Genomic DNA, 72089 nt, shown 5'->3' on the forward strand with positions numbered 1-72089 from the left:
TCGATAAGACGATATCGATAAATATTGCGAATAATAAAACCCATTTGTAGCTATATACGCAAGCTGTGTGTAAAATTATAAAATCAACTGAAAAATTAAACAAAAAATAGGCATTTATAAGTACAAAAGGTAAAAAAAGGCAAAAAGGCATTTATAAGTAAAAAGGCAAAAAAAGGCAAAAAAAAAAAGGTTCCATCGTCTAAGAAATTAAATGAAACACATTTTTGTATAAAAATTATTTTTCTATTATGATTAATAAAAGAAAGGCATTTGCCTTCAAATCCGAACCCTAGTGATAACCAATGGAAGAATATATAGTTGATCCGTACATGTTACAACTATAGCAGAAAGAACTAGGTACCTACTATGATGAGTGAAAATCATAGAATAACATTAACAAAATGATATATTAAATGACTTACATTGATTGTTGGCCCATGTGGCAAGACATTATAAACAGACATTATATTTGTAATTTGTGTCAACCATTTGTATTTTTATTTGTTACGTTGCATCTTTATGTAGAATTATGTATCTTTATTTATTATTTTTATGTTTCAACATTCTATATCAAAAACTACTAAAAGTCAGGATACAACGATGTTTAAAATGGTTATAAAGAGTTAACTATTTGATTCTATCAACTTGTATTTGAAATAGTTCAGTTTAAAAACCACAAATCTAGAACTTAAGCTATATAATTTTTAAAAATAACTCTCCTATTACAACTAATAAGCTTAAAAGTTTTATACATTAAATCAATTATCTTACTTTCACATTCTAAAGGTAATATACAATTGTAAATTAAACAAATATTTTTATAAACGTATTACATTTAATCATATTTTTTGGTTAGGAAATTCACATTTCCTGAAATTGGACCTTTTTCTCTGCTGATATTTGCTGTCTTGTTCCTTGTAAATTAATTTTTATAAGCATACTGACGCCCTTATTGCCTCCTAGTCACGTCTCCTCATAATATAACCGAAAAACTCAACCTGTCTTCTCTAATTTTGTCAAAAATGAATGCCATGCAAGCCATGTTTCCTCTAATGAATTATTTTTTATTCTCTCCACCCTACTTACTCGTCCTTTGCATTCTCTTTACTGTTACAACAAACCTGTCTTCAATTATATTGTGTCACTGGCGTACATTCCGATCAATACAAAATGACCAGCCTCACGAACCCATTATAAAATCTTTTAATCTTAACGGAATTATCTTGGCCTTTGTAACAAAATATCCGATACTTATCTCCCCTTCATCCATTGAAAAATAAAAGTATTTATGTCGTCATATTAAAAACCACATTTCTTTTCAAACAAAACGTGGTGGCACCTTTTTCGCGCTGTTTGTGGTTTTCTTATTTTTATCCACCTGAATATCAAATTTTAGGCTCTTTATAATATATTAGATTATAATTTATAGTATACCTAATATATTTTATATGTTTATAATATATGTTAAATACGTGTTGTCATATACTGCAGAGATTAAAAGCGTATTATAATTGGATATTTAAAAAATTTGTTTTTATTTTGGCATTTGGTTGTTTATGGGTATAATTGTATCATTATTGATAAATTTAATATAGTATATTTACTTATAAGTGTTGGAAATATTATATGTATACTGTATTACTGTTGCGTTAAAAGTTTTATTATTTAAATAGTTAGAGCATCCATTTATAACGTTTACTCAGTATTTAGTATGATATACACATTAATCACATTAAATCTATGTAGAGTTATCAGTTAGGTTTGTTAGCACAGTATTAATATTTTAATAATTCATATTTAAAATGAATATGATTAGAAACAACTAAAGGCAATAATACAGTTTTATACGATGGTTAACAATACAAACAAATTACTAACTGAATCGATTGACGAATTTAGTATTATTAAATGAATTAGGTATTTATTAAAATGGTATTTTGTAAGAATAATAATGATAACAATAATCTTTTAAACTATCATCATTAAAAAATACTGGTAGTCCAATGCCTGGAAAAGTGTGAATGCAAGTTACAATATATCTTAATATTTATTATAGCATATATTTTGTATATAATATTATGTACAGCGCATTTGATTTGTACTCTGGTAGATAAAAACTGGCACGAATAAGGGACTGGCCGCAAATGGCCTGACGGCATATGTCCCGGTTCTGAGTTAACGTAAATTGGTCGTATAAAATTTGTCGTTCGGTAAATTGTCATCATACATTTTCGTCACGAGACGTAAATACTGGTTTAAGAACGTTATCTAGGTACAAATAGACAATACAAATTATTATAATATATTCTATGTACCTACATTGTCCCTACACATTTTGTGATAGGAAGTTGAATAACAGCTTGTACAATGAATGTTTAATTATCATAATTACAGAATATATGGACGGTTTTTAAGAGAAACTTTGTACATAATATTTAATGTTTTTAAATTTTGTATTTATAATCATGTTTAACAAATGTTTTGTTATTTTACTATTAAATATATTTTAGTATTTATTTATTTTCTTCAAATTATAATGACTTATGACCTATTGCATATTATACCTGTTTGATTTCAGCCTTTTCGCATCATGACATAAGATCTATTGCATGTAATTTTATAATATTTATGCCCTTTGTCATCAAAATAAGTTATAATTATAAATGAGCGACTTTGACCGTTTCTCATAAATAAAAAATTCTGTATAACGACTTATTACCATACGCATTCTATTTTATCTCGTAAATCAAATCCCACATGGCATCTACAGTGGTACCATTCAGCGTGGCTTGAACTTACACATAGAATTAATGTATAAACTGAAAATGTCCAAAATTGACTTATGCCTTTTCACTTAAAAACCGTCCATATTATAATATTATTAGTTGAATATCCCGGCTTCGCCCGTGTGGAGTTTTTGTGTCAAATCCTTTACGATATACGCTATATAGCATTGGTTCTTAACCTTTTTAAAACCACGGAACACTTATAGTTGTATAAGATTTTTGCGGAGCACTGGGTCGTAAAACAAAACAATACTTACATTTTTTTTTTAAATAAAATTACATATATAATGATACTCGTATTTAGTCAGTGAAATAATTTAATAAAATTGATAAATGATATAAAATAAATACAATTTTTAAAGAAATTTTTAGATTATTTAATGTGATATTTGGGCCTGATGACTGTTTCATATATTTTCAATATTTGGTCTTATATGTGAAAGTGCTACTCTCATTTCCTCTTCTAAATTAGTTAGCCTTTCACGTTTTTTTGTTTTAATATTTGTTAATGTTGAAAATCCATCCTCACATAAGTACGATGTTGAAAATTGTAATAAAATTGTAATCGCTTTTTCAGAAATATTTTTAAACTCTGTTTGAATATAAATCCAAAATTCTTCAACTGTTATTTCGGAAAATTTAATTTTGAGTGTACGATCAGTTGACAACGTAATAAATTCCTCCTCTTATTGTAACGTGAACTCATAAATTAATGTATTGATTGTAGAAAATGGATTTCGTAGCCAATCATATTTTTCAATGTTAAATGCGGGAAAATATTTCGTAATTTTTTCTTCTAATAATTCTAAATGTTGCGTTATAATTGGAATAATTTCATATTTTCATGTATATTATTTTGGACCGAAGGAAACATGTCTACCGTCTTTATTTGAACTATACGCGTTCTCCAAAAGGATATTTTTTTTTGAAATGCTGATAGTTTATCCGTGGACGTTAAAATATTTTCATTTTTACCTTGCATACTAGTATTCACAGTATTTAAATAATTGAAAATATCGGCTAAATACGCCAATTTTGTACACCAAATATTTTACCATAATTTTGGCGGACCACTTTAGCCCAGTTCACGGAGCACCAGTGTTCCGCAGAACACCGGTTAAGAACCATTGCTATATAGGTATATCTCGGTTTGAGTATATCTCAGTTTTAGTGTACTTCAGTTACTGTGTGGGGAGTTACCCGTTTCCGCCAAAATAATATTGGCCGTTTCCGCTATACCCCTTATCCGCCAAAAACAAAAATGGTACAAAACCCGTTTCCGTCTAATAAAGTTTGGAAACCATAGGTTTTAATTTTTAAGCAATATATGTTGTGGTATGTATAAAATATAGTCATGTAACATGTAGGTAAAACCAATGACATTTGAAAATAATTGCGAAGATAGGTACAACAATATATACGTCGATAATATTCGATAGTTGTTGATAATCGACGATAATAGAAGTTTATTTATAATTCGCACACAATAATTATCTGACAAATGTTAAATTATTATATTTTGATTCAGTATCTGTCTGTTCGTCACCAGTTTAACAACAGTTAAAATGGAATTTGTTATGAGCAAAACAGGTAAAAATAGATGATATTTACAGTGCTGTAAGTTCAGTTAATACTTTGACTACTAATGATGAAGAATTTTTACTAGTGAATGATGACATTTCTAATATAATAATATTTTCCTGCAATACTAATTTAAAAATGTTATGTAAATCCAAAATAATTTTTGTTGAGGGCACATTTTCATATTGTCCTTCTTTATTTACCCAATTATTTACAATACATGGGTTAGTTAATACGTATTATATACCTTTAGTTTTTTGTTTACTAAAAGATAAAATGATTGAATCATATAAAGAAGTAGTGCAAAAATGTTTAAATTTAAATTTAATATTCAAACCACAGTCAAGTACAATTAATTTTGAAATTGCCATTCACCAAGCTGTATTGTGAATATGGCCATTAGTAATAATAGTGGGTTGCCGATTTCATTTAATTCAGAGTTTGTATCGAAAAGTACAAGAATTAGACTTAAACTTAGAGTATAAAAAAAATGATTGGTTAAAACACACTTTTGGTTTAACATATTTGGACACTTCGGAAGTATCAGATTGTTTTTCATTTGATTTTATGTCAGACATCCCTGAAGAGCAAATATGGTAAGTACACCGATTATATCTTGGAAAATTAAATTGATGAAAACTCGAATTTTCCGCCAAGTATGTGGGCTTCACATACAGCGACATTAAAAAGAACAACCAACAATTGTGAATCTTTCCATTCTCATTTCAACGAACAAATTTATAAAGCACTCCCATCATTTTTTACATTTTTACATATAATTAAAGACGCAATACAGAAGGATACTTATATCAAAATTAACAGTGCTAATAATAATATTAAAAAAATTTCAAAGAACAAAAAAATATTAAACTGTTTAAAAATTACAGAAGTGCGTCTGAAAAAAAAATTCCAATGACATTAGTAGGTACACTTTTGTCAAAACTGTTTCTTTTGATTATATGATTTTTTAAAACCTGACCTATACTTGTATTATAATAATAATTATTTTTTGTGACATTTTTAATTATTTAAAAATAAAGATTTGTGTTTTTTTGAGTCTATTGTGACTATATTTGACCTATACTTGTATTATAATTTGAAATAGTTAAATATAAATCAGGGAACCTGTTTTTTGGTGGAAACGGGCCATGCCCCACTATGTGCATGCAATTTCAGTAACCTGTATAGTTAATACAAAAATACTGAAAATAATAATTAATTTGCATTGTCATGAAGTTAGCCCTCTACCTTCATAAATATGTTCCAAACTAGTGCAAATATTTAGCAAATTAATTTTCAGTATTTGCTAATCAAGTACAAATTTATCTTTCTTACTGAACTTAACGATCAACTTAATAATCATAATGATATAAGGTGGACCCTCCTCCTCACTTAATTCAATCTGTTTCAAACCAACGTCAATAATAAAACAAATCAATTGCAAACAATTGCAATTTAATTTTTAGAATTCGCAAATTAATATTGTAATTTTCACGATTTTTTTCAGAGGTATTTAGGTACCTATACAATTTACCTACCTACAATTTGTGTAAACAATAATTTAATTTTTCTAGTATAATATTATAACCTAATATAATTCTAAATATTTTGTATATTATGTATATATATAATATAATAATCGATTAATTTTTAGATTCTGAGCGATGCGATGAATGTATTGATTTTACAATTATGATTTATATACATAATTTTGAAATCATAAGTTCACTGACCGTCTTTGCTCAGAATCGTTTTCGTTTATATCATTGAATTAAGATGTAACCTGTTATACACTACCTACAATACTGCATATCGCTGCTCACTTGCCCGTTTTTTTTTAATGATTGAAAAAAAAAAATGTAATTATTACAATGTTATGTCAAAAGTAGTTGATAAAAATAATAAATTTATTATATGCTATAATTTATTTAAAATTATTATCTCTTATACAAATTTGAATAACTAGTATGATTAGACAGATTCAAGACAAATTACTATTTTTACAAAATTATATTATATGCACATATTGTTTTGGAAACTACTAATTTTCCAAACGACCAATTTACCAAATGTCCAATTTCAGACAGCCGATTTTAATACGACCAATTGACTGTACCTTCCAGACCCCCCTTCCCAAACCAAAGAATCCATAGATTTTAAGTAGAAACTTGAACCTATTCACACACACTGACAAACTAAATCTCCCCACATCTTCATCTCATGCCTAATCCTGATAATTTGTCGACTACAATCTCCAAATTCATACATATTCAATATTCATATATGTTTAACTACTACTTAATTCCTTCCCGGTTCCCTTGTACCTATCACTGTTCACCATCACCACCCTATAAACAACTTCTTCCATGCTTTTTCCAAAAAAACAGTATTTTCTGCCAACATAAATAGCACCATGATAGCACCTCACCCTTATATAATTCTTGATCTCGTTTATTAATCATAAACCCGGATTAAGATAATGTTGGGCCCGGGGCCAAATAATTTTAGGGGCCAATTAACACAATCAAAAAATTGGTAATCCACCCACCCACCCATATTTCAGAGATGACATTTTTTTTTACTATACAGGTATATTATATTTAATTATTTAAATACTTTTTTTATAAAATGATAGTGCTTAAACAATAAACATAACAAATAATAAATATTATTGTATGAATGTGTTCATTATTCTAGGTAATATTCAAAAGTTGACATAAAAAACAGTTTTATATAATCTAACCTACCTAGTCATAATGTTTCACTTTTAATCGTCGTAAATTCGTAATCGACGGTATTCACTGTACTTGGGTATGCCTATAAATCCCATTTCCTTGTAATTATCATCCTGCTAAAAATAGACAATATTATCAGCATTATAATAATAATAATAATAATAGCATATCAATCATTGATATATTATAGCAATATAGCCTATGGGAAACTTAAATGTATTTTATTCTAATATTTCTGATTTAATAAAAAAAAATCGTATCCCTAAGGGGCCCACTAATGTTTGATATCTGTTGTGGGCCCGGGGTCATGACCCACTCTGGCTCCCCTTAATCCGGGCTTGATTAATCATTACAAAGTATAACAGATATAGAGCTCAAAGCTGATCTATTTATTATAAAATATTAGGTAAAATAGTATATACAATGAATCATATGCTTACTTTCAGGGGATCTCATCACTATATTAAGGTAATTAATTGATTACTGTTATGCATTATACACTATTAGAATATTTCAATAATTTTGTTTAGGATAGTTATTTTCATGACAAATAAAATACACCAATTTAATTTATAGAACTGTCGACAAAAATGTATTTATATTGAAACAAAAATGTGCCAAAAATAGTCGTATATTTACATTATACGTTATAAATGCTAGTTTTTATTAATTTTAGTAGGTTTGGTAACGTACTAGGTATAAAAATTATTGAAATACATAAATTATACATTTATTTACAATGTTCGAGCAAACAAAAAATCGTCTTTATTACTCATCATCAAATATTTCGTATAGACCATTTTCCCCACACATTACATACCTATAATAATATGGTTAAAGGACCATACAACACAAAAATCATAATTTTTTTTTTCTATTATTATTATTACGAATTCGCATAAACAAAAAATTTAAATAAAAGTTGTCAACGGTGATTCGTTCTATAGTTACAGCGTTTTAAAAATTACGCGTGACGTCATAAGATCCACCGCTGTGTATTCGGGAAAAATAGAATCATTATCGGTTATCAACCTGTTCGACCGTTAATATTATTTTATTAGTGAAAACAATTTTATTTATACCTAGCACCACGGTCTTATAATATAGCACGGACTTAATCGTATAATTATCTTATTCCGTACTCCATGGTATCTATCTAGTATCTACTTATGTCTTATAAATCTAAATTAATTAGTGATTCTGTCGATTTATTATCGCTTTTGATGAACATACGTATTACGTAGCTCTTGGATATTTTTTCAATATCATTATTTTGTTTCATTTTCACATATACTCGTATACTCGTGGTAAGTACCAACCAATTTCAAAACAATATAATTATGTACAAATATATTTTACTTTATTTTAGTCCTACTTTAACTGTTAGTAAATTTGATATCAGTTGACAGTTCTATTATTTATTTGTTTATTCCTCCTTATATACTTAGCAGTTAATGGGGTTTTATTTTATTTAGCATAGTATACCATTAATTATAATGAAGTTCTTATTATTTAATATATTTTGTCATTACTGTAATGCTAAAGTGGAAAATATTCATAATTATACCAAGGGAGCAATGTTGGTCGTACAAACTATATGTGAAAATAGACATATTTTCAAATGGACGTCTCAGCCATTATCTGATAAACGACTTGTACGAAACATTTTGAAATTAACGTAGATAATCGAAGTGGTAAATTAAATTGGTGCAAATATGGACAGTGCGTAGTTATGACGACGGATCAAGAAAGCGTCTGTTGTGAAGAAAGTGAAAAAGTAAAACAAGTTAGTGGAATAGCTGGTTGTGTGACAAACAATGTTTTATTCAACAAACTAGTTTTAGACAAAGATGTTTTAAATATTTCTCATCATAAAATGATTTAAAAGTAAAAAAAACAGAAAAAAAAAGTTTTGTGTAAAAGTGAACCCCGAAATAAAGTCTGGCGATACTTGGCTTACAAACAGTTTATTTCGTGGATAAATGCATGGACAACGATTGGAACGGGACATACGATAGTAATTCCATCATGTGTGATTTATAAAATAAGACAGACTTATTCAGAAGAATATGGTGTTTATATAGGATTTTGGCCCAACGATACTTCCTACCTAATTTCTGTATTTCTAATTACTCACCGTATGTACAAATATTTTGTTTTATTTTTTTAATACAATACTTCTATATAATATTATGATTCTAAATCAATTTAAATTTTTAACAACGTTTGTATACGTATTAGTTATAATAACAATAATAATAATAATCTATATATATAAAAATGGATTCCTATTTTTTGGTCATCGCATCACGCGTGAACGGCCGGACCGATTTTGCTAATTATTTTTTTGTTGTGTTCGTAATTTTCAGGAGAAGGTTCTTATGTAATAAGATTTTAGGAAAATATACCGGAAAAGTATAAAATTTGGATGTCAAAAAATACAACAGCGGCGCCATCTGTCCGATAAATAATAAACTAAATAATAATATATTTTTGTTTATTGTAAGGTCGCTATTGGTTATCTATACATATAAAATCAAAATAGTTACTCAGTTACTGATCGCTGTAACTCAATAACTACTGTAGTAAACCCAAAAGCCATTATATTATTTTAAATAAAATAAGTAAAATAATAAATTATACATAGTATAATTTATGAGTAGAAACGTAGGTATTAATATAATCCTAAATAACAGGCAACATAGAGCAAAGGTGAAAACAACAAGTTGTTTCACCGAGTCACAAAATAGTGCAATTCAACAATATTATATATATGTATTAATACCCACAGCTATAATACGATATTAAACAATATCACGTAGAATAAATTATACATTTAGTATAATTTATATTGGGTAATATAGGTAGTAATATGCAATGTAAAATAGGCCTAAATAACAGGAAGTTGTTTTACCTACTCCCATCATAATGCAATTTGACATTACTAGGGAAGTAATATTAGAATATAGATATCACGCTACCAATACGTCATTGTTAGAACCCGCATAAATACGGCTAGAGCACCTACTATTACTTAGAAGATAGTCAGCCTTCGTCGTAGGTCTATCAAGCTTACGACAGTGCTTATAGTTATTTTGTAATTAAAACTTGTAATAATAAAGTGTTATGTAATTGTCATATTTAAAAAGTCTAAAAAGTGTTATTAATTATTTACCTATCTTTCTCAACCACGACTCAAGACGACAACGAACGTGCTACGTCGTTTAAATAATTATTGGATTAGTGTTCAACGTGTCCTTCACGGCGATCACTACACAAATTTGGTGTCAGGTGTGGGGTTTTTCGATATCGAATGAAAAAAGTTGATTTTTCCATATAAGTAATTCGAAACCCACCGACGAACCACGTTCAACGTCATCAAGAGTTTCACGCCGAATTGAACGAACAATTTGGTTTCCACATCAATCCAGCCGAAAAGGTCAGTTCAAGGGACAACGTCCACGGAACATACCAAGCCAGCAGAGCTTGTTCACGGAGTGCAGTCCAAGGAGGATTTCCAAACGAAACTAGAGCAGTTTCAAGGGACGCATTCTTCCACCTCCCGCCAGATGGACCAAGTGTAAGTTATTAATATTAAAATATACTTAGTCAAATCTGTTGTGAGTTAAGGTTGTATACTGTAGATGTATACAAGGAATAAAGGGTTAAGTACAGACGACCCAGAGTTAAAAGAACCTGAATCAGATTCAGTTTTAACGGATACAATAAATTCCGAGGGTTCTGATAGTACAGAAAACATTACAATCAATACGGGTGTGTTGATAAATTTGTATCAAACTATTACTAGGAGTTTGTTAGATACATCCGACACTATGGTTAATCAGTTAGATTTCATTACTGCCTTGATGTTCCTACCCGAATTCTCAGGAGGGAATGAAACGGACCTAGCATCTTTTATTTCGCAAAGTAAATTTGTATTTTCCAAAATACCCGATACAATGACACCTGATATTTTAGGTGCCGTACTCACCAAGTTAAAGGGGAAAGCTTTTGACGCAGTTAGGTATCGGGAGATTAGTAGTTGGGAAGAATTAAAATCGCATTTGGGAACAATATTTAGTACAACCCATTTATTACAATACTTTCGTGGGCAGCTAAATTCTATGAAGTTAGGTCAGTACGAATCAATAAAAGATTTTGCTCAACGTATCGAAAAATCGTGTCACGAATTGATACGGGCATTAACCATAGGAAAAAGCGCGGCAGAAGCAAAAATACACGCACAATCAGTACAAGAGCACGCGCTCAGCGTGTTTATAGGTGCAGTACAGGAACCCATTAAAATAATATTACTATCGCATAATGTTAGTAGTTTTGAAGAAGCCGTTTTACTTGCGATAGAACAGGAGGCCGTTTTTGCAAAAACAACAACGCCGACGAAACCTGAGTATAAAAGTAATTTTCGAAATAATACGCGGAACAATTTTAAAACCAATTTCAGAAAAACGGGGGATCGACTGAATGTCGATAAAAGTACAATCTAATGTTTTCGGTGCGACCGAATAGGTCATTACGCTAATGAGTGTAGGACTTTAGAGCAAAATATTTCAAACAAACCGGATATTAAAAAAGAGTATACGGGTCAGGTTAATTTCTGCAAATATTGCAAATTGAAAAATCACGACATCAGTGAATGTCGAAAATTAAGAGAAAGAAAAAATCCCGAGGGGGAGCCTTCAGGAAGTTCAGGTAATTCTACGATGCGTAAAATAGGCGAAATTAAAAATAACGTACGAATTATCACACCAATTAACGCCGAACACATTATATGTAGGTCTAAGGACTTTATACCTAGCGAAGGTAAATTTTTGATAGATAGCGGCGCGGATATGAATATTATTGAATTATCGATATTAAAAGAACATATAGTTGTTAATGAAGTTGAAAAACGACTCATAAAAGGAATAAGCGCGACTACAATATTAACTATAGGAACAGTAGTGATCGACGTGTTTATTAAAGACAAAAAGTTTAACGTAAAATTCGATATTGTCTATGACAATTTTCCTATACCTGAAGCAGGCATCTTAGGTATAGCATTTCTAAAAAATAATAAAGCTATAACTGATTGGGATAAAGGAGTACTAATTATACCCGAACCCATAGAGAACAAAGTCGAATCTATTATAATACCTGCGCGCGGTAATTGCGTGTTACAGGTTAAAGCCGATGAGATGATACGGTCTAATTTAGTAGCGATTAAAAAATATGCTATAAATGACGATGTTATAATAGCAAATAGTTTAAGCCCGGTGCACGACAACACCATAATAAGTAATATAATTAACATATCCGAACAATATTTTATTATTGACGAATTAACCACGAGTAATTTGAAATGGGAGCCATATACGGATAAGATTTTTTTTATTAATGAGGATCACGTGCCGGTAGATATGAGTCACCCGGGTCAAATAACATTATTAAACGATTCAATTAAAACTGATCATTTGAATAAGGAAGAAAAACAAAACATTATAAGCATTTGTAATGAGTATTCTGATATTTTCCATCTAGAGGGGGACCTATTGACTGCAACGGACGTTGTAACCCATAAAATAAAGAAACACATTTAACCGAATTAACGGGGGAATAGTTTTTTCTGGCTATAGACGAACTAAAAACATTTAGCAAAAAAAATGGAATAAATCAATTTTCCATTACTCGTTTTGAGGGGTTAACGGCACTTACCAACTTTGAGTGTATTAGAACCATGTTCAGGTACGTGTTCAAGGGAACCTAGGTATGTATAAAAATCTATACCGAGCAAAGCTGGACCGCAAAAGAGCGGGAGCGTATCATCGTAGAACATTTTGTGTGCATTTTCGGAATTCCGACTTCGATACTCACCGACTGTGGTACTAATTTTTTATCGGATATTTTCAAAAATATGTGCAAGCTATTAGATATAGAAAAATCTAGAACGACGCCGTGGCACCACCAGACGAATGGTTTTCTCGAACGGAGTCACGCCACTTTGAAATCATATTTACGTGGTTTTGTGGATAAGGACAACGACTGGGATAGGTTGCTAACATACGCGATATTTTGCTATAACACAACAGTTCATACGTCAACCTCGTATATACCGTACGAATTAGTATTCGGTCGGAAACCGAATATTCCGTCGTCATTTCAAAGGGAACCCGAAGCACAATACAATTATGATAATTACGTACTCGATTTAAAACGAATTATGCAGGAAGCGCATAAACTGGCACGCGCCAATTTAGTTAAAAAGAAAGAAAATAATAAGCATTACTACGATAAAAATTCACATGCGATTAATATACAAGTAGGGGACAAAGTCCTAGTAAAAGAGCATAACAAACGTAACACGTTGAGTAGAAATTGGAAGTACCTACTCGCGGTACACGATAACGAAAACATTACTATTAACAAAGGTCGTAAGGGTTACCGTATACATATCAACAATGTTAAATTGTTTTATGAAACCGAACTATGAGGAAAGCTATTCAATTTTTTGCATAAACTAGTAATATATATATACATATTAGTAGAGACAGGTATATATATATAGACATGTTTATAAACATAAAATACACATAGACAATACAAATACGTGTATCTAGTTTTATTTTTATTATTATTTTTTTTGTTTTATGTCCAATCCAGTCATATTATTATGCAGTTAATAAATGGCTGTACACTGGTGATGTCACAGTTACGATTCTCAGACAATCAATTGCCGCCAAGATCCGGTATCTATTACGAAAATATAGGTCCAATTAAAATTGTTACTAACACATGGGATTTGGTATTTTTTCTTGACACATCATGTTATACTGAACAATGGGACGTAATTGAAGACCATATGCACAAATTACAAACCCTATGTACTTAACTCGACGCGTACGGCACTACGTTAGGAGCATCAATAGGGTGTGAACCTTTATTAAGCCATGCGTTATTATTAAATAAAAAAATACTACAGCGTAAGCAATTACTACTAGACTCCGTCGAACTTAGGTGTCGCCGGGGGGTAATGCAATACGTTGCACAAGCAGCACAGGTACTATATGGGTTTTGAAATTGGGCATGCATAAAGAAATTTGAGTCCTCTATAGGTAAACTACGAGAAACAAAGGGGGGCCCAATAAACCTAGTAGACGAAAATCTTAGAATTTTAAAACTACAAGCGGAAACGTTCGAAGAACAATTAGGGTCACTAAAACTAACAACATCGAATTTAGTTAGTTTAACCAATGTCACTTTCCCGGAAATTAAATCGAATAAGCGATTCATAATGGTTAATCAGGCATTGGTAATACAAATGATGCGGGTAAACACATTCGTCGAGATATTACAAAGTGCTAGGTCAGGACAAATACATTCGAGTTTAATAAGTGCGAAAGATTTACTAGAACAGTTTAAAAACATTAAACTTATTCTACCTAGTGGGACCAATATGCCACTCGAGGTGCAATATAGCAATGTTTACGATTTAGTAAAGCTTGCAGATTTGACGGTATATTTTAATAATAATAACATTGTTTTTATTTTAAAGATTCCACTAGTGTATCAACATGTTTTAAGTTTATATAATTTAATACCACTTCCAGTGTGTATTACAGATAACAAAAAGAAATGTATGTATATTAAACCTAAGCACGATTTTTTAGCTGTAACAAAATCAAAGGAGCTCTACTCGACTTATGACAATTTTAATCCCACCATTTGTAAACCTGTCCACGAATTTTTGGTATGTCCCGAAACGCACCCTTTACATTCTAGGAGTATGAGACCAGTGTGTGAAATACTCCTAATGCAGGAGCCGCGAGAGGTACCAGACAATTGTGAGATACGACATATCGAAATGGCAACAACAGTGTTCCACAAATTAAAACAAAAAAACGAGTGGTTATATGTTACAAATAACGATTCATTATTCGTCACCTGCGATGGAGACCAAGAATCAAAGAACCACATATTAGAAGGAGCCGGGATAATTGCATTAAACGAAACATGCCGTTGTTATGCGAACCGAGACGTTCTCATTCCAGGACGCATAGCAGGAAAATCTCAGTATACTGATTTCATTCCAACATCGGTCATCAGAGACAGAGAGGAAGACAACAGCCAGAGGCAGTATGCCAAAACAATAGAGGCACATCATGTAAAAACAAACCAAATGCACGACATGAACGCAATAACTTATACTAAAGAACAAATCACGAACCAACGACAACATGAAGACCGGTACAATCAAATCGAAACAAAAATATATATATATGTCGTAATTGGGGGAGCTTCTATAATGATTATTATAACAATAAACATTATAATCGTCTGGTTCGTCAGACAGGAAACAACAAAATCACCACCACCCAGGCCATGGGAGTGTCCTATCATGATGGAAAATAAATGGACACAAACTCCAACACCAGAATCAACAGCGGAGGTCACCAACACAACACCAGAAACACCAGAAGTTGTTCCAGAGGAAGTGAGCGTAGTGTCCAACCTAATCTATCCCAAATTAAAATTCAACATGAATTAATGGGGGGAAATTTCTATACTATATTTTATTTTATTTTTTTATTTTTGGAAAGTCAGAGTAGTCACACTACACTACGCAACGTATGAACTTGAAATTTGGAATAGAGGTTCTTTTCATATTTTCACCGTGCAATGGGAATGGATTTGCCAAAATTCTCATTTTAAAGAGGTGCTCAAACGGGGACATTGAAGTTTACATTGGAAATTTTATTTTTATTTATCAATAGTTCCCATTGGTTACAGACAACAGTAGAAATTATTTGTGTTTATTTATTATCGGTTGCCATTGGTTTTTTTGGGCAGATTAAGTAACAAAACGAATTATTGAAAATTGACTACGAAGGTGATCGGTCAAAGAGTTGCCCTTTATCCACGATTCGACGTAGTCGGATTGCCTACGAGGGTGGCTGAGTTACACTTAATGCAGGCTGCAGCATGTTACACCCAAAAGTAGTTGAACAATCATATTTTTTTAAGATTTGCGTTTCTTTTACGGGTAATTAGGTGCTATAAAAATTAATTTACTATTAATATCGCTAGAAATATTTCAATACGTTTTCATTAACCGTTTTACTTGCCGATCACATTAATTGATAAAATTTAAATAAAAAATTCATATCATCGTCCGAAAACAAAATAAACAACCAATCACGGGCGAAGCTGTGACGGGTTGGCTAGTAAGTTAATAAATAATAATGATTAATATGTAATAAAATACATTGTTTTGTTACTCATATGAACCAGATGTTATTCGTCTTAAATAAACAATATCATAGCATAGTATCATATCAAAAAGATAATAATTTATTACATATTTAGAAAGATTAGTAATAGGCATGTGTACACGTTGCCGCCGCGAGTAGGATCTTATGACGTCACGCGTGATTTTAAAGACTTCGTAACTCGAAAACTATTGAACGCAGAAAAGTATTATTAGCACCATTTTTTTAGTATGATTTTTTAAATAAAAGTCAATGTCCTTTAAGAGGGTGTTACACCCAGATTGCATACTTACATGCAATATGGTTAAGTAATAAGCAGCACTAAAGCGTACTAAATTTAATACAATATTAAGAATCAAATTTGTGGACTTACAACGCAATATCCAGGCTATGTACAAATAATCATATATTAAAGAATTATAAATTATTACGAATTTGGTACAATGGTAAATTTTAAGAACAATTACATAATTATTTTAAATGGAAAAAAATGTTTATGTAATATTTCACAATTTTATATTAATAGTGTATTATAAACTATAATAATATAAATATTATGTATTAAATATAAATCAAGAAAATGTACTCAAAAGCTAATGAATATATTAGTTACCACTTGGCATCCATGTCATCATATTATCATTAAAAATTATCTGACCATGATTGTCAATTTAAATTTATAGGAAAGAGAATAAATTAATAAATATATGAATATTAAATTTACTCAAACTATATAATTTATATGAATTATCATTGTAATTTAAAATAAATGTATTATTATAATACCCGAAATTCCACGTTTGCCAAAATCTGCAAATTTATAAATATAAATATTTGATGTGTAGATAAAATGTTATGATTTGAGGTAAATACTAAATACTACTCATAAAAATGAAATTATAATTAAATACCTTTCTTTTCAATATTTAAATTTTTTTTAAAAAACGCAACGTCTTGCCCCAAGAAATATTGTTTTAATTCAATTTTATGATAAGTATTTTTATTTTAGAACCAACATTGAGTGAGTTCTACTCAGACTGCGTAAATACGTTTTGTCAATGTCGTAAGTGTGTAAGACGGAGACAACACATGCGGGTGTGGCGTCCTCTTAATTTTAACAACAAAATATATTTGAAAACATTTTGACTTATGTCAGTACGTCACTGTTCGTGACTCAAATAATTATTATTAATTGTAGGTATATATTTTCTGCTGAAATAATAGTGATGCAACACAAAACTGAGTATTTAATATTATTAAAGTATACCTATCCAGTTAAGTCAATTAAAATAATAAATTGTATTAATAATATTATTTAAAATAAACCCATTGTAACTTGTATTTATAGTTTACTAGCTGATCTCGTGCATTCCGTTGCCCGTTAAACGTACAAACTCTATATGACTCAAACTTTGATCAATTCTTTATTTTAATATTTTAATATTCGGTGTATGGTGTTCAAAATTATCTGAACTTTTCTGTTGCCCGGATAAAAAATTCTGATTCACAGCCCCTTTTTGGCCAAAACTTACCGTTCCTTTTTCGGCCATTACTTACAGTTTTCTTTAAAATTTACAATTATAGTTTATAACAACTGAACTTTAAACATGTGATTTTTTGTATTCATTATTACCTACAACTAGAGATGTGGATTTAACGTAAAACATTTTTTTGGTAAATTTACCAAATTTACGGTAAAATTTGTAAATTTTTATTAAAATTAAATTTATAGTGTACCTGTTGAATTTTTTCACAATATTATGTAAAGTAAGCAAGATAAATATAAAATAAAGTATTAGTTTTTAATTCCTTCATTAAAAATAACGATTAGTAATTAATAATTATAGTAAAATATAAAATAAAAATAAATCGCGGTAACCACATACACCATATCACAATAATTCGTATCACGTAACTCTCTTTATCATTTTATAAAAATCCTGATTTGTATTATAATCCTAATATCTTAATAAAAAATACAATAACATACAAATAAAGTAAATCTCAAAATTCTTGTTTGAGTTCTTATTTAAATATATATTTTTCTATTATATAGTTTAAAATGGAAAATGGCAATGTTGCAGAGTTTTTTATGCTCAATCGTGTCCGTTTTCTTTTGTATTCCGATTTCCTTTGATACGCCGACAATTTGGCTCAATCGTGTCGCAGAAAAGATGTTTTATGCTCAATCGTGTCTCAGCCACCACCCGGGGGTTGATCAATTCCTTTTTTAAATGAACCTAAAACGTATTCTCAGACCTACAAAATATACACAGGAAATTTGATCAAAATCGTTCGAGCCGTTTCGAACGAGTTCAATCACTACCACTGTGACACGAGAATTTTATATATTAGATATACAGACATACAGTGTGATCACGATAAGTGGAAACACTCAATAACTATGTGCAGGCTTCATATATATCAATTCTGCTTTTTTGACTAACTTATTAACATTATTATACACATTTTCAAATAATTAGACTATTTTTGTGACAGTTAATTTTACGAATGTGCACAATAATATTTTTTTTTAATCGCATGACTTATTTATGACCACAAATTATTTTTTTTTGTATTATTTAATGAATTTTAGTGGTTGAATTTCTATTCTAAGTTAAAAAAGGGCCGAGTTTTAGTAATCTGATTTTATGTTATTTGCGTCGGTGTAATTGATTATGAAATACGTATTTAATAATAATAAATACGTAATAATAAAAATATCCATGCAAATCAGATTACTATAACTCGGCCATTTTTTAACTTAGAATAGAAATTCAACCACTGAAATTCATTAGAAAAATACAAAAAAAAATTATTTGTGGTCAAAAATAGGTCATGCCATTAAAAAAATAAACATTGTGCGCAAGCGTAAAATTAACTGTCACAAAAATAGTCTAATTATTTGAAAATGTGTATAATAATGTTTATTAGTTGGCCAAAAAAGCAGAATTTTATTGAAATATATGAAGTCTGCACATAGTTATTCAGTGTTTCCACTTATCGTGATCACACTGTATATTGACAAAAAATAATAATACAAATCAACAAGCATGCCCGATTAACCAAATTCGCGGGTTGAGATTAATGAGTATATCGAATTTTTCAGCAGAGCGATTCTTAACATTAAAACCCAATATCTTTTTTCCGGTTATCTTATGAATTTAACCTACATTTTAATGAATAAATAAATACAATTATTGTAAGATACATTGTTAATATTAAGTATTAGACATCCACACATTTTATAAAACCAAAAAAACTGGAAAAAAAGTGAAGGAAATTAAATAAATTTATGCAAAAAAACAATTTTTGAAAAAATTGGATTTAGAACCTTTTCATTAGCCCACTCAATAGTAACCAATATATAATACACTATTATTATTTTAATCTGCAACAATAAACTAAATTATTATTTAATTATTATTAGTATTATTAGTTTATTATTATTATTGATTCCCTGAATTCCTCTGATACCATCGAATTTATCGTTCCAATTTAAACGCCTACAATTTTCGGTAAAGATATCTTTTGCAATGACCATTTATAAATCACATTGTCAAACTTTAAACGTTGCAGGCTTAGAATTGAGCGTTGAGTGTTTTTCACATTGTCAATTATATGTTGCTCTTAGTATTTAGTATTTATATATTATTTATTATTAAAAGATGTCTAGAAAATGTTATTAAAAATACACCCGTGCAATTCCAATTCTAATTCTAATTTATATGGTAAAACAACGTTTGCCGAGTCAGCTAGTATATATATATACTAAATCAAATCATACCATCCTATGATATGTTGGTTAACATGTAATTTATTAATATGTACTTAAGTTGAATTATTTACGATGTTATGATTTTATATTTAATTATTTATACTCACTGCGTTTACGACAATAATCAATTGGTCTATAAAGGTTGTCTGTAAATAAGTTAAAAAATAAATACAGTAGGTATTCAGTAGGGTTGTTTTTTACGTTTGTTCTTATTTCATGTTACGTGGTTTGGGTAGGTACTCATGAAAATAATTACTGGACTTAATTTTTTTACTTTGGGTATAAATTTATTTAGCTGACGCAAACATAACTTGAAATATTACAATTAATAATACGGAATAACTTGGAGGGTCGAACGACGTGCACTCGGTTGCGCGATACTATGTCGACTGACTTACAATAGTTTAATCGATCCGGTGTCCCGGTCGAGTCACCGATAACAGTACAACCGATAATAATAATATATAATGAGTAGTGACCGAACATGCCGCCCACCTTGGAACATTAAGTTTCAAAATTTTCTTATAGTTATTTTACATTATCCTGCACATTAACATACATATTGTTATACAACTAACAGCTTATACCTGGCATAAAAAATAAAAAATACATATGTAATAGGCGTGGATACACAAAAAAAAATAAATCATGACATATAATTACTATAAATATTAAATAATTCCATTTTTTTTTTTTTTTTTTACTGTTGTTCGAGTGGTGAATTGCCCTCGAAGGGAAGGGGACATAAATAACGAACTGCCCGGGAAAATTCGCCTTTGCAAGTTCGCACCTTGGCCACCCGTACTTGCCCATTGGAACCTTGAATGACCTCGACTACCCTGCCCATGGACCATTGGAGCGGAGGCACATTGTCGTCGCGCAGGAGCACGACCGTACCAACTCTGAGTATAGGGCCGCTGGAGCTCATCCATTTTTTCCTTTCCTGGAGTTGCGTTAGATAATCCCTCGTCCAACGGGCCCATAACTGTTGCGTGAACTGCACAACTCGTCGCCATCTCGACAACCGATTGGTCGGGACATCTCTCTCATCACGATCGGGTAGCGAAGTTAATGCGTCACCAATAAGAAAGTGGCCGGGGGTGAGAACGGATAAATCGGAGGGATGTGAGGACAAAGGAGTTAGAGGTCACGAATTTAAAATTGCCTCCACGCGTATTAATATAGTGTTCAACTCTTCAAAGGTGAGTGAGGCATTGCCTAGTGTACGATATAAATGAGCTTTCAGCGACTTCACAGCCGCTTCCCAAAGGCCACCGAAATGTGGTGACCTCGGTGGTATAAAGTGCCACTGAATACTTGATTTGGATAATGTGTCTTGAATACGCTCCTGATGTTCCATAGATTGAAAAAGTGCTTGCAATTCTTGGAGTTGACGGTTGGCGCCCACGAAATTAGTTGCATTATCGGAATAAATGTCCGTGCACAGTCCGCGTCTATCACAGAACCGCTGCAACGCATTAAGAAACGCTTGAGTGGTCAGGTCGCCTACCAATTCTACGTGCACCGCCTTAGTAATAAAACAAACAAATAAGCAAGCATATGCCTTATTCAATGGAGCATTCCGCCTTAAACTGGACTTGATCATAAATGGACCCGCCAAATCTACACCTGTCTTTTTGAATGCCCGCGGTGTAGGCCGTACACGAGCCTCGGAAAGATCACCCATGATAGGCTGTACGACAGCAGGTCTATATTTAAAACATTTTATGCAGCGATGTACAACGCTACGCGCAATACTGCGTCCGTTAAGTGGCCAGTATTTTTGACGAACCGCGGATAATGTAGCCTGTGGGCCACCATGCATTAATCTATCATGTTCGTGTATAAATATTAATTTAGTTAAAACATTTTTTGCAGGCAAAATGATCGGATGTTGCTGCGATTCATTTAGAGTGAGTGCATTTCCTAGGCGACCGCCCACCCTGATCAAATCATTTTTATCTAAAAACGGATGCAGGCGTAACAATGCACTTTTTGAGCTTACTTGGCCTGATTTACGTAAGTCTTTAATCTCACCTGCAAAATTACTAGCTTGCACTAACTTTATAATACTATTCGCAGCCTTGTCGATTTCATCTGCCTGAAGCGCACCAATTAAATTTTCTTTCTTCGACGCATTATTAATAAATCGTAGGCAAAATGCAGTAACGCGTATTAGTTTCGTTAGAGATGAGTATCTTTCTATGATCGACAAATCATACCTGTCTGTAATTACGTGAGATACCGTTCGCGCTTCTAATAAAACTTCGTCCGCTCTACTATAGATATTATTTTCTTTCGGCCAATCAGAAACATCTTTGTGCAACCACATAGGTCCCCTCCACCACAAATTTGATTCACCGATTTTTGTAGGACAACAGCCGCGCGAAACTATATATGCCGGGTTATCCTTGGTGCTGACGTGGTGCCACTGCGAAATCGACGTAGTTTCATGTATTTCGCCAATGCGGTGTGCAACAAATGTTTTCCATCTTGCCGATTACGACGATATCCAAGATAAAACGACGGTAGAGTCAGACCAAAAATATTTGTGCTCAATTGGTATAGATAAACTCGTCGCGTACTTGGCCGCCAGCCGCACTAGTAGGACGGCGGCTAATAGCTCTAGACGTGGCAAGGAAATTGTTTTTAATGGTGCGACACGCGATTTCAAACAAATTAAATTAGTTATGACCTCACCATTATAGTTTTTTACGTGGAGATATAGACAAGCGCCATATGCTGTAAGTGATGCGTCCGCGAACCCATGTAATTGTATATCCGCAATGTCACCATCACCCACGAGCGAACGCGTAATTTTTAACGTGTTTAAATGTATTAAATTTGCACGGCACTTGCGCCACTCGCCTTCAATTTCTGTTGGTAACGTTGCATCCCAATATACCCGCGTTTGCCATATTTTTTGCATTATGATTTTAAAACAAATTATTACAGGGCTTATTAAACCAAGCGGATCGAAAATTGCGGCAATCTCGGACAATATCGCGCGTTTTTTTATTGTACATTAACACCTTGTATTGATATGCATCAATGTCTTTATTCCAATAAAGTCCCAAAATGTTTGTAACATTTTCCATATACTGCAAATTTAAGTCATTGTTGGCACTTGGTACTGCATCAACACCAAGCAACAAGTCGGGATCGTTGCTCGACCATTTACACAGCTCTAGACCAGCGCCCCTCAAAATCGTTATTAGGTCATCGCGTAATCTTAATGCAGACTGTTTTGACATAGCTCCGCTGAGAAAATCGTCTACATAGAAATCACGACTTAGGGCCTGACAGGCTTCGGGAAACTTTGACCACTCTTGTTCGGATAATTTTTGTAAACAGGCCGTTGCCAGGTATGAAGCGGTGACTATGCCATACGTAACAGTTTTTAGTCGATATATATTTAGTGGCTGGCTTGGGTCTTCACGCCACAAAATGCGCTGGAAATCACGTTGGCTTTCCGACACCCAAATCTGCCGGTACATTTTTTTTATATCAGCTGTGAATACGTATTTGTGTATACGAAATCGCGTCATTATAGAGACCAAATCCTCTTGTACGGTGGGTCCCTTTAGAAGCACATCATTTAGACTTACGTTAGTACTTGTTCTCGCCGACGCATCGAAAACCACGCGCAGTTTGGTACTAGTACTGCTTTCGTTGCGAACTGCATGGTGCGGTAAATAAAAACTTTTATCATCTGGAATCGTGTTTTTCGTAACTTCCATGTGTCCAAGTTCGGAGTACTCTTTCATAAATTTGCTATATTCTTCCTTGAGCTTGGTATCGGTTTGAAATCGTCGTTCTAATGATAACATTCTGCGAAGGGCTACGTCATACGATTTTCCTAATCTAGGAGCATTGTCACGAAAAGGTAGACCTACTGTAAAACGCCCGTCTTCACCACGCTTTACATTTGACTTGAAATGTTGTTTACACCTTTTTTTCCTCTAGTGTGTATACGTTGCAATTCTTTACCTCCTCTAAGCGCCAAAATTCGGCAATTTGATTTTCTATATTTGCGAATTCGGACATTACGCTCGTATATAATGAAAATGTTGAATTTTCGGCTTGATTTGTTGGCGAAGGGATGGGCCCCGCGATAACCCAACCTAAACGAGTGCCCTGGAAAATTGGCCTCCGTGAAACTGTCTGAATTTGCTCTTTAGTTAGTAATTCAAAATATATTTCGGCGCCTAAAATGATATCTACCTTTTTAGGCACGTGGAAAGATGGATCCGCCAAGCTTATATCCACCGGGACCTTCAGTTCTGTCAGATTGTCCGGCATCAACGGTAACTTGCTCGTTAAATTGGGAAGTGCGAAAAATTCCAAATTTAATGAATAGTCGTATATACGCGATTTAATAGTAGTTGTTACTTTGTACGTTGACGTATGCGATGCATCATTAATGCCGATTATTGAACACGATGACTTTATTCGGTTTAAATTTAAACGACGGGTCAATGACTCGGTCATAAAATTGTGCTGCGATCCACTGTCCAGTAACGCACGGCACAAAACCGGTTTATATTGACTGTCGAATACAAGAATCTCGGCCGTCGATAACAATACCTGACCTACTTCACTATTTTGACGTGCATGATTGCAATGCATTGTAAACACAAATATATAATTTTGTTAAACTATTGTAGTGAATATAGTTAACTACTTTCTACTACGAATTATGTATGTAAATAATAATAAAAACAATGGAATAGAACAATAATACTTACTTTGAGATTCCATCTCAAAGTTATCATTGAAGAATTTAGTTAATAAAACTAGAAATTAAAATAAAAAATAAATTGTAAATTATATTTATAACATTTATTATCTAACCTATCTATACATGTCCCACTATGCAACGGAAGTTACAAAACATTGATACTATGGTGAATTTTGGTTTCTCCGAAATTTTAAATACGAAAATCTTTAAATACTCTTTTTTAATATGACATTTTTAGGAATTTGGGGGATAATATCAAAATGTGGGAATTCAAATCTGTTTTCAGAATTCTCGCCATAAAACTTATACATCTGTTTTTACTAATACATGGAGGTTTGGACAATTATGGATCTTTTAAATATAAGAATTATTTGCAGGAGATAAAATATGTAATAAAACGGGGAATATATCCTCTCCGAAAGTTATGTAATACAATATTAAAAAAACAATAACTATTTTTGTCTACACAAAAATAAATTACCATTTCAACATTTAACTTTAACATTAAAATTAATTGACAATACAACTTCTTCTTTGTATTATAAACTAATAAATTATGCACTTTTTGAAAATATTATTTTAATGATTTATATATCTATTTAAACAACTAACAGTTACAATTGATGTTTTATTCTATTTTATTTGTATTCCTTTTATTTAATGTGATTCAATATGTATCCTTTTAAAAATAGCTATATACACATTGTACTGAGTAGTGAACTGTGTGAAATTGGCAACTGACATGGTGAGCAGTCCGCTATACAGGGTGATTCATAAAGCGTAAAACACTCATTATCTCAAAAAGTATTAATGTTTTTGAAAATATTTTTTTACATAGTTTCAAGTTGTTAAAAAAAACTAAGTTTTTATTAAAAAATTATATTTTTAAATATTTTTTATCTATATATTTTTTTAAGTTTTTACTTTTGGAATGACAGCATAGAGTTATAAATTCATATTCCAAAGCAGAATATTTTTCTAAGTATTTTGATTCATAAAAATCTAATTTAGGGCGAGTAGTCTATGAGGTATAAGCATTTAAAATTTAGATGAGCGGAGTGGAGTGGTATGGGGTTACCCCGCAAATGTGTATCCACAACTCCGCTTGTCTAAACCTTAAATACTTATAACTCATAAACTACTTGACCTAAATTCGATATTTATGTATTCAAATACTTAGAAAAATATTCTGCTTTGGAAAATGAAATTAAAACTATGCTGTTATTCAAAAAAGTAAAAAACTTAAAAAATTATAAGGATAAAAAATATAATTTTTTAATAAAAATGTTCTTTTTTTAACAACTTGAAACTATGTTAAAAAATATTTTCAAAAACATTAACACTTTTTAAGATAATGAGTGTTTTACGCATAATAAATCACCCTGTATGTCTTATTTAATACATTTGTATTAATATAGGATATAATATACCTAACATATTTACAAAAAAGGAAAAGTTTTTTTTTTACAAAATGATATGCTTGTTGTTGTTAATAATATTGTAAAACCTTATAATGAACTTTGAACATCAAATTAATTTGGTTGTTCAACAGTTTGATAAATCAACTTCCATTCTTATGAGACCTATTATAGACTATGAAATATAATAGATTCTAAAAAAGTGGATACATTATTATCGTCAAATAATTTTTTTGATAATTCAATTTAAAAGAAATAAAATATAAATCCATCCAAATAACAGATTATAAAGCTATCATGACATATTTACGCCTTTCATTGCATAATAAATACATGTAACTGTGTACCTATTATTTAACTGTTATTATTATTATAATTATTTTTTATGCATTTATTTATTTTGTGAAATAATTCATCATGTTGTAGGTATACTTTGTAAAATGTATGTAATTTATGGGTTCATCGATGTAATAGATTTCTTTTTAAACATTTAACTATTTTAATTTATATTTTCTTAGATAAATACCTTCTTTTTCGGTCATTTCATGTGATCCATCCACAAAACCTATTCATGACAAAAATAATTATTGATTTATACACCGTGAATATTTGATCATAAAACATTCTATATTTCAAAAAGTATTATTTTTTTCGAAAATATTTATTTACATAGTGTCAAGTTGTTAAAAAACTACGTTTTATTTAAAAAATTCTATTTTAAAATATTTTTATCATTATAATTTATTAAGTTTTTTACTTTTTTAAATGACAACATTGAGTTTTAATTTCATATTCCAAAGCATAATATTTTTCTAAGTATTCTGATTCATAAAAATTGAATTTAGGACTAGTAGATTATGAGTTATAAGCAAGGCTAGGATTTATATGCAACAGCATATTTTGTTTGCAACTTCTGATTATTGATTTTGTCAGTAATGTCAACGAATCACCTCATCCGATCTCTGTTTTTCAATATTTTATTCTCAACCTGTATAATATGTCTAAAAAAATACAAGATAAAAAGCATTTTTTTACAAATAGTTTAATGCAATAATTTGAAGTAAAATACAAAATCAGAGATCAATGAGAGCTGTAGGAAGTCTTCTTCTTTCAGATAAAAAATATAATCATCAAAACCTGACAATTCTACAAAGCTTGAGAGTTCTTCCCGTAAAGTCATTTTTTTCAATATAATATACCATATTAACCCCTCTAAATAGGTATCGGGTAGTAGATTAGAGTAAAAGTCTTATAATTGAAGTGGCAACTAAAATATAAAATTTTATTTTCAAATTTTATTGAATTGTGGAAAATTTGAAAAACTGACAACGTGACCCTTAAGACAAACAGCCGATGTATTTCTGATGTATTTCAACAAATAAAAATTTTTTTTGTAACTGTATTTTTGTGTTTATCTCATAAAAATTTAAATGCATATTTTTGCATATTTTTTATTTTCTGTGGTGATAATTGATAGACAAAACGTTAGAAATTAAAATATCATTTTTAGTAGTTTTTCCTGTGGTATTAAATAATTATTAAGAAAATCGAAAAATGACCTTTCTAATGTACCATCCTGGTCCAATTTTCCAAAAGATACGGAACTAAATGTTGAAATTGCAGTACTCTAACCACTAGATTCTTCATTCCGCTCAGAATTTAAAATATATATAACTAATATTGTTTTAATGTTAAAATACAATGTCTAATAAATAAAATATTATAATAATAAATTATATAATGCGTTAAAACAGTGTTTAAGCACATATAATATATAGAATATTTATTGGAATAGTAAAAGAATGTATCAACATGACATTATGTGTATGTGATTTTTGATGTTCCATACACATTACTTGAACACATTTGATTAGCATTGTGACATGTGACAACACATCTATGTTTCAAAAGATGTGCTTAATAAAATGGTGTTTCTTTGTTATTAGAAATAACATGGCAGGTATTGCAGTAATACTATTTGTACACGCTTGCGGCATGCAACTCACATTAAATTTTACATGTTCCAATAAAATATTAATGAAATGTTGATACATATTATATTATGTTGTACTATATTATGTTATTTTTGGTTGCACAAAATGTTATATGGGTACCTACCTAACAAAATTCAGATAAGTCAAGCTATACATTTCATGGAGAAGTTGTTTTCATTTTTTCGGCAATACTGTAGATTACTTTGATTACGACCGTTGTATATTAAAAAAACATCGTATAGAAGTTGTTTAAAAGGTTTTGATACGTTAATTGTTCTATAATGTATCTTAACTCCATCACTGCCAATTAAATTTAATAAATTTGCTGTCTATACTATTGATGGCTTTGACGTTATTTTCGAATTAAGCTTAAATATTAAGCTTTAAGCTTTACCGTTTTCCTCAACTAATTTATAATAAATGATCAGCAACATTTTCTGTTTATTTTTAATTTTTTGGCTAATAGAATTCCATGATAATCCAGCGTTTACTTTTATCTTATTTGATCAAGAAAGTTAAGTTAGAGAAATATTTAATATTAAGCTTGTTCACAATATAAATTAATTTATGAAACGTAATTACACTATACTTCTCTCTCGCCGTACTAGAAACAAACGTCGTTTTTCTCTCCATTATGTTGGCTTGACGATTTTGGATTAATGTCGCATGGGTACCTACATAATATGTTTAATATCTATGCAGCCATCATGTAATTATAATAGTATTATCACAATAATCATCACGTAGGACGACGATTGACACAAGATATACAGGACGTTACTCAACTAAGTTTATTTTTTGATGCACGAAATATTAACGATTTTGCCATAGTAAGAATTAAAGTTAGCGCATTTGCATTATATAGTCGGAAGAATAAAAAGTGGCCGCTAGCAATTTGATAGTATATCTAGAAACCTTTTGTTTTTTTTTCAAAAACAGGTGTTCTAAAACTCGTGTACAACATCATTCTAATACATTTCAAAGTACAAACGTATTATTTTGCGAAACCATCACAACAATTCACCACCAGAAACGCGCGAATCAGCGGCCACTTTGTTAACCACGCTTGGAGGTTGGAGCGTTAGAAGCTTTTCTCCTATCGTTTATCTGCTGTTTTAAATCAAAATGTTCGCGCACCACCCTTGTTATGTATGTACATAGGGTCGTTGAGTAACCTGTAAATAATAATCAGTGCGTAGGACGCAAAAACAAAAGTTGATTAAAAGAAAATTACAATGGTTGCAGTAGCATCATCCATGCTTGATTTCTTTATCAGAAAAGTGTGTTTATTAAAATCGTAAACTATAATACGGTGGTAATTTAGTATAATAATGGCAAATACTCACCTACAAATGCAATTCCTTTGCTTTCCAAACTGTTCCTATATTCATTTAAATCTTCTGGTATAGTAAATTTTTCATGATAACCATCCATACAAGTGATGATTGACAACAAATTCATGAAATATAAACTTGTTATAAAATATAATATTATTATCATATTATTATATTATAGACATTTTACGGTAAGCATGAACTAAGATAATATAGTGTAGAAACGACGTGGTTGGTCGGTGTGGGGGTACCAATTCGGTTTTCGTACAGATTTTGTATGGTAGGGGAAATTGGCGGATCACTCTGATCCTAGTGCAGAATTATTATAATTAGAATTTTGGTATAGGGATTTGCATAAACGTTTATATATAGGATCATAGACAAAAATTTAAATACATAATATATAGGACTACGGGAATTATACGCCGGGATAAGACAAGTTACTGGCACTATAGCCTCCCAATTTCCCTTTAAACGGAATTTCCGTACGCAAACTGGGCCACTGATACGAGTGCTGTTTCCTGTCCATATTATCTCAGTTCATGACAGTAAATAACTCCATATCGGGTTATACCTCCTATGGGATCTACGATTTTATCATTTTATCATTTATGAATACATAATTATAGAGGAATGTACATAGATATTAAGTGTCATAAACTAGTTTTACATTTAAATAGTAGTAGACTTGTGATTTTATATATAATTAATATATTACATTCGACAACTAAAATTATTACAAGTGTATATAGCGATACAGTAGCATTGACGATAAATATAACGATTCTTTTGCTATACAATAGTGGTTTTGGATCATCGTTGTATTACACCAAATCACAACTACTTGGACTTAGAAGCAAAAGGAGACATATTGGTATTTTTAAAACCTACTTTTTCATAGATGCATGATTATTGATCAGTGCTCTAAAATCCAAACTCACATCCATCCTTGCAGGACCATTTCTTAAAGTTACCCATAACTAATAAATGCTAAATCGATAAAATATACAAACTTATCATATATTTGATATATACTATTTTTACAAGTAAGTGTAATTGGATAGACTAATGACAGTGGATGATACGAAAGATTAAATGTACTATTACTAGTATGAAATAGCCAATTCTAGGTCACCCACATAATTACCCCTTACTCATACACTACACTAGCCCCACAAACAAACCTATCTGCAGAAACTGCGCTACACCCACCTACCCCTGTAATTAACAATAGTGTAAGTTCAAAAATAAAAAAGTACCTATGTTAAAAACAATTCTTTACAAAGTTCTAAATAGCCACGTGGAACTTTTACCATTTCATCATCCATTAATCACAAAACCGGATGATATGAATCATGAGAGTTTTCGAAAAGAAGATCTTGATAAAAATTGGTGTGCTGAAGAACGATGCATAAAGATTGTTTTAAGATTTGAATTAATGATCAAAGAAAAACTAAAAGAATTATGTGGAGAATTCTGCAGGAAGGGAATCATAATCAGAAACAAAATAAAATGACCGAAACATCATCACAATATGTGAATATGTAAGCTAAACATTTTAAAGTTTTCTTAAAAATGCTTTCAAACGTATAATATAATATTGTTGTATACAACTAACCCGTATAAAAATTATTTACAAATTTAAAAATTGTAATTTATAGACAATTATCACTTTAAATTACTTACTAAATTGACGTGCAATACAGAAGTTTACGAATCCAGAACTATCTATAGGTAAGTACATATAAAATATCATAAATATATTGGTACTTGATGCTTATTGACCAAATGTTATACCAATCATTATAAAATAGTTTTCTTATTTTATCCAAATTATATAATAAAAGTTGTAATAATCTTTAATTGACAACACATCATTATTAAAAATAACTACTATATAAGTTTTTGTTATCATAACACATATAACATAATATATGTTATGTACATACCCGAAAGCCCCAACTCCGACAAAATATCTGTTAAACATGTACATCATAAAAAATATTATATTAACCAAGTTAACTGATTGAAATGAAAGCCAAATATTTTAGTCAAATATATAATGATCTAAAAATAGTTAAGTTGGTTCCAACTCTTGTAAAGCTAAATTCAAACTGCCCAATGTCTGTTTTTACAAAAATCATGTGGACAACTGGAGCAATAGGTAGGTAACCTCTCTGATATCTTACTGTGGGTCTGTAGAATGTATTGAACGTACCTTGTCATTGAGTACCTAGGTACTAGGTCTAGTGGTAACGATTGTGTGAAATTTGCATGCAAAAAACGATATTGAGCGGTATCTGTCAGCCTATATTATTACCAAGTTTATTTTATAAGTTATATTTATTTTGCTACGGTAGAAATGTATATTACTTTAAATAATAAAATAGTTTGAATTATCGTTTTTCGAATACATTTCATTAACTATGCCATTAATTATTACCCTTAAAAAGATTTTGTATTTTACTAGATACATAATGTGTGTACTATAAATTTCGTGACATTTGAAAAATTATTTATTATCGGACTATTGGCTACACTTGATATATTCGTGATAGACCAAAAAAACAATATTTGGCGGGAATGTGAACAGATTTCAGTTAGACAGATACCACATGATTGATGCTTATCAGTAAAGTGATTGTGATAACCATATTTTCGTTTTGTTCAATCGATCTCAAAGAGCGAAAGCTCGTCTGGTGTTCAAATAAATTAACAAACTCATCAAAGTAAGTCTTAATAAATGTTTTAATGTATAACTTAAGTAATTTCATCAAGTTAAATTGATTTCCCAGTAACTACAATATGTTGTGTCCATGGAGATACAAAAATTAAATTCCATAATTTATAACATGTATCCTATATGATACAATTTCTTGAATTCAGTATTCACGGAATTCACCAGTTAGTACATTAATTTACAATAACTTTTTTTTTCAGTTTTATTTAAAAATATGTTTTCAAGAACTCAGAAGATCATTGCTTTGGCCGGTACCCCTGTGGATAGTGGTTCTGATGGTTCTGATGATAAAAATGTATCAGAAGTACCTCCGCATGAAATGGAGAAGCTTATGGCCTTATTGGACGATGATTTAGAAGATCGGGTATGTTAAATTTATTTTTTAAATCACTAATTTATATATTTTTTACTTGGGTACTAAAATATTTTGAATTGTAGGAATATAATGAAACGTTGGTAAAAGAATTTGAAAAAGAACAAGAACAGTTAAGATGAAAATGTATTACAAGAGCATAATATAGAACCAAATTATTTTATTGACGAACCCACAGTTATACCAGGATACTCCATTACCTAATTATGAAAACCAGACAACCGTGGCACGTCGGCGACGGTCACTGCATAATGAAGGGGGGAATGGGGAACAATAACTGTGGTCATTAGTGCATTAGAGCGCGATATCTACGTTTTATTACTAATGGTTATAATAATAAAGGTGCGTTGACTTGTCAACAACGTTAGCAATAGGTGTGTTCGGGGAATAATATTATAATAAATAAGGCTGAAAATTCCGTGACGTTACAATATATTACACTAATATGAATCCCCTTACCTTGGCAATCTAGATATACAAATAAAACTGAATTAAATAAATATAATGACATTTTAATATGATGATTGTCACTGACAGGGCTAGATAGGCCAGTCGAGCATTCGAGAACATCTCGAGGGTCCACTAACATTTTGGGCTGGTAGGAGAAAATACTTAATAGCAGCAACGCCATATAACGATTTTTTTGACTGCTATAATGGACGGTAACCGGGTAAAAAAATAAGTAAATTTTTATGAATAAAAATATTTTGTTTTGTTTTCTCGATAATTTTTTGTTGAGTCGACCGGTGATACTGCTATTTGACAATATCTCTTTATAATGTTGTTATGATGTTGCTATTTTATTTATGATAGAATATTGTCAACAAATGTGATAACTACTGATACGGTTATCATTATTTATTAATTATAACGTTCGGCAAATATGGGCCGGTAGAAAAATATTTCTCGAAGGGCCGAGACAATCCAATCCCGGGTACATACTATATAATAAATATACTATGTATTACATGATATCATGTCTTATAATATTATACCCATCAATATTATAGATGGTTGATTAATAATTTTTGTTTTGCAAATATCTAAGACTTTCATTATGATACGATTTTATGGCTATTGTGTACGTATCTATTTAAAAATTGACTAATGAATAACTAAGACGTATTATAAACTTTGGTTGGGTTACAGACAATAGGACCATACATTTTTGTAAGATGACGCATGCTAATTAAAATCATTATGATGAAATCTTGGGATTAAATAAGAAACAATTAACTTATTTAAATATAAATTATAATTGTGTTAAAATTTCGTCTTGAAAATAAATTACGTTATGCATTTTACTTCACTCATTTAAAATCAGTAAACTTACTTTTAACATCTAAAAAAAATGCATTAAATACATTATTTCACGTTATATGATATACGATGCACCTATATTATTGTGATTGATTTATTTGATAAACCAAACAATTTTAAATCAAAATGTATAAACAGTCGTAAATTTTATTGGGTATAGCTGTTTTGAAATCGCCCTTTCACCACGCAATAAAAAAGTTGTAACACAATACATATTTTAATCCTAAATGTTCAATATAAAAAACCACACCATATATACGAACCATAAATCATATATGCGATGACAGGATATGGATATGTATATATATTAAACTAAAATTGTAATTGTAATTGTATTATTTGGACTTGGAATAATTTCACGGAACGTTTAACATGACCTAACTACAACTAATTCAAAACTTAACATGGAATAAATAAAAAGCAGGTAAACGGATGTCGCTCTGCTGTACAGTAGCTAGGTTATAAGTGGGTCAATCTATAATAGATTGTATTAAACTTGAATTCAATGATATAATATCATTGTATAAGAAAAACGATTCTGAGTGGAGACGGTTTGTCAGTCTGGATTTTTTATATTGTTATTATTTATTATAGCCTGTAAGTTGAATTAATTTTATAATAATACTAGCCGATTTTTTATAATTCGATTTGATGTAAGCTTGTATTGGATCTGCCCAAAAAACCAATGGCAACCGATAATAAACAAACACAAATAATTTCTACTGTTGACTGTAACCAATGGGAACAATTAAGAAATAAAAATAAAATTTACAATGTGAACTTCAATGTTCCTGTTTCAGCACCTCTTTAAAATGCCTCTCTAAAAAATAGTCAATGGTTGGCGATAGCGGTTACTGCTGCTCTCCGCTACCTCCTTTTAATCACTTTTTAAGATAAGCAGCAGTTAGTGCCAGTTACTATGGTTCTATTCTAACCACAAACCACACAGGTATATACGAGTATTTTTGACTATTACGTATTCGTAAAGATTGTAAAAATAATACCAGACTTTGTACCTAATATAACGACCATTATTTTTTATTTAAATTATTAAACTACCTGATTAATAAAGATATTGTAATTTCGGAATAGGTAATTATCAAAAATAGTTTTATTAAATTATACATGATGTTAACACGTGTAACTAAATTACACGGTGTGGATACAATCATTTGGTATCTACATTAATTATAACTGTGTTGTAGTTTTGTGCGAATGTAAGTTCCTACACGAAAGTACCAGGTACAAAAAATACATATATTAGTTCCTCTATGATAGATAAAGGTACATATGTAAGTTCCTACACAACGGAAAAGGTTAAATATGTATATACGAATTAAAAATATAAATATATGATGATTAAAAAATATAATAAAAATCGTTATAGCGCATTGTCGCAAATAAATATAATATAACTAGCTGTCCCACCCGGCGTTGCCCGGGCAAAAGTCACCTCAGGTGAAATACATTGGCAATATTAGGCTAACCTAACCTAAGTTCAAGGACTCAAAAACGCATTAATTGTATATATCTTATAGCTGATCCCGTTCACTTCGTTGTTCCCTAAAATACGTATCAACTCTATAATATGCAATTCAAACTTTGTTCAATTCGTTTATTTAATATTCGGTGTATGATGTTCAAAATTTAAAAATTTTCATCGATCATCTTGAATATATAATTACTCGAGAGACATGCAGTATGTTTTCAGATAGGCATCCACCTGCGGTGGATTGCAGACCCCTCGAAGTGCGTACGTAATTACGATTATTAACACGTCGATATTACGATGTGAATATGTCGAAATATTAGTCTTGGGAATACCATTTTTGTGATGAAAGTTCCTACGGGACGCTGTTCATCACACAGGAAAATAGGGGCGTAGCCAAAACCACGGATGTCCAACTCCAACGGCACTGGAGATCCCTTCCACGTACCCCTTTGAGGTAAAATTAGTACGGAACGCTGTTCAGCACATGGGAAAATGGGTGGTCGCCAAAACTAGAGATGTTTCGGGTACCCGGCAATTACTCGATGGCCGGGTACTCGATATCATATTTAAGACTTGGCCCTTACTCGGTACCCGGCGAAATACTACATTTTTACTCGACTCATATGCAAACGCTGATAATCTATTTATAAATATATGCATACCAATTAATATAACGAGGAAAATCTAAAATTCTAGGGTAATAAATTATAATTTATTTTGGTACATATTGGAATAACTGAAACGATTTCCAATAGCCAGTTGATTATAAACAATTCATGTTTTTCTTCTACGAATTACAAAAATAAATCTCGTGTTTACTGTCTAATGTTTATATAGTTGATACTTGGTACTTTGATAGTAGTATAATACCCATTTTGTATTTACATTTCTACTCGGTCTATACTCAATACCCGGATTATTACTATAAATTTTACTCGGTATATACTCGATACCTGGTTAGTATAACAGATTTTACTCGGCCAGTACTCGGTACCCGGTGTAATACCAGATTTTCTACTCAGAACATCTTTAGCCAAAACTGCGAACTTCTAACTCCAAAAGTGCCGGATAAGAAATAAAACTGTATACTTACTTAAATTAAATGGTTCAAGGTCTTCAATATTCACTTAACTTCACTACACTTACACTTCACTTAATTTACATAGGTATCCCCTAGGTCACAACTAAATAATACTGATGAATACATCGTATCAAACCCCGCCTTTCATACCTTTGAAGATCGAAATTTCTAGAATGAAGCATTAGCGGATATTTTATACGACGTCACTCACGAACATTCTAGAACTTTCTTTTTCACAATTATTGCAATAATCGAGATAAAAACTATCCTATATTTTAAGTTGGGCCAAATTACACATAATGTTAAAAATTTCATCAAGATCGATCCAGTAGTTTCGGAGTTCATCCCGGACAAACATTGTGACACGAGATTTTTATATATAAGAAAGATAGGTATGATGAATAAAAAATATAATAAAAATCTCATATTACGACATTTTATATTTTATGAGGTTTATTTGTATAACTTAAAACTTAACATAATTATATTGAAAAATTTAGTTCGTTCTATAATCTGAAATTTTTTCATTTATGAATTCTTCTTTTTCGGTGGACTTTTTACTGATTTTGGTTTTTTGTTACTAATTGTGGTTACGATTGTGTAAATATGATTATGTTAAATTTTTAGGCTATAGTAATAAATTTCATAAAAAAAAAAATTTTGCATTATGCAATTTTTATTATATTTTTTAATCATCATATTGTACCGTGTTGGAACTAACGTATGTAGTTGTTTACCTGCTACTCTCGTGTATAGGAACTTCCTATTCCCCGTGATTTTTTATACAAATAAATTGTGCCATTTATTTTATTTCACTCGTATAAAATCAGTATACTTACTTTCATCGTCTAAAAAATAACAATTATGATCATTTTAATATTGAAAAAAAAATAACAAAAAATAATATTTAAGACGTAAATATACAATTAATAATGGAACTATTACACGGTATGTAGTAGATACAATTAATTCATAAATTTTATTAAAAGATGAAATAATATTACTAACATTGTATAGTAAAACGTGATTTTCCCAAAATAGAAAAATCGATTATTTTATGTTAAAGTAAATTTTAAGTTTACATTTTAATTTACACAAAAATATACATTTTATCTTTTACATACCAACTAAGTACTTGTATTCAAGTTCAGTAAACTTAGTATTTACATTTTGTTTTTGATACATTTATTTTACATTAAATAGGTCAATATTAACATTAATAAATGGTTATTTTGTTGATAGTCACATACCTTGGTGTAAAATTATATTATAATATTGAAAATATGTGTCCTGCTTAATATCAATTTAATATTTCAATATAAATACAAATATAATATTAATTATTACCTTCTACATTACCAGCTTTACAGCTTATTATAAATATAACAGTTAATGTCATAAAAACTTTATATGAAATCATGGTTTTTATTGTTAAGATCACTACACTGAACGAGCATAAACTTTATTTTGCAAGGAATATGATATGATTGTGTTCTGAATAGGTATTACATAGATGCAGTATGATATAATATGGTGTTTGTAATATTGAAAAACTAAATAAACATTTCATATAAACAATATAGTCGTTTATAAGATATATTTTAATTCAATATTTGTTGTTGGATTGTTGCTATTGTTCTGTAGGTACCTATCATGTAGAAAACACGATAACATACAAAATACAAACTGTGTTACACATCTGCAATTTATTTGATTCATATGACGTGTTTAATACAACCATATACTGCAACTTAAAATCATGGTTTTCAATATTTCATTTAACAATATATATTATTTGCAAAATACAATAAAATGAAATCAATTCAGTTGATTGAAATCTAAACAATTTACGAGTTAAACTATGTACGACTTTAAAGTTTAAAATTTAAATGTTTAAAATTAAATAGACCCATTTGGAATAAGTACCTACCACAAAACAATACAATTAACCCGGTCCTAAGCAGAATCACATTGCACATTTGACAAATACAAATTTATAAAACAGGATTCGGTTTAATTAATAAAAAGGAAAATGTTGTCTAGTTGAATTCAAATCCTCCATAATATAATTAAGGTTTTATATGTTATGCCTACTACATCAACATTATAAAATAATAAATATTAAATTGATTACCAAGTAGGTATATTACAGTGGCGCAATTATCTTGAGTGAGGGGTGTGCAATTCACGGAGGCCCCAAGTTTTTGGGGTTAGGTTAGAGATTTCATATATGATATTACTACTATAATATATAAAATAAAAATAATTAAATATTAATACAATTAATATAATATAATCTAGATAGGTATATTATAAAATAGAGCCCCCTTTTTTGTGATTGTTATATATCTCAAAAACACCTCTACTTATTTTAATATGGGTTTCACTAATGGGACATTTTTTGTGTGTTTTTGAGTGAGTCTCTCAATGGTTTAGATTCACAATTATACCCAGTAGGTTCAACCCGAAGAGGTGCTCAAACAGGTATTTTGAGATTTACTATAGACATTTTTGTTTGTAAATGGTTGCTATTGGTTGTAGATGAAATAATTAGTAAAAAAAAGATGGGCAAGTGAGAATCGCTCTGGTGTACAGTAGGTTATAAGTGGGTCACTGTAATAAGTTATGTTTAATTTGAATTCAATGATAAGAATTGTATAAGAAAAACGATTCTGAGCGAAAACAGTCAGTCAGCACATGGTATTACCAAGTATATTTGATGATATTATTGTGAATAAAGTAATTTATATATAACCTATTTACGTGAAACCTTGTTTTCAATTTTCATTCCTTAGTTACAAAAGTTGAACATTTTATAAATTTTTAACTACAAAATAAATATTAAATTATAAATTTGATAAATTTTATCGAAATTTAAACTTTAAATGCTTATAAAAAAATTGTGACTATGTATTATTAATCTTTTTCAACTGCTATTAGAACATTATATCAGGAGCCTTATATTAAATTTTCCCACTTTTTACCCAACAAATAAAAGTGTATTGATATTTATAGAAAAGAGAATTAAGAAATTTAAAACTGACAATATCCGTCATAATCATAATCTGAGAGCTTTATTTTGAACTTTTTCAAGTTGATCATTATGTCCTACATTGTTGTGATCCCAAATCAGTGGAGCGTATTCTAATAAAGAACGGACTAGTGAGGTATAAAGGCATTTGAGAGCAAGTGGATCACGAAAATCTGAGCAGTTCCTTTTTATCATACCAAATACAGATAAAGCTTTATTTTTAATCGCTGATACATGAGCATTGAATAATAGTTTGGAATCAAATAAGATCCCTAAATCTTTAAATAATGATGAACGATGTAGGTTAATGTCACATATATGATAATTAAAATGTAAGGGATTGTGTTTTTTAGAGTAAGTAACAATTTGGCATTTGTCAATATTTAATGATAGGCTATTTGAAAATTTGAAATGCACCATTCGTTAAATGAAGCTAAATCACTTTGAAGAAGTTTAATATCATCGGGGGAAGTAATAGATTTGTAAATTTTTGCGTCGTCGGCAAATAATAAAATGTTTGAGTGTGAAATGGATGATACAGCATCATTTATAAATAAATTAAATAGGAGAGGGGAAAAGTGATCGCCTTGGGGGACACCAGAAATTACGTTTATAGGTGTCGATATAAAATTTTTATATTTGACAAATTGTATTCTTTGACTTAGGAATGAGTTGAACCATGATAACAAGGGATTGGCAAAGCCGATTTCCTGCAGTTTATTGATTAATAAAGAGTGGTTTACTGTATCAAAAGCTTTTTCAAAATCTGTATAAATAACATCTGTTTGTTGATTATTAGAAAAAGATTTTATTATATGATGTTTAATAGTTATTAAATTAGTAAGACATGACTTTTTATTGCGAAATCCATGTTGTTGTGGTGCTAAAATATGTTTAAATATGGGCGTAAGCTTGTTATTTATTATTTTAGAAAGTATTTTTGGGAGAATAGAAATTATTGATATAGTATGGTAGTTTGAGATAAATGATTTATTACCTTTTTGAAGAATCGGATTAATATAAGTGGATTTCCAAGATGATGGAAATGAGCCACTATTTAAACAAAAATTAAAGAGATACGTGATAGGTGGTGAAAGTATAAATCTGCAGTTAAATAAAAATATAGGAGAGAGTCCATCAGGACCAATTGCATTTTTGTAAGATAGAATATCTAATTCATTGAAAACTTCTAGGAGTTCGATGTGAAGTGAGTTTAACGAATCAATTGATTGAACTATATTAGACTGAAAATTAATAGTAGTAGGAGCTGTATCTTTATAAACTGAAGAGAAGTATTGACTAAATAAGTCAACAATTTCTTGACCATTATCTGCTGTCATATCGTTGAAAGACATTGTGTTCGGAAGACCAGATGATTTTTTAATATTTTCAATAAAAGACCAAAATTTTTTAGGTCTAAATCTAAAAGATTTTTGAATATTAATTAAGTATTGGGAGTAATCAAATCTACTTAAGGATTTACATTGAGCACGTGTGAGTAGTATATGGGGCACTTGGGTACACTTTCATAATTATCATAATAGTTCAGAATAAGATCAGAAATTAAATAATTAATATTAGTTCAGAATAACATCAGAAATTAAATAATTAATATTAGTTCAGAATAAGATCAGAAATTAAATAATTAATATTAGTTCAGAATAACATCAGAAATAAAATAACTTATATTAGTTCAGAATAAAATCAGAAATAAAATAATTAATATTAGTTCAGAATAACATCAGAAATAAAATAATTAATATTAGTTCAGAATAACATCAGAAATTAAATAATTAATATTAGCTCAGAATAACATCAGAAATAAAATAACTTATATAAGTTCAGAATAACATCAGAAATTAAATAATAAATATAATTTATAAATTAAATTAAATTTAAAAGAAAACTATGTGCAAAAAGATCAGAAAATCGAAATGCAATAATAATTGAAATATTTTTCACAATCTTATTAAATACAATAATAGTTAAAATATTTTTCGCAAAATGTATGATATTAATAATTAAAAAAATATTTTTCTCATATAGGTACGAAAAAAGTCGAACCATACTTTCAACTACCTAGTTTCAACTACCCTAAACAATATTTTTTATACACAATTTTGTCTTAGGATTTTAAAAGTTAAACAATTTTTTAAATATTCCAGAGAGATTTTGTTTCTGTTGAGATGTCGATTCCTGTTGAGTTGTAGAACTAATGTCATAGATTTTAGAGGTTGACTTGTTTGAGCTGTTGGAAAATGTTTGAGTTGTAGACAAAATGTCATAAATGTTGCCAGTTGACCTTAACATCTCCGAAATTAGAATTGTTGGAAAACTTGAAAGCTATAGTTTAGTAAACTTGTAAGAATATTAAGCAAATTATAACATTAATTAATTAGTTTATTTCTGAAAAATATTACATTAGATACCGTTATATTAAATAAATATAAAATTGAAATTTGTTTTAATAAAGTAGTTGAAAATTTAAACGTCAACTACCAATATACACTCTAAAACAGAAATATTTGGAAAAAATGCTAAGCCAACAATGGAGAACATATTACTTAAGATTTTAACAGAGAATACAAACAATAATAATTTAGTTACCAATGTTGGGGATATTAATTACACAGAAGGAGAACAATTATTGCAAGATTTTAAAGAAATAACAGAGCCATTTTGCGATAATATTATGGTAGCAAAAATTCTAGATTTTAGATATTGCGAAGGGAAACCAGAAAATGGACATTTTTTAGTTAAGAAAGCATCTTGTAGTAGTTGTAATAGTAATTTGAGAGCAGATTTTTCAGAATTTAAATTAGCAGGGCATGGTGTAAAAGCAAAAAAACCATATTTACTAAATAATGAAACTAAAACCGCTTCAGGTATTAGACAAGTAATTGGTGCTAGTTTAGAAAAATATAAATCCTATGAAAATCCAGTTTTTATACCTTTTAAAGTTGAATTAGCTGATGTAAAATTAGAAACACTATTACAAAAATTACCAGGAATATTAAAAAATTTAAAAGAATTAGATTTTTATTTATTAGATTTGGATATTACACAAGATTTTGCCGGAATTTTTAACAAAGAAGAAATGAAAAAATATTTGACTCCTAATTTTTTTTTTCTCTCTCCGATTTTAAAGAAGAAAATATAATTGTGGAAAATGACAAAACAGTGGGTAAAGATTGTTTGACCTGGTTGAATGAGAATTCTAGAGCAAAAATTTATAATAAATTCATTTGTCAAATGACAAGTCCTGGTGTAATTAAAAAACTTGGAAATCATTTAATAGATTATTTAGATTGTCCAGACAAGAGATTGAAGGAAACTTTTGAAAGTAAATTAGCTCAAAAAAATGGAATTACGAGATTAGAAGTAACTATTTATAATTATACTAACGAGTATTTTAACGCAAAAGAAAAGTATGATCCAATAGTTCATTGTATGAAAATTTTGGAAAAAAATAAATCATATTTTCCTAAAGCTCCTTTTTATTCTGTTCCAATATCCATAATGTGGGAAAAACTGACAAACACTTTGGTGAATAGCTGTTGTATTGTAGATATCACATCAAATAAATTAAATTATGTTTATTGGGCAAATAAGAACACCAACAAATTAACTGGAGTTAATATTAAGCTCTCTGAAGAAGTTAGTAAACGAGAAAAAGTTATAAAATATGTTCTTTCCACCTTTAGATTTCCAATGCTGCCTATAAATTATATAGAAATAACTGAAGTTGATAATGAAAAAATATCTGTAATCCAAAAATGTTTTTTAAAAAGAGAAGGGAAAGAAGAGAGAGAAAAAGAAAAATTAGGAGTCAAATATTTTTTCATTTCTTCTTTGTTAAAAATTCCGGCAAAATCTTGTGTAATATCCAAATCTAATAAATAAAAATCTAATTCTTTTAAATTTTTTAATATTCCTGGTAATTTTTGTAATAGTGTTTCTAATTTTACATCAGCTAATTCAACTTTAAAAGGTATAAAAACTGGATTTTCATAGGATTTATATTTTTCTAAACTAGCACCAATTACTTGTCTAATACCTGAAGCGGTTTTAGTTTCATTATTTAGTAAATATGGTTTTTTTTGCTTTTACACCATGCCCTGCTAATTTAAATTCTGAAAAATCTGCTCTCAAATTACTATTACAACTACTACAAGATGCTTTCTTAACTAAAAAATGTCCATTTTCTGGTTTCCCTTCGCAATATCTAAAATCTAGAATTTTTGCTACCATAATATTATCGCAAAATGGCTCTGTTATTTCTTTAAAATCTTGCAATAATTGTTCTCCTTCTGTGTAATTAATATCCCCAACATTGGTAACTAAATTATTATTGTTTGTATTCTCTGTTAAAATCTTAAGTAATATGTTCTCCATTGTTGGCTTAGCATTTTTTCCAAATATTTCTGTTTTAGAGTGTATATTGGTAGTTGACGTTTAAATTTTCAACTACTTTTGAACCAGCAATAAAAAAGACACCTGACTATAATGATGATGTTAGTATAATATTAGGAACATCAGAGCATGTTTTTGAACCCAGTATTAATCATATTTTATACTTAATGTTAAAATTAATAATTGTAGTTTAAGAAAAAATTATTATGATACTTAATGAATTTAAATTAATAGAAATGTGTACTGCTGTACTTTTTGACAATCCACATTTTGAAAGTGACGAGAATGTTGAAAATGTTACAAACAGCAGAAAAAATAAAATCAGCAAAAAGGGAAAACCAGACTTTACAGACAAACAAGAAAAGAAAAAAGAAATTGTGGAGAGCAATTATACTAAATATTACTTATAAAGGAAAGATAATTCATGGTCGTCTATCTAGACCTTTAACTGACTGTAGATTAAAATGTAAGACTAAAATTGATTGGGGCTCACAACAAATATTATTCAATATTTACTGGTCAATTAAATCATATGATAGGCGAATAAAATATATATATAACCTCATAAGACCTATTAAAAAAGCAGTTAGTTAAAAGCGAACAAACACTCCAGAAAAACAAAAAAATAGACAGATGACATATTAATATCACATTCCAAAAGATAATAAAATGATTATCACTTGTAAGTTATGTTTCTTAAACATATTTGGAGAAACGCCAACATTTATTCAAAAAATTTGTACACAGAAACACTTATCTCCTATTCAAAAAATGTCACCAGACAAAAGAGGTCAAAGAACACCAACAAATAAGAAAAGTCCATTAATTGTTAAGTCTATTTTAAAACATATCAATCTACTACCATCTTATGAAAGCCATTACTGTAGGAAGGAGACTGTCAAAAAATATCTGCCACCTTATTTCACTCTGTAATTGGCATATGATGATTATAAGAAAACTACAAATGAGTCTGTTAGTCGTTGATTGTTTGAAAAACATTTTAAAAAATCTGGTTTGAAAATAAAAAAATCTAAAAAAAAGACACTTGCTCCCAATGTGACAGCCAAATATACAAATAGCCAACAATAGATGCACAGATGAACAAAAGACTGAATTGATCGTTAAAAGAAATAAGCACCATGAAGAAGCAGAAAATGCATATGAATCTAAAAGGAAAGACTCAAGTTTAATAACTGATTACAAATGTGTAATTGCATTCGGTCTCCAGCAATGCCTTCCAACTCCCTACTTGGAATCATCTGTGGCCTTCTATAAACGACAGCTATGGACGTTTAACCTAACAGTGCATAATATTCTTACTTCACATATTTGGAATGAGACTATTGCTAAAAGAGGTGCTAACGATATTGGGTCTTGTGTGTTCCATTACTTAACAAATTTACCACCGAATATATCCCATGTTGTTATGTACAGTGACTGCTGTCCAGGCCAAAATAAAAATTCTATATTTATAGCAATGTGCTCAGCTTTTTTGGAGCAACAAGACAACATATTAATTATAGACCACAAGTTCATGGTACCAGGGCATACGCGAATGGAGTGTGACTCTAACCATGCTCGTATTGAAAAAGCTAAGAAACGTTTCTCTGCTCCAATCAATCATCCTCATGATTGGGCGCAATTGATTCGCTATGCCGGAAAAGATAAATTTAGTGTTTTGTCGAAACAAATCAAACTCATTTTCTGGATTTTAATAGCTTATTAAAATCCAAATATCAATTTAAAAAAAAATGTATCTGGACAACAGTTTCGGTTTCGAGATGTTTTTACGTGCTGCCCCTTCAGGGATTCACTATGTAGATGATTTGAAAATAATAGTAGCCAAATTAGATTTATAATACAATGTTTTATTAGAACAAATATGAAATGTATAGTATCGTCGTGGTAATAGTAGTAGTAGTCGTCGTCCTGTATATGGCTAGTGGCGTGAAGTCGCTTCTGCGTTGCTGGTCCAGGTACATCTGTCTTTACTGTGTTCCCAGCCCTCCTATATATGATGTCGGTTCCTTTGATGGATCCTGCGCATGGACGGGGCGGTGGATGTAGCTGGTTCAATAAGTTGTTATTCTCGCAACCGCCGCTTCGTAACTTGTTGTTGGCCGCTCCCCTTGATTAGCTTGCCAAAATAGAATGTGGTTTCTAACTATGAGGTTACGTCTAGGACATCATAACAACTCAAGGAGAACTGCCTCTCCGAGTAGAATAATACTTATATACTAATACGTGAATTGAGTACGTAAAGCTATTCCTTTACAATGTCAAGTGGTTCAGATACAAAAAGTCTGATAAAGATTTGGTGTATTACAAGACTTCATTGAAAAAAGATGCTGTATTTGAATGTTTAAATATATTTCGTAGAAATGCTATTGACAGTTCATTTTCAATTGGTATACCCAAAGCCTATAATGATTATTTACCTATAACTAGTGAAAAAAAAGGATTTACTATCATTATTACGATTTGTTCCTGAATTCTTTCATGATTTTTATATAAAATTAAAAACCAAGGAAAATTTGAATGATCCTCTTGTGTCAGATGAAGAGAGTGACTGAGATATTAATTTATTAATATGCATCATTTTTATTTATTGTTTTTATTTTAATTTGTATTTACTATTATGACTATATTATTTTTATGTTCATAAAATAAGGATCTCAAAAATTCTTAGATATATTTTTTTTTGATACTATCAAAATATTAAAAAGGTATGATACCTTATATGAAATAATATTATTACATATTTCATTATAATGAATATTATTATGTTTTTACTTTTTATTAACTTATTTAATTTTTTGTTATTCCTAAAGTAAGGATTTCATTAAGCTTTGTAAGTTTATTTTTTAATACTTTTAAGATATTAAATGTTAAAAGTTATTTTAAACGAAATGTTTTTACATCTGTTTTTATGTTAATATTTTATTATTCTATTTTGTTAGTAATATTTAATTAATAAAAACATTTATTTTCTTGAGAAAAGGATTTCTATAAGTTTTTATTTAATTGTTTTATAAGTACAGATAATAATATAAAAAAAATGAATATATTATTTCTTGTTACTTATGCCCTATCTCACAAATAGTATTGAAATTTATTCGTGATAAAAGAATTAAGTCAAATGTGATAAAAGACATAAGTCAATAAATTTTAAAATATCTTGTGCAATTGGACATAAGTCATCTATAAACACCTGTTTATTAATTTTATACTCATAATTGTCATATAATGTGTGAACAAGTACATATAAAATGATATAAATTGCTATTGTTCATATATTTACTTCACTGTATAAGTTATCAAAATTTTTTTGTCTCCTGAAAAATTTTATAATTTGACTAATACCCTTTCTCACCAAAACCGTCCATATATATAACTAGCTGTCCCGGTAAGAGATCAAGTTTGTAATGTTGCATTTTAATTTAAAAACTTCATATACATTTTTCACTGTTTATTTTTCAAACATAATTTTGTTGGTGACACAGTGATACAACGTATCTCGATTTGTGATGAAAATAAGATTTCGGTATCAAAAGTTTTATAACCTCTTTGTGGTCATATTATATAAACAACAGTAATAATTTAGAGGTTAATTCGCCTGTTATCGACGTTATTGTAATACACCGTATCTGAAATTTGACACTAATACCACATATCTCAAAATTCGTATTTTATTAATGGTTCATAAATAATATTATTGGTTTTGGACTAATATTATTATAACATCCTGACTCGGCATTATAATTAATACTATTAATTGTTGTCGTTAATTTTTATTAAGTATCCATGTTTTTTTATAATACTATTGTTGTTTAATTTTTATAATCTTAACTTAATACACTATAATTAATTATATTATTTAATATAATACTATTAAAAATAATATACATTAAGCAATGGTATCTCATATATTGAGCTAAAAAAATAGAGAACCTTGCAAGTATTCCTAATAAAATAAATTACAGAAAAAAAATACAATTAGAATCGTTTGCATCTAAAACAGGTAAGAATTTTAAAAAAAAAATTCATTATTTTATTAGGTAAGAATAAGGCAATGTTTATATTGTAATATCACTTTATTTTAGTTAACAATGATTTGTTTTCATCATGTAAATTTGTGCAATTGAATAATAGTTATGAAGAATTGATTACTGAAATTAATGTCATCTAACAATGTTGAACAGAAAAAATATTTTACTAGCTTTCATTTCATAATGAATATTTGGAAATTCCACAAAAAGTACTTAGAGTTCAAAATGATCAAAACATTGAGTATCCAAAATTATACTCAAGTTCAATATTGTTGACACTCAAATTAGAATGATCTTCAACTTTTAAAACCATATTTGCCAAGTGATACACATACTTTTTATGATGGGTTGACACACGAGACTACATTACATCTAAGAAAGAAAATCAAAGTATGATATTTTTTTTGTATTTGTAATCACAAATTTAAATTAATAACATAAGAGGCTGTTATTTTTAATATTAATTTTGTTATTAATAGTTATTTAATCTAAGAAAGAAAAATGTTTAAGTTTTAATCACAATTTTTAATTATTAACAAAAGTGGCGTTATTTTTAATATTAATTTTGTTATTATTAGTAAAATAAACCAATGTATAATTTAGAGTATTTTTAATTGTATTAATAAAAAATGAGACTGTTATTAATAGCCGTTATTAAATGTTTATAATAATGTTTTTATACGAAGTAATAATAATAATTTAAAATAAAAAGGTTTTCATAAAATACCACGTATCTAAATATATTGAAATTTCAGTAAGCTGTATCAATAAAACGTATCTAAAAAAATACAATGCAATAACACGTATCTTAAATATCAATGCTGTAACGACTTTTCAATGTGAAATACTATGATTATAAAGTGTGTGTTGGATAATACTAAATAACAAGGCTGGGCAAGTTAATGCTTAAATTTTAACTCAGTTAAGTTAAGTTAATATGTATTAATAACAAAAAGTTAAAAGTAAAATGTTAATTCAACTATAGGTTAACTCAGTTAGGTTAAAAGTTAATACAGACTTTTTGTTAACTTTTTATTAAGTAAAAAAAAAGTTAATTTGTTTATACAACGCTAAAATATAATAAAAATTGCAAAAATATAAATTTTTTTATGAGATTTATTTTATAGCCTAAAAATTTAACAAAACCGTATGTACACAATCGTAACCACAATTAGTAACAAAAAACTAAAATCAGTAAAAAATCCACCGAAAAAGAAGAATTCATAAAAATTTCAGATTTTACAACGAACAAAATTAACCAACATAATTTTGTTAAGTTTTTAAGTTATAGAAATAAACCTCATAAAATATAAAATTTCGTATTATTTGATTTTTATTATATTTTTTAACTATCATATCATATTATATTTATTTGTGACATTACTAACCACTGTGTGACGGGGAGTTATAAGGCCGACACCTCGGGGGTTTTTACACCATTAGCCATATGTCTCGAGGGCGACTCCTTCACGCCTTTGGGTGACGCGGAAACATCCCTCCGACGGGTTACGTCAGGGCGCCCTGGCGCCAGACTGACGGTCCCCCGCCGGCTACTCTCGTACGAGATAGATCGGTGGGTTTCGTATAACCGCGTCGGCGAGCGCTGGATTCGACTCCAGGCAAATAACCCCCCTTCTACTAAGGCGCTACTCCCAGCAGCCCCCGCGAGGCCATCCACATATGTCGCGAACGCGCGGCCGGCGGGCGCGAGCACTCGAGGTACCCGCGCACGTCAGTCGGACGCACGCCACACAGCTCGACGGGCACTGTTACCGTTCGGGCGTTAGCTAAGTCGGGTTTCCAGTGGGGCTATCCTCGTCGCCCGCGAGATGAGCTTGAAGGATCCGTTATCCAGAGTACTCACAACGACTCTTTTCCCACTAGCATCGGCGTCGGGGCAGCTGTTTACACTGTCGCGACGCGACCTTTTATGAGTGGTACGGTTTTCTTTGCCGGGTGCCGTGTCCGTACCGAGTGTTCGGGTTTTGAGTGCTTGACGGAGGGTGTCCCCCGGCCGGACTTCCACCTTGCACGTGTTCGCACACGAGTTGGTCGGGCCCGTGTGCTCTCAGTCGGGTTCGTGCTAGAAGCCCCAGCGCGTCGACGGAGGTCCGCGTCTGCTTCCCTCGTCATGCTCTGGCGCTTCTCGCCCAAGCCCACTGGTTTGTCGCAGGTGGTATAGATTTCCCACTTGGGTAGATGGTTCCCGTGCGGAAAAGGAAGGTGCCCTTCATCACCTCGGTCATCGTTATACGAGGACCCACGTCGGGGTCTTTTGACGTGCCTAACAGGTCTCCCTATCGTCAGTGCGTTGATACGCCCGGAACACGGTTTTTGGTTTCTCCCGTGAGTCCGCGCTCAGCGTTTCGGTCCGCTCCGATCGCTTGCACCTTGAGCGCGGATCTTTTTCGTAGCCGACGGTCGGGCAGTCGTATGCGTAAGCAGATGCTCTGCGATCCTTGGGGACCTGCATTTGGCAAGCTGCCCATCTCTGGGGTTACTGTTGGAATGGCTGGTCTGCTGGAAGCTGCCTAGCCAGTCCTCTTTTCCTTCATTGATGACCCTATCCCGTTGCCACCGGTAAGTCTCTGAGACCACCTCAAGGTGCTTCCTATTCCCCCGGGAAGCTCGGTTTGGAGATGCGCCCTCCACTGGCGTTGAGATCGGGACGGGGCCCTCCGGTGGCCCGGGAGTGCGAAGACGCCTTCAGGCCGTTCGTCAACCGCCCAGTCCTGTACCCGAGCAGGACATCGTCAGCCGCGGCCTCAATTCCGCGGCTCTTTTTGCTCCTCATGATTCCACACAGTCATGAGTGAGCCTATCGTGAGGGCGCTCGAGGGTGTAGCCTTTTTTGAGCGCCCCCCCGCCTTCCTACCCATTTCGGACCCTTTTATGGCTTAGCGCATTCTAAACCACCAGGCTGCCACCTTGGAAGGTACAGGTGGCCCAGGAACCCGGAGGTCCTTGGTCATTTCGCTAGCACCAAGGATGACCTGCCCCGGGCCCTTGTGATTACAGTTCAGTTAACCCGAAGCTCTAGGGCTAGCTTCGTTAAGACCGTACCCCGCCTGCCCCTTTCCCGGGCCAGATTAGTCAGCCAGTTTCTCAACGTGACTCGTCTTGGCGCGGTCGGTAGCAGGCGTGTACTTGTACAGGTCGTTCCATCCGCCTGACTCGTCGTGGCCCGGTTGGGCCGTCCTTGCCAGGCGGGCGGGCGCCTGTAAGTCTTCACGGGGTTACCTCGATGCTCTTTCAGCAACCTAGGTCAGACCACTCCGGGGGTCCGCCGGCTCCCCCCCGAACCAGCGGGCGCTTCACCATTGCAGGCGCGGGATCACCGGCCCGGTGTAGCCGGCGGCCCCCCGGATCCATCCTCGCTCTGCCGCCTTCAGAGTTCTGGTGTCCTCGTGTTGTCTGTAGCGGTCGGTTTCCGCTCAGAGGCGGGGGATCTGAACCCCCCGTCGCCGTCGTCACCGCAGTTTCTTTAGCAGTTCTTACGGGAGCGGTGGACCTTAGCCCCCGCTTCCTCGCTTCCGCCTAACGTTACTAAGATGTTACCTGCCCGTAGATCAGGCATGTGGATCCTGTCTCCGCCCACTCTTCGGTGATTTCAGTCTTACGGTAGCAAATTGTGCTTATTTTGACGACAAACTGAGTTTGCCGGCCCTACGGCTGTTGCGTTCAAGGTTTTGCCACTGGTGGCACCCAGTCGTCGAGGTTGGTTCCGGCGCACAACCCCGGAGTCCTCCCTCCCGGGCTGGGTCATTTGTAAGCGATTGGCTGAATCCAAATCACCGCCCACCCGCCGACCGAGTCGCCGGTGCGCTTTCCCATCTACTCGGTTTGATCTCTTCCGCCAGGGACGCATCTTTGCTCTTAGCTAATGCGAACCATCTATCGGTCAAGGTACTCATGAGGGATGTTCGGAGAAGTAATCACCCGACGCGACGCCTTAGGCATATAGGAGCTAGCGTCGGCCTTCTGTGATTCTCATCTCCCGCACTCCTGCGAGACGCTAGTGCGCTTTCCCATCCGCTCGGTTTGATCTTTTCCGCCAGGAACGCATCTTTGCTCATAGCTAATGCGAACCATCTATCGGTCAAGGTACTCATAAGGGATGTTCGGAGAAGTAACCACCCGACGCGACGCCTTAAGCATATAGGAGCTAGCGTCGGCCTTCTGTGGTTCTCATCTCCCGCACTCCTGCGAGTCGCCGGTGCGTTTTCCCGTCCGCTCGGTTTGATCTCTTCCGCCAGGAACGCATCTTTGCTCGTAGCTGATGCGAACCATCTATCGGTCAAGGTACTCATGAGGGATGTTCGGAGAAGTAATCACCCGACGCAACGCCTTAAGCATATAGGAGCTAGCGTTGGCCTTCTGTGATTCTCATCTCACGCACTCCAGCGAGTCGCTCGTCGTAGACGCCGCGATTGGATCTCGTGTCACCGGCTGATTCACGTAATCAACCGTAAATGGGACGATTGGCTCGGTGTTAGCAAACTTTATAAGTCAGTATCCATCCGCCGGCGACGTGGACGCCCCGGCCTTCGGCAAGCGCCGCGGTCCGTCAACCCCGCGGCGCCCAGCGAAACACACATGCCCCACCTCCTTGGCTGTGGTTTCGCTAGATATTTATTTGTGACAATGCGCTATAAGATTTTTATTATATTTTTTAATTATCATATATTTATATTTTTAATTCGTATATACATATTAACCTTTTCCGCCGTGTAGGAACTAACATACGTATACCTGGTTTTTACCGTGTAGGAACTTACATATTATGTACCTTTTTGAGTCGAGACTAGCACGATGTGTTCATTGTTGCCGCTGCCGTAAGCGACTTTTATGGCGACCATATAGTTGGGCGAGAAGTAACTCAGTTTTAGCACCTGGTATCTGGTAGTGAGAGCTATTATTGCGGCTCCTGGACTTGCACTAATGTGTGACTTACAGCTCTCGAAGGCATACACCTTCCCGCTGATCACTAAAGGCTCTTGGACAAAGAGGAAATCAATTTTGTTTCTCTTACAGGCTTCCCGTAGTTAGTGACTAGCGATACAGTCTCTATTTACATTATGTTGAAATATCTTAATATGGGATTCATTCATGATGGAGCGGATTATCTATTCTGCTAGTAGCAAAGTCCGTTCGTCAAGTCATTGCAAGAGTCGCAGTGCTTACTCGAGGCAGAGTGGGTCCTCTTGCAGTTAGCACACTTCACCTGTTCGTTCTTGCAGTTTCTTGACTTATGCGCCTGTCACGAACCGGTGACATGTCCGAAGCCCTGACAGTTGTAGCATTGAGTGATCTGGGAGTGAACTTTCATCTTGCACTTTGTGAGGCTCAAGTAAGCGCCTTTTCCCTCAAGCTTATACAGGACGTCTTGGTGGACCTCACAGACCCAGTGTACATCACGAGGACCCAGTTTAAATAATGGTTTCACTCCACTGGTGTCAGACTACACGAGCTCTAAGCCCGGGTTCTGGTTAACCAATGCCCAGGGTAACTCATCGCCTTCGAGTAACCTATCGACGAACTTAATTATGAGCCTGGGGTTGCGGGGCTGGATTTTTCGAAAGAGGATTAAGCCATTCCTCGACCTGACCGAACGGACTTTGGGGTTTTTGATCTTTTGCTCGATTGATTCCCGAACATCCTGCCACCCTTTACCCTCCACCGTGACTTCGAACATGGGCCCTAATTTAGCGGCTCTCGCCCTGGCGTAAGTTTTTTCCAATTTGGCCTTTCTGGTCGACTTTATCCTATGACGGTGGGCGCAGCCTTAGGGGTGGCCTTTAGTCCGCTTCTTGACTTAGCCTGTCTTGCCGGCTTTGGCGTTTTAAGACTTGGGAATTCCTCTTTTTGACGCGGTAGGGCCCTGACTTTATCAGCATAGTTGGCGCCTGACGGACTAAGAACCATAATATAGTCGTCGTCAATGTTCGTAAATTCCATTGGAGGAGGAGTGACCGTTTTGCCAGCTGAAAGGAGGGAGGACAACCCAACTCTGGCTGTATCTCTCTCCAGCTTAGCCTGTTTTAGCTGTTCCCTGTGAGCGCCCAAATCGCAATACAGATCTCTGAGATGCTCCTGGGTTGAGTGGAGCTCTTCCCTTTGCTCCTCTCAGCATCCAAGTATCTTGGACCCGGTTCTTCCTAACCGTAGATATACAAGGACAGTTATTCTGTGAACCATGCATTTATGGCAAACAGCATAAGGAGACGTTCACTCAGGGCAAAACAATAACTACTGAACCAGGGCAAATAATACACAGCGACGTATGTGGACCCATAGAAGAGAATTCATTAGGAGGTAAAAGATATTTCATTATCTTTAAGAGGACGCCACACGGGCAAACGAAACCATGCAATGACCAAGAGAATGCGCTGTTAGGTGTTTTCGTGATCCGCAAGCACGCGACGTTTAAGCCGCGCCCACTACACACAGCCGTGTAACGACGAATTGCTCGTTCGGGAGCGTTGTTTATTATCTTATGAACGTTCGTCCGTGATGTGTCGAATCGAAATAAAATGCATACACCTAAATTCATTGCCACCATAATATTTTAAATATTCGCTCTTATGCACTAACCATCTTTTAATTAAAGCCACTGTCTGCCCAATTGTATACCTATTTGTATATAACAATATTATGTTGCCAAGAAAATCTAGTTTCTACCGTACCTTTAATTGTAGTACTATTAGTACTAACATTTTAGGTATTCGAGTTGACAATATTTTACACGTACAATAACTTACGATTTACATTTTGTTTGTAAAAATATCAATATAGACATAACTATTATGTATTTAATTTTTATACTTACCCATATTTTCGAATGTATTACCATCAAACCATTGATTATAATACATATTATTATTTATATTATTCTATATTACACTGAGGACGCTAAACCAGCGAAAATACCGTACAAAAACATGCCAATTTTGTTCCAATAATACGGCCAACTGAATGGTTTTAGAGCAAAATACCTTAATTAAAAGTTGTAGAAGAGAGTTATATAGGATGACGTATAAGACTCGATTTTTGATATTTTAATTTTTTATACCAATTATTCACAAGTAAAAAACTGAAAACGCAAAACGATTTTATCGATTTTGAGAATGAAATATCGAAAATCAAGTCTTATACGTCACTCGGTATAACTCTTCTTACATTTTAATCAGCCATAAATAAACTACTTGAATTGGATTTACAACTTACTGAGTTGCAATCTAAGAAATTAAAAAATAAAAAAAACATTCAACTAGTTTAAATTATATTAATAATATACTAATTATAATACAATACAATATTAGTCTATATAATATCAATTATAATATAATAATAATATCATTGTAACAAACAATATTCAATATCCCGCGCGTTATCGAATACATTTTACTGATCAGTACTTCATAGTACACCATCGAATGCAAGCCTTCAAGATAGAATAAACAATTTTTTTGTACGTTATAATACACAGTGTTTCGACAATCCTTTATTTTCCGTGTTTATTTGAATAGTTTCTTATAAACATATAACGCCATTCTACTACTTTAAGTTAAAAGATCAACGGACTTTGGTATTCGACAGCATTCGTCAAGCAAAATTCAAACATTGAAACAGGTAAGAAAATTGATTTTATTTACCAATTTTTTTTTAAAATTCAATTCTTAATTAATTTTGGTACTTCAATCAGAGTTGAGCAAAATATTATCTAGATAATTATTCGAATGAAAAATTAGTCGAATCATTTGTTATTCGAATAATATTGTTTTCAAATTATTCGAATAATTGTAAAATTATAACTATCAAAATAATTTTTTATTCGAATAAAATATTATCAAAATAATCATCTAAATAAAATTGTATTCGAACGATGATGCCAAACTCTGATTTCAATATTAATTGTTATACATGTCGATCCCACAATTGGGGCCTGATTTATAGAAATTGGTGACTCTTTATGTACTTATACCTAGATTTCCTAGGTTTTTCTTTAGAGGTGTTTTTCATAAATAAATTTAATTTTTTACAAGTAAAACAAACAAAGCCAAATATACTGAAAAATATAAAAAGAAAAATGCAACAAATTTTCATATTATTAAATTAAATTTTATGTTTAAAAAAATGTAATCATGACCTTAGTGTTATTGATATTATTGTATTATCATTATTTGTTCATACTTATTACACATGATCTAAATTTACTTTATCTTATTGTTGTAGATATACGATCATAGTACGTCAAATATAATTATTGGACACAGAAGAAAAAAAGTAAAAAAAAAAATGGACTTTCAGAAGGTCGTTTATCAAATACTGCTGTTGTTATTTACCATAGAAATTTCTACGACGTTTGGTAACCATGAAGAAGACTTGTTCGAATTAACATCAACCAGCGATAGCCCGGGTTTGCAGTACGAACTCATAGGTAATGGTAGAGCGTGCGGAAGTAGTTGGACAGTAAACACATATATGGATTTAAAATTTTTAAATAACAGTCTTAGAAATATTAGACAAATGTTAAACTCAATTGAACTAATTGCGTTCAAAGACATTTCTATAACTTTGTATCAGTTAAAAAAACACGCGAACAGATTGGAAAACGAGATAGGTTTAATTGTACAAATGGGTAGACATAACAAAAAAGTTAAGCGATCTATTGAGTTTGGGGGTACGGCATTAAAATGGATGTTTGGAGTAGCCGATGCTGACGATGTACGAAGATATGATAGTACGATCGATAAATTAGAAAACAATGAGAAAGATGTTATGCGTATTGTTCATGATCAGATATCTATACTAAAAAGCACAATAATTAATTTGAATGATTCCGTTACATCATTTAATGAAAATAAGAAAATATTTGATGCAAATATGAAAGAAGGCGAGAAAAAAGTGAACGAATTGATTATTGAGATAGCTAAGGAAGACAGAAAAATCATTATTTTGAGTTCGATAACTCTTTTAGAAAACACTATATTTGAATTGGACATGTTTATTAGTAGGTTGCAAAGAGTAATTTCTAACGTACAGAATAATGTAGTAGATGCGTTTATAATAACACCTGACCAATTGCTTTCGGAAATAAAAAATATTCAGAGTATACTCCCGGATGATTTGAAAATCCCTGTTAAATTTGATGAGGATAATATTCAAGAAATATTCAAAATATTAAGTATTGAAATGCACACAATAAATGACAGATTTATTTTTTCTTTAAAATTTCCTCTGTGCTTTATAGGAAATTTCAACGTTTATTACATATTACCTATTTACATTCCAATTAATGAACATGGTCAATTTCTGCATATGACTAAAAATTCTATGTATTTGTTAATGGACAAAATAATGACCAAATATTTTATATGGCCAGATTTAAATAACTGTAAAGTAGTGGATAAAATATTTGTTTGTGGATTTAATGAAATTATACATAATTGTGACACGGACCCCACATGTGTAACAGAATTACTAAAAAATTCTTTAACTAAACCACCTCAATGTGATACTTATATCTCTGAATTCAAAACAGAAATGTGGTATCCCTCATTTTTCAAAAATCATTGGTTTTTCGTATGTGAAAAACTCACTACAATTACTATAATTTGTAATAAACAGTCTTTCACTCAAAAAATTAAAGTTAAAAGTTCTGGAAAGTTATACTTGAAGTCTGGGTGTATTGCTTACACCTCGAAAGGTGTACTAAAAACTGAACAAGTATTAAATCAAACATATTTCTCAATTCCAGAAGACTTATCTCTTACAAATGATTCATGCTGTAATGTATTCAATTTTTCTAATCAGGCCTATCCCAAACCTATCCACTTCGAGGAAATAAAAAATATTAAATTTAATAAAGATGCGTTCAATACAATAAATAAACAATTAGACCAACAAGATATGTTAATAAATTCGCTTATTGTAGATAAAACGTATGAATTTATATACACAAACAAATATTTAGTTGTCATAATAATAGTTTTTTTAATATATTTTATAGCAACATTTTATTTAAATAGGAAAGCAAAAAAATTAGCTATAGAAAACATTAATTTAAGTTACAATCCTCCAAGTTCTAAAAATTAATTTAGTAAAGGTTCTTAGTACGTATACCTGATATTATATATTATTATATAATTGTCAAATACCATTCACAACATTTATATTATTTTTTCGGAAGTTAATAATTAGTATGTAGGTATATGTTTATCTTACTTTTTTCTACACTTATATATTGTATAAATGTTCTTGTATAAATATATTTTATTTTATAACATACTTTAATGAAATTGTTCAAATAATCGAATGTATAATCGGATTGAAATGCATCACCTTTATAAATTCAATTTTATTTGTTACTTTTAAAGTAATTACTAATTTGTATAGTTGTGTTGTAAAGATATCTAATACACTAATTATTTTATGATTTGCCTTGGCAATGAGCACCCTCACTTGTTTATTAGATATTAAAAAAAAAATTGTATTATTACTATTATGTACCTAAAAATTGTAATATATATGTCTCATTATATACTATATCGTGTGTTTTTTATTATTACTATTATCTCTATAAAATTGCTACTTGTAAAGTTGGGTAACTGAAACACCCACTTAGGTTGAATTTATATATTTTTGTACATTATATTGGGCTCACTGCCCGTAATAAATAAATAATAATAAAATAATGAGTTTTAGTTTTTATAAATTCTTATATTTTTAACACAATAAATATTATATGTTATATAGAAATTAGTTTTAAATGTTTTTGAAGAGTTTGTTATGAATATTTTATATACAATTAGAGGACTCGATTTTCGATATTTCATTTTCAAAATATATAAAATCGTTTTGCATTTTTTGTTTTTTGTTTTCACTTTTTTGATTTGTGAATAATTGGTATAATAAGCTAAAATATCAAAAATCTAGTGCTATACGTTAACAGATTCAACTCTCCTCTTAAACTTTTATAAGAGGTTTTTTGATCTAAACCCAGTCAGTCAGCCGTGTTTTTGGAACTAAAAAATAAGTTTTACTCACAGCCGCGGATGTCACGGCAATACGGTAATGCAAGGACGGTCGCGGGCATCGTAATAAATCGAGCATAATTATACTATGTTTTATTTCACGTAAATAATAATATGAACGTAATAGGTATATATAAAAATAATGCAACGACGTGCGAAGCGCGGACCGCCGATAACAGACCGGTTTTGACCTGCCGGCGGCCGGCGAGTCTGGATGTCGGAGCTAGGAGGGGACAAACGCTGCCGCTAGAAACAAAAGCAGCACATGACGGCCGTAATTAAATTTTTTTTACTGTAAAACATGCCAATTTTGTTCCAATAATACGGCTTACAGAATGGTTTTAGAGCAAAATACCTTAATTAAAAGTTGTAGAGAAGAGTTATATCGGGTGACGTATAAGACTCGATTTTCGATATTTCCTTCTCAAAATCGATAAAATCGTTTTGCGTTTTGACTTTTTTTCACTTTTTTACTTGCGAATAATTGGTATAAAAAATTAAAATATCAAAAATCGAGTCTTATACGTCACCCGATATAACTCTCCTCTACAACTTTTAATAAAGGTATTTTGCTCTAAAACCATTCAGTAAGCCGTATTATTGGAACAAAATTGGCATGTTTTTGTACGGTATTTTTGCCCGTGTGGCGTCCTCTTAAAGATGATTATTCTAAATATACTTATGTCTATTTTATGAAACATAAATCTGAGGTTAAAGAAAAACTTAATTGTTTTCTGAGTATGGTTAAAACTCAAACAAAAAATATTTTTAAAACAATTAGAAGTGACTGTGTGGATTAGATTATAAGAATTCCGAAGTTCGATCAATTCTAAATCATTTTGGTATAAAGCATGAAACAAGTGTACCTTATACTCCTGAACAAAATGAAAGAGCTGGACGTTCAATGAGGACTATTTGTGAGGCAGCCAGAACAATGATATATGCCAAGAATTTTCCAAACTTACTGTGGGCAGAAGCAGTCAATACAGTAGTGTTCTCATTAAATTATACTGGTAATTCAGGCAAAGTATGTAAGACTCCATACGAGTTATGGTTTGATAAACTTCCTAAAATAGAAAAGTTCGTAGTATTTGGAATAAATGCATATAGTTTAGTTCCAAAACAACGACGAAAGAAGTGGGATGCAAAAAGCCGAAAAGGATACTTTGTTGGATATTCAGAAACTTCAAAAGGGTAACGTATGTATTTGGTATAAAGAAAATGACGAGGTGTCACTTAGTAGAGACGTCATTTTCAAGGATGAAAGTGTTATATATGACCAACTTGTAGAATGTTCTAATAATTTAAATGATAGTAATAACATTGATGTTCTTAACTTACACAAGGATGGCTCATTAGAACACAGCAATAAATCAGAAGGAGATGAAGTCATGGAAAATGAATTTGGTTCAATAAGTGTAGCTGACAATAAAACACAAGGACATGAATAAGGAAATGGGTCAAATGTCAACGTGTACAACTTGCGAGACAGAAGTAATATTAAGATACCATTATGTTATGATGATTCAGCCTTTTTCGTTGTCGAATCCGATCCAGTGAATTTCAAGGAAGCTGTGGAGTCACAAACTTCAGAAAAATGGATAGAAGCCATGAACAATGAAATGGAATCTCTTGAAGAAAACGGAACATGGTCCCTCGTAAAGTTACCTAAGGATAGAACTGTTGTAAATTGTGGTTGGGTGTATAAAACAAAATACTATGTTCGTGGACATGTTGATCGATACAAGGCTATAGGCTAGTAGCAAAAGGGTATAGTCAAATATTCGGTATTGATTTTAATGAAACTTTTAGTCCTTTAGTAAATTTCGATTCAATTCGGTCTATATTAGCTATATCAGCAGCAGAACAATTACAACTTCGACAATTTTACGTTCAAACAGCCTTTTTATATAGAGATTTGGACGAACAAATTTACATGAGACAACCAGAAGGGTTCAACGATGGTACTGAAATGGTGTGCAGACCTAAACGCAGTTTATATGGTCTAAAGCAGTCACCACGATGTTGGAACATAAAGTTCAAAACATTTCTTCTTAACTTTAATCTATTAGAAACAAAAGCAGACAAGAAAATAACAAAGTATTAATTGTCGCTATATTTGTTGATGATAGCTACATCGAGTCAGGATGTAAATGCATTAATTGAATATTTGAGACAACATTTCAATAGTACCGAAGGAGAATTGAATCAATTTTTAGGTGCAGAAATTGAGCAAAAATCTGATTGATCAATTGTAATGCACCGAGGGTTGTATTGTAAAAGAATATTGGAGAAGGTCAGTATGACTGAAGCAAATCCAGTTCAAATACCAGCAGACCCTCAACATTCATTAGATGACAAGCAACAAAATACTAATCTAACTAGTAAATTCCCATATCGTGAACCAGTCAGAAGCTTATTATATCTCAGTCAGATAACAAGACCAGACATAATTTTTTCAGTAAATCTATTTAGTAGATATATCGAGGATCCAAAGGAACAACACTGGACAGCAGTGAAACAAATTTTAAAATATTTAAAGGGAACTATTAATTTTGGATTGATATTTAGTTCTAGACAAAAACTCATGTTAAAGGGATACAGTGATGCTGACTATGCAGGTGACTTGGATACAAGAAAGTCAACATCAGGGTCAGTATTTACATTAGAATCTGGAAGTATAGCATGGAGTTCACGTCGTCATCAGTGTGTTAGCCTTAGCACAACTGAATCAGAGTACATAGCTTTAAGTCAAGTAGTACAAGAATTAACTTGGTTAAAATTGTTTTTAGGTGAATTGCTGGACCAACCAAAAATGGTGCCAACGATGTATGGAGACAATCAAAGTGCGATTAAACTCGTAAAAAATCCAGAGTTTCATAGAAAAACAAAGCACATAGATGTTCGCTACCACTATATAAGAGAAAAGTTCAATAAGGGATTGTTTTCATTGGAGTACATATCCAGCAAGGAGCAGATTGCGGACATTATGACAAAGCAAACTCCACGAACGCGGTTCAATGAGCTAAGGTAGATGTAAGGAGTTATAAATATTGATTTATAAGGGTATATTGTTAGTCATTGATATATATTATGCCTCGCAACATTATTGTATATCGTATCATTATACTTATTATTATATTATATATATCCGATCTTATTATTTTTTACCTTCAACTTCTGTATATCTGTGTACTTCAACAATTTTAAAATCGAATTATTTAAAAGGTTTATTGTTGTCGTAGAAACATTTATTTCATGCAACAATCTAAAAATTGATTATATTGTATTTCGTATCCGGGCCATTACCTATCCGAATAAGTTATTATTTTTAAATTTTATAGGTATTAATACTATTTGAAATAACGATAAACGCAAAACTTGGATAACGTTTTACTTCTTGATAACAATAAAAGCAAAAGTTGAATAACGTTTTAATTGTAAATAACATATAACAGATTTATTTTTCAAATGCAAAAATGATTTATATTAACTAATTTATTATTATATTTATTTATTGGAGGAAAATGGACAGTGGAATTATCCATGGTATCTTGTTTTTGGAGGAAAATAGCTACGGCTAGTAAAATAAGATATTATGTTACAACATAATCCCCTTATGACCAACATAATCGTAGAAAGAATCAATAGACGAATGGAAGATGAAGACCGAAGACTTTCATAGGATATACGGTTGAAATGGCTGAATGTCACGGGTACCTACATAATATTATGAAAGATGATGAATTAAATAAAGAAGAATGGATGTTGATTAGACAGATAGATCATTCATTAATTAAAAAGAAAAAATTAAGTAATACAAAAAGCGGGCAAGTAGGTAAAGGTATCCATTTATTATCGACAATAGTTTAAAAAAAACTAATAAATATCCAAATTTTCTTATGCCTATAAATAGCGCAACATTTGTAAACAAATAGGTATTCGTTAGTTTAGTAATAATAATATACTTACCTATAATGGTTGCTATGTCTATTTAAATAAAATATATTTTAAAAATTTAATATTGACATAAACACAGTTGGATTTTTATAAACCAATAATAATCAAAACATTACAAATATTCATAATATAACTTGTATCAAAAAGGTTGTTCAATATTTTATTTATAGGGGTAAACAGTTCAACTATAGTTGTACAATTGATTATACATCGTGGATCTAAATATTGAATATTCAAACAAAGATAAAGTAGTTATAAAAAAGCAACAAATATAATATAACATACAATAAAGACCAACTTGTAGGTACTTATATTCATGTTCAATAGTTAACATTTTAAGTTAACATTTTTTTAATTTAAGTTGTGAATCAAAAGAAAAATCAAAGTTAGGTACATTATTACAAGTATCTAAATGGCGATACTCTTGACTATGGATGGACTACCAAAATCAATATAAGCAGAAAACGCATGGCGTGTCAATTAAATTCTTTTATAATTGCCATTTCATCTATCATCAATAAACACACAAGTCTATCAATTTTCTAAACCCATTTTACCTAACCTAACCTAACCATTGCCAATCACATTTTTAAATGACTTATGTTTCGTGACAATTTTTCCAACCAGGTCCATCGAGAACCTTATGTTCCGGACATAGATAAATTTTATTATTTAGTGGGTTGTTTGAGAGACAAAGCGTTTGAAGCAATTTGCCGGCAAACCGGTATGCGAAGAAAATACTCACTTTCTTGGTCAACATTAACGGCGCGTTTTGATAGGTTCGTTGCGGATTCCCCATTTTGCAACAGGTAACTGCTATTCCCCGTTTCGTTGGTACTCAACTCGGGATACAGTGCCATTTATGCGGGTTCTGTGACGCGTCTGAAAAGGGGTATTCCGTTTCTGTATATTTAAGATTAGTTAATCCCTCTAGGCCTCCAGTAATTTCATTATTAGGTGCTAAAACTATGGCTTCTCTCAAGGCGTCGACGATTCCACGGTTGGAACTATATGCGGCTGTTTTACTCGCCCGGTAGATGGTTCGGATTGAGACCGCATCAAATCTTAAAATCCGAACAGTAGAAATGTATGTGTTGACCGACTCATATACTGTTTTGAGTTGGTTGAAGGTACCACATGAAAAATGTAAGGTTTTTGTGTCAAACCATATACACACAGTGATAACGTTGTTACCTGACTGCCACTGGGACTATATACCGTCAGCTAACAACCCTCCACATTGCGCTTCCTGGGGTATTTTCCCTACTGAATTGGTAAATCACAAATTGTACTGGGGCGGGACTGATATTTTATATCGTGAGGTGCTCGATGGGCCGGTGATAGGTCCAGAAACTAACTGAAAACTCGATCATCGGCGATATCATTAGGAACCAACTACACTAATCCTACTGAACTGGAATGGTACGCGTGTTTTTCTTCATAATTTCATATGCTTCGTGTTGTCGCGTATATGTACCATTTTATTCACATCTGTAGACGTCAGACACAGAGATCGTCATTTTTAATTCGTGCTGATTTGGGCCATGCCACAGTGGACGTTGCTAAATACTCTCAACATGTCATGTTTAGCAAGATATTTCATTATCTTATCCACCCAGATACAATATTGAATATGACAGTACCTTTTGGTTCGTGGATCAGTTCGTCCCACTGCAGGTGACATCGGCGCAGGTCATATAAATGGGCGTGTGTCACATAAATTGACTATGAATACGAACATAAAACTATAATAATTTATAAGAAATAAAATTCAATATCGCTTCGAATTTATAAAGGTATTATGGTGATAATTAGAGCTGACATATATATTTTAGGCATTTTTATATTTTTATTGGTCGGTCAAAACAATAGGTAGATTATACCGAAATGTATTTGATAACCGATCCAGACAGCAATTTTTTAATTAATAATATTATTATAACATTGTAATAACGAATAATATTAGTATAACGTTATTGTAATACTATTATAATATTATCATTACAAAATGCTGTCTAGGGATCGACTCTGTATACAAAAGTTTATTTTGCATATTTATGATTCTGACATATTCAACTCTTTGAATCAAGAATCAAAAAATTATAGAAATAATAAATATTAATTTTCTTGTACCTATCGAAGTCATCAGTCCTGGTTTCTAGTTTGGTATACCATCAATAGATAGTGGACAATAGATCGCGCGGGAATTGATCGTATACGACAGTTAATAGTCTACAAAAATTGATAGTGTACAACGTTTTTGACAACATTTTCTTTTTATTAAAATTAAAAAAAATTACTATAAAATTTTAAATTAAAATATTAAAATTATAATTTACTTTATAATATGAGTTTAAAATATATAAAGAGTGAAAGAGGCATCAACATTTTGGTGGATAGTGAATACATGTATCAGCGTGAATGCAATAAGCCCGAAAAAAGCATTACCTAAAAAGTTTTATTGTCTTTATATTATTACGATGTAGTCAATAAACGTACGTCGTACATTAATAAAAGCTCGCTTTTGTCTGTGCAGAAATATTAATTTTAATATATTATTATTATAATCCACAGTCAAACCCACACACCACGGATTCGGGCGTAATGATCGACGAAACGCACCTATTATATGATATTGCGCGATAAGACGGGTATAATATCATATATTATACAAATGATAAATCCCCTACAACAATAATATTGTACATTATGATGATACTAATGCACGGACTCGGTCACGCCATATAGTTGGTATGTTCTGAAGTTGTTTTATTTTAGTTACGTTTTACCATTTCCAATTTCCATACATCGAAATTACGACCCACGACTTCGCTACACGTGTAGTCCACACTAGGACGAACATTGTAGTCGAACATGTTCGTTGAGAATGTTTCCTGACTCGACGAACCAATGCTGTACTTTAAAATGTTCGAGAACAGTGTTCGTTCTACATACACAACGATTTTCCGCTTAAATTGGCAACTTAAAGATTTCCCACTCATATTATTTATTTTCATATTAGTACGAACCCATCTATTGCGGTGTGAACGTGTAATTGCCAGTTTTTCAACAATCTATTAGTTTTATTTTTTTTTCAATATGAGTGACGAAGATATAATTATTGCAAGTGCAGCGTTTGTTTTTACATCGTTAGTTTCTCGAGTAAAAAAAAAAAAAACTTCATAAAAGACGTTGGTGGCAACGTACAATTTTTGAAAGTAGAAGTCGTTATAATGGTAATGACTTACTAAATGATTTAAGACTGGAACATCCAGGATTCAAAAACTTTATAAGAATGTTACCAACAGATTTTGAATCATTGCTGGAAGTTATTGGTCCTCAAATTGGGAAGGATATAACTCATTTAAGGGAAACTATTTCACCAAATTTGCGGCTGGCAGTAACATTACGTTTTTTGGCTACTGGTGATTCATATACAAGTTTAATGTATCTTTTTAAAATTTCCAAACAACTAATATCTAATATAGTACCAGAAGTGTGTGAAGCTATAGTTGAAGCGCTAAAATTATATATTCAGGTAAATATTAAATATCAAAATTATAAAATTAGTTATTTTGACATCATAATATCAATAATATTATAATGCCAATAATATGTAGATAAAATATATTTAAATGATAAAGGTACAGACAGTTTTATTACAATAGGTAAATAAAAACAAAAAAATAATAATTGTAATCACTTTTGGACATGAGTATATTAGATATTTATATTCATAAATTATATTACCTATATAATAATAAATAAGATTTTAAAAAAAAATTAACATATTATATTAATTATTAAACAAAATAAAACTGTATTAAAAAAAAAATTTTTTAAAAATAATCCTACCTAGGATACAGTTATCTTCCTTTATAGCGGTAGCAGACATCCGTCTTATAACTTTGACAATTAATTAATATTATAATATGGTGAAGCGTTTTCTTGTGTATTTAAGGAATTGCTTTCATGTGTTGGTGTAAATGGTACGCTGGAGGAGTTTTCAGTATAGAATAAATCTCATCTACTCTTGAATCCTCATCTGTTTTAATTTTTTTTTTTTTTTGTTTTGGCGATGAAAATCTCTTTGGTCGTTCTGTAATTTTCCCATCACCATCAACACTATCTACCACGATGAAGTCATCTTCCAAGACATCTTCATTATCTGTTTCTTCCTAAACAATAATACCTATTTATGTAAATATACGTAAAATTAGATGAGTACCCAGGAGGGCTATGGGGTTATACCCCCCCCCCCCCATTATCATGTCCATTTTAGCCTGTATTATAATTTTATTGATATTTATACAAAAAAAACTAAATAAATTTGAAACTGAAAATGTCCGTAAACAGCTCAAAATAAGTCAAAATATTTTAAAAATTATATGTTTTATAAAAAATGCTAATATAAACATTCAGTCAAAATGTCATGTATCTACGGCCATTTGTTATAGAGTTAACAAAAAAATAAAATCAAAAAATAAATTAATTTTAGGTACACAAAAAACTAAAATCGATTTTGTTGAATTGTTTTTCCTTAATTTTTCTTTTGTTTTTCAATAAAATTATAAAAAAAAACACACATCATTGTATAAGTCAATACTTTCATCTTTCCGCTCAGAATCTAAAATTAATTAAAATAAAAAATAATAAGTCACAATTACGTTAAGGAATTTAGGACAACGTAAGAACTGAATAAAAAAAAATATACGAATAATATGATTTTTTATAATCCAATACTATAAATACAAAAATCATTAAATGTATAAAATTATAATATAATATAAAATATTTAGGAGTAACATAATACTTATTAAAATATTGTTTTGTATTGTAAGAAAGAGTTATAAATTATTTAAACTAAAAATTCAGTTAATTTGTATTTTGTTTAAAAAAAAAAATGTATTTAAGCCTAATTATATTAAATATAATGTATTATACACTGAAATTTGCAATATAAATTGTATATTGTTATTTGTTAATATAAAACAATGCAATTATTGAACTGCATTTAGAATAAAAACAATTTTTTTACTTGGTTGGTGGCGCAGGAGAGGTAACACAGAAAATTGTATAATAATTTGTTAACATTATTTTAACAATATTTTTCAATGTAGGTACTATAAACAAATTATAATTATTTTTAGAAGCCTAATTCATCAAACGCATGGGAATTAATAGCAAATGACTATAATTAATTATGGAATTTTCCGCAATGTGTAGGTGCTATTGACGGTAAACACATCGTAATGCAAGCACCTTTTAATAGTGGCACGGAATATTTTAATTACAAGGGGACATTTAGTGTTGTACTACTTGCTGCAGTGGACGCACATTATTGTTTTATTTTTGCAAGTGTTGGGTGCCAAGGTAGGATATCAGATGGAGGTGTATTTGATAATTCCATCTTGGCAAAAAAAAATTACGATGAATCTTTAAACCTACTATCGCCAAAAGCACTTCCAGGACAAAAAGAAAAATCTCCATATGTTTTTGTATGCGATGATGCTTTTCCATTGAAGGAAAATTTAATGAAACCTTTTCCCGGGACTCATTTACGAGGTTCACCACAACGAGCTTTTAATTATCGTTTATCAAGGGCACGACGTGTCGTTGAAAATACTTTTGGCATAATGGCTTCAGTTTTTCGAGTCTTAAGGAAACCGTTATTACTACAACCAGGAAAAATAAATATAATTGTTTTAGCGTGTTTCCATTTGCATAATTTTTTAAGACGGAGTGAGTCGTCAAAAAATGTATATAGTCCACCAGATATTTTTGACTCTGAATATTTTGAAAACCGAACTTTAAAAAAAGGAACTTGGAGGAGTGATTCGTCGGAAACCACGTCATTTTTACCATTGAAGAAATGTGCACGAAAATCTGCAGCAGCTGTACACGAAACTCGTGAACGATTTGCTCATTATTTTGCAACTACAGGGCGTGTTTATTGGCAAGAAGAATTTGAATAAGTTGTATTTAATTACCTACCTACTTCTATGCTTAATTTTTATTAACTATTTACTATTAATTATTAACCAATAAAAACTACCAATTATTTGTTTTAAAAAAATTATTCAAATAATGTTGTTATTACCTGTGCATCATAAGTGTCTCTAGTATTTTTTGGTTTATTTCTATCTGACAAAAAACTTAATGGCTTGTACAAATACCACGCACTTGTGTAATTATCATCGGTTCCAGCGCCAGATTTTTTATTTTTTACTTTATGTTGTTCCCTACGAAATTGGGACTGTAAAGTTTTCCATTTTTTGTCAACTTCTTGCTGTGAAACACCCAAGATGTTGGCGATTTCATTGATTGAATCTGTCCTTCGGATTCGATTTCTGTATAGTATGTTTTGTGGATTCCAAATATTATCACTTTGCTGTACTAAATCAATAAGTTTCAAAATTTGGTCTTGATTCCAGTCTTTTTCGGTAGACATTTTAAACTAATAGATTATCTGATTATAACACAACACGGCGGTCACACAGTGGTGAAATACGAGTTACGACTGAATTGGTTATTAAATGCACCCAAACACAAAATAAACATTATAAACATAGATTTATTATTAAAATAATTTAAAGGATCATTCTTCAGTTTCGGATTTCCCTGTGTAAATAAAATATTTGAGAGTGGCATGGTATTGGGCTAAATTAAAATATAATGTGTAATTATACAATATTATTCTCTACTGCAGCAATTATATAAATATTTACTAAATAGTTAAAGTTTGAATGTACAAGTACAATACGTAAAAAAAATACGTACTATTTGAAATTTTGTACTTACAGTTTATACCTACCTACCCAATTAATTCAATATACCTAATTGCCAATTGGATAGGCAGTGATATACTTCTAAACAAGTGTATGATGGTATATTATTGTTTTTGATAAACATTAAATAATAATAACTACCATTATAAGTTATAGTTTCATACAAATAATTTTTTATTATTATTATTATTATTATTATTATTATTATTATAAAAGTTTTCCTGATTTAAATCATCTTAACTTAATTATGTCTTATGTTTTATGTACAGTTTTAAATTTTTGACATTTGTATATCGGATCACAATAATAATTTAGTAAGAACTACGGACACTATAACATACAAATAATGAAATAAATAATAATATCTGTAGGTTTTTTTCATTGAATAAACTATCTATATTATAATCGTCTATGTCAGTGTTTTTATTAATATCAATTTCATTATGATTATCGTCAATTTTTAAGTTTTTTAATTATTTTGGAATTGGAAATAAGGTTTCGTCATTTTTATATTTTTTCGCTATTATTGTTTCCAACAATGTTGTACTAGAAATGTTATTGTTAGAATTTTTTTGCTGGCACAGAGGGACTCTAACCACTCTCTCTTGCCTTAATAGTTTTTTTGATTATTATGAAAATATGTTTTATTCAAATTATGTGTATCATTATCAGGCACCTGACCGATAGTGTGCTGATTCATCACGTTATTTACGTTTACATTATTTTGACTGATACCATTTGTAGCATGCGATGGATTTTAATAATTTTGGCCTACGTTTTGTTCGTTAAAATTTGCACCTTGATTACTATTATACACATTATTTTTATAATATTGCTGACTTTTTTGGTTAGGCCTATTTTTGTACCTATCATTCCACTTTGGTTGTGCATAGCCATTATAACTATTAAAATGATTTGGAGGGTTATATGTATTTTTTCGATGGAAGTGTTTATTAGGATCTATATATTGATTCGGTCTAATTTCATTATTTGTGTTGTAATTATTATTTAGATAAAAAGTATTGTTTGGGTGATAATTTTTGATTATTAACATAATTGTTTGGAATAAATGAATCATTTGCACTATAGTTTTGATTACTAAAATTGTTGTTTGGATTAAATGAATTATTTAAATTCTGTTTTTGATTACTATAACTATTATTGTTATTATTGCATGGGTCGTAATTGCACATATTATTATTGAATGCGTTGTTTGGATTATTTTGAAGATTGTAATATGGGCTAGGACTATTCACATGCATATTATTATTAAATTTCTTTTTCTGGTTAAAATTTCTATTACCATTGTTAATATTATTTAATTTAGATTTTAAAAATTCATTTTCTTTCCTAAGAGTGTCAATATTTACAGAACTTATATTTTGAAAATCTGTGTGCATCAATTTCGAATTTTCTATTTTCTTTAAATTAATTTCCAAGTTGTCTAAAGTGTCATTATTCATAACAGTTACAGTGTTATAATATTCTGGTGTTAGTGCCTCTAATATTATATCAATTTTCTCGGTTTCGGGAATGGTGAAATTTGTTTGACTAATTAAGTATAAAATATCTGCTAAGAACTCCGATATTGTTTCTGTCGATTTTAATTTTTTATTTCGTAATTTGTTTCTTAACATACGATTCCTAGCCGGCAATGCAAATTTTTCCTTAAATATTTGTTCTATTTCATCAAAAGTCGGATATAAGTTATTAATTGTTAATGTCTTGTATAATTTATAAGCGGAATTTTTTAAATATAATGGCAAGTAAATTAGTTTTATGTGCGGAGACAACTCATTAGCAATAGCTACCACGTTAAAGTACTCGAAAAATTCTAAAACGCATTCATCGCCCGAACCGTTGAAAATATTAGGTACAAATTGTTGAGGTCTTGCCATTTTATTTTTCGTATTTAATTTAACTATATTATCAATTTTTGAACTAGCGTCCAATTTATTATTTTGATTTACCTCTACAGATTCAAATTTTAAATTATTCGGTTGCTCAGTATTTTAAATTGGTGAAAGTGATTGGTCTATTAAGAGATTTTCTAACTGTTGGGTCACGTCTTTAGGTCTAACCGTATCGGTACCTTTATTTTCTAATTCTACCTGTGACTCTGGTTTGCTAATATTTTTTTCACAATGATCTTTCTGGCTATTACTGAAATCTAATG

At 31.2% G+C, this 72089-nt stretch overlaps 3 protein-coding genes and 1 long non-coding RNA gene across 5 annotated transcripts in view; 1 reads left to right on the forward strand and 3 right to left on the reverse strand.

Moving 5' to 3' along the window:
* The window catches only part of LOC132937033 (uncharacterized), a 25227-nt gene extending 24711 nt beyond the window's left edge, over window positions 1-516 (reverse strand). The window contains exon 1 of one of the 2 annotated variants that reach the window (XM_061003861.1): window positions 1-516. This exon is cut by the window's left edge and continues 996 nt beyond it. The gene's annotated coding sequence lies outside the window, so the exon portion shown is untranslated. The other variant, XM_061003862.1, reaches the window with a different exon arrangement.
* A 7026-nt stretch (window positions 517-7542) lies between these two features.
* Window positions 7543-31608, reverse strand: LOC132936882 (uncharacterized). The gene is made up of 9 exons (XR_009663554.1): window positions 31580-31608; window positions 31317-31358; window positions 29643-29696; window positions 26829-26867; window positions 24892-24939; window positions 20251-20289; window positions 17152-17175; window positions 16739-16753; window positions 7543-7560 (listed from the first exon to the last, which is right to left on the reverse strand). It is a non-coding gene; the product is annotated as an uncharacterized LOC132936882 (long non-coding RNA).
* Window positions 31609-55280: 23672 nt separating this feature from the next.
* LOC132935302 (uncharacterized) lies at window positions 55281-59227 on the forward strand. Its single transcript, XM_061001795.1, has 2 exons — window positions 55281-55761; window positions 56365-59227. The coding sequence occupies exon 2, from the start codon at window positions 56428-56430 to the stop codon at window positions 58225-58227; it is 1800 nt and encodes a 599-aa protein (XP_060857778.1). The 5' UTR covers window positions 55281-55761; window positions 56365-56427; the 3' UTR covers window positions 58228-59227.
* A 9974-nt stretch (window positions 59228-69201) lies between these two features.
* LOC132934637 (uncharacterized) lies at window positions 69202-69576 on the reverse strand. The gene has a single exon (XM_061000964.1). The coding sequence runs from the start codon at window positions 69574-69576 to the stop codon at window positions 69202-69204; it is 375 nt and encodes a 124-aa protein (XP_060856947.1).
* Window positions 69577-72089: the final 2513 nt, after the last annotated feature.

Source organism: Metopolophium dirhodum, chromosome 1 (assembly GCF_019925205.1).
Source record: "Metopolophium dirhodum isolate CAU chromosome 1, ASM1992520v1, whole genome shotgun sequence".
NCBI classification, from domain to species: domain Eukaryota; kingdom Metazoa; phylum Arthropoda; class Insecta; order Hemiptera; family Aphididae; genus Metopolophium; species Metopolophium dirhodum.

Bases quoted from the DNA above. Each gene is read 5' to 3' on its own strand.
- LOC132935302 (XM_061001795.1), top strand. From the start codon at position 56,428: ATGGACTTTCAGAAGGTCGTTTATCAAATACTGCTGTTGTTATTTACC.
- LOC132934637 (XM_061000964.1), bottom strand. From the start codon at position 69,576: ATGTCTACCGAAAAAGACTGGAATCAAGACCAAATTTTGAAACTTATT.